Source organism: Martes martes (assembly GCF_963455335.1).
Source record: "Martes martes genome assembly, chromosome: X".
In the NCBI taxonomy this organism is placed as follows: Eukaryota; Metazoa; Chordata; class Mammalia; order Carnivora; family Mustelidae; genus Martes; species Martes martes.
The window spans coordinates 43,092,448-43,143,806 of NC_137897.1; the positions used below are offsets into that span (position 1 = coordinate 43,092,448).

A 51,359-nucleotide genomic window follows, 5' to 3' on the forward strand; every position below is an offset into this window, starting at 1 on the left:
GAAATCAAGACCTGAGCTGAGATCAAGGTTCAGACACTTGACTGACTGAGCCACTCATGCACCCAAAGGGACCACGTTTCAAACTCTTTTGCCAATTTGGGACAAACAAAGATTAAGTCTATAAGGTCATTCCCCGGCTGGCTAAGCCCTGTCACTAGAAGTAACAGTTGTTCTCATGTGCTACGAAATCCAGACAGGTGAAGTCCTGTTTATAGTTTTGATTGCTGAAGGACAAGAACAAGAGCAACAAAAGTGAGGTGAGCAGTACTTGCTGGTATATGCTAAATGTGCCTACTAGAAAGACAAAACTACTTTAAATCGAGTTGGTTTCTGTGTCCGGCTGTGACTGCATTCTAACCATAAAAGCTTCTTACTTTGGAAGCTGAAGTTTCAGCAGCCTGCCCTGCTACCATCCTAGTGGCTTTAACTGCTACCTTTTCATAAAGTCCACTTCTTGTTTATCCCTTAACTGAAAGAACTTCAGTTTCAAGTATGTATATGCATCTTCATAGCTACTGAACCTCTCTTTCACCTGAACACCTTGTTGAGAACTATTTAGGAGCCTGGCTTCATACTTCCTTTACAGTAAAGAACAAAATGCTCCCGGCATAGTTTTCTTTTCTTTTCTTTTTTTTAAAGATTTATTCACCCATTTTTTAGAGAGAGGAGGAGGGGCAGAGGGAGAGGGAGAGAAAGTCTCAAGCAGACTCTGTGCTGAGCATGGAGCCCAGTATGGGGCTTGATCCCGCAGCCCAAGATCACAACCTGATCTGGAACCAAGGGTGGGACACTCAACCGCCTGCACCACCCAAGCGCCCCAAGATTTCCTTCTTCTTTAAGGCTGAATAACGTTCTTTTTTGTGTGTATGTATATATAAGTTACATATGCATATATATGCACATATATAAATATAGACAACCTTTGTGTATATGTATGTGTATATATGTATATGTATGATATATGTACATGTAACACACACACACACACAAACCACATTTCCTTTACTCATTCATCTGTTGATGGACACGGGATGTTTCTGTGCTTTGTCTATTGTGAATAATGCTGTAGTGAACATGGAAGTACAGATATCTTTTTGAGATAGTGGTTTCATTTCCTTTTGATATATACCCAGAAGTGGATTGCTGGATCATATGGTATTTCTATTTTTCGTTTCTTGAGAAACATCCATACTGTTTTCCATAATGGTTGCACCAGTTTACATTCCCACCAACAGTGCACAAGGGTTCCTCTTTCTCCACATCCTCACCAGCATGTTATCCCTTGTCTTTTTAAATAACAGACATCCAAACAGGTGTGCAATGATATCTTATTGTGATTTTGATTTGCATTTCCCTGATGATTAATGATGTTGAGCAGCTTCAAAAATCCTACAGCTAAAAAAAAAAAAAAATCCTACAGCTAATATCATACTCTATGGAGGAAAGACTGAATGCTTTCTCTTTAAGATCAGCAATAAGGCAAGAATGTCTGACCCTGCTTCTATTCAACATTGTACTGGAGGTTCAAGCCCTTGCAGTATGGTAAGAAAAAGAAATAAAAAGTATCCAAATGTAAAGAAAGAAGTAAAACAGTCCTTTTCTCATATAACAACACTGTCTATAGAAAATCCTAAAAAGCTACAAACAAAAACTAAAAACCTCTACCAAATGAGTTTAGCAAGGTTGTAGGATAAAAGCTCAATATTCAAAATAAATTACATGTCTATATACTAACAATTAACAATTGGAATTTGAAATAAAAATACCATTTATGATAGCATTATAATATATAAAATACTTAGAGATAAATTTGACAAAAATGTGCAAGGCCTATAAGCCAAAAATTACAAAACATTACTAAGAGCAATTAAAGAAGATCTAAATAGATAGAAAGGTATCTTATGTTCACAGACTGGAAGACCCAATATTACCAAGATGCTTAAGTTGACAACCCAATTATAAAATTCATATGAGGGGCACCTGGGTGGCTCAGTGCGTTAAGCGTCTGCCTTCGGCTCAGGTCATGATGCCAGGGTCCTGGGATCGAGCCCCGAATCGGGCTCTCTGCTCAGCGGGGAGCCTGCTTCCCCCTCTCTCTCTGCCTGCTTCTCTGCCTACTTGTGATCTCTCTCTCTGTCAAATAAATAAATAAAGTCTTTTAAAAAAATTAAAAAAATTCATATGAAAATGCAAAGGATCTAGAATAGCCAAAAAAAATTTTTTTAAGGAACAAAGTTAGAGGACTTACACTACCTGATTTCAAGCTGTAGTGATTAAGACAATGTGGTACTGGTGTAAAGATCAGTGAAAAGGAAGAGAGTCAAGAAATAAACCCATTTCTTATAAATATATATACATATATATAAAATATATACATATATATGTGTATATATATGGTTAATTAATTTTCCACAAGAGTATGTGATTCAATGAGGATAAGAATATTTTCAATAAATGGTGCTGGAACGATTGGACAGCCATATGCAAAAAAAATGAACTTTGACAGTTATCTCACAACATATACAAAAATTAATGCAACATAGATCATATAACTTAATGTCAAACCAAAAACTACAAAAATTTATTAAAGAAAACATAGAAGGAAATCTTAGTAACCTTTGGTTTGGCAAATATTTCCTAACTAGGACTCAAAAAGCATAGGTGTAAAATAAACATTGATAACTTGGAGTTCATCAAAACTAGAAATTTTTCTTCAAAAAGAGATTGTTAAGAAATTCAAAAGCAAAAAATTTAAAAAAAGAGAAAGAGAGAAGAAAAGAATTCAAAAGCAAGCCACAGACTGGGAGAAAAATTTTTGCAAAGTATGTATGTAATAAAGAACTTGTATCCAGAATATGTAAAGAACTCTGAAAACTCAGTAATAAGAAATCAAACAACCGAATTTTTTAAGTAGACAAAAGATCTGAATAGATACTTATCTAAAGAAAATATACAGATGACAAACATACATGTGAAAAAAATGCTCCTCATCATCAGTCATGAGTCAAATGCAAGTCAAAACCATGATTAAGTACAACTACACACTTATTAAGATGACTAAAATTTGAAAGACTGATGATAGCAAGTTTTGGCAAAGAACGAAGGAACTGGAAGTCTCATACACTGATGATGGGAATGAAATGGTACAGCTGCTTTGGAAAATGGTTTAACTGTTTCTTACAAAATTAAACATACATCTACTATACAATCCAGCCTACTCATTCTTGTGTATTTACCCAGGAGAAATGAAAGCATATGTCCATACAAAGGTGTGTGCACAAATCTTCATAGCAGCTTTATTTGTAGTAGACAGAAACTGGAAACAACACAGATGGCCATCAACAGATGAATGGATAAAGAAATTGTGGTATATACATATAATGATATACTACTCAGCATGAAAAGGAATGAACTATTGACATACGCAACCTCAAGGTTGAATGGCAAACTAATTATGCTGAGTGAAAGAAGGAAGGCAAGAAAGAAGAAAACAGATTGCATGATTTCATTTATATGGAATCTAGGAAATGCAAATGAATATGTTAGTAGACTTCAGGATGGACTGGATGTGAGGCGTGAAAGAGAGAGGAGTGAAAAAGAACTCTAAGAATGTGGCCTGAGCTCTGGAAGGGCTGGAATTGCCAACACAGTAAGAAAGCCTGCGAGAGGAACCGGTTTTTAGGGTAAGGTCAGGTGTTCATTGTTGGTTGTGTTGAGTTTGAGAATGCCTATTAAATATTCAAGTGGAGATGTTGAGTGGAAAGTTGGATATGAGAGTCTAGAGATCAAGAGAGAACTGGCTGAACAAACTCTGGAAACCTGACTCCAGGACTTTCACTCTTAACCACCAACATGTTTCCTAGCCTCCTGCTCTTGCCCCTCCAATCCATCATTCCTGCCACAGCCAGAGGGACCCTTCTAAACTGCAAAATAGTCAATATGATGACTCTGCATTAAAAATAACGGGAAAAACATGGGGGCACCTGGCCGGCTCTGTTGGTTAAGCATCTGTCTTTGGCCTGGGTATGATTTCAGGGTCTTGGGACCAAGCCCCATGTGGGGCTCCCTGCTCAGCTCAGAGTCTGCTTTTCCCTCTTCCTCTGTCCCTCCGCCCTCTCGTGCTCACTCTCTCTCAAATAAATGAATAGAATCTTTTAAAAAATAAAAATAAATAAATAAATATAAGGAAAAAAATCAATGAGGAGGAGAGAAAACAATCTTTCGGTAGCATTCAAATCCCCTAAGAGATAAAGTCTCATCTTTATCCTAACACCCTAGAACTTTTGTGACACATCCTTTGCCTTACCAACCTTCCCTGCAACTTCAGTTCTCCCCTCCACCTCTAAAAGCAGCTCCCTTGGGGCACCTGGGTGGCTCAGCGGGTTAAAGCCTCTGCCTTCAGCTCAGGTCATGATCCCAGGGTTCTGGGATTGAGCCCCGCATCAGGTTCTCTGCTCCGCAGGGAGTCTGCTTCCTCCTCTCTCTCTGCCTGCCTCTCTGCCTACTTGTGATGTCTGCCTGTCAAATAAATAAATAAAATCTTAAAAAAAAAAAAAAGCAGCTCCCTCTGACCCAGACTTCCCAAAATGCTACCAGTTCCCAGATCTTCACCATGCCTGGAAGCTCCCTGTCTCTTTCTGTCTCTCTCTTCCTGTATCTTCTTAGAGAGATCCTATCTTCTCATCCTTTAAAAGTTACCTCAAACATCTCAAAGTCCATTTATCCATAACTCCACATGTATAACCCTCATGGAGAGCTTGTTCTGCAACTCTGCCTCACTTGCCTGTCTCACCTATGGGGCTGTGATCAGCAGGTTATTTTTTCTTTCTTTTACAAGCCATGTACCTACAACTCAAGTTCCCAACAATGCCAGTGAAGCAGATATTTTAAATTGTGATGTATTGATACAATGGGATGCTATTCAGCAATAGGAATGAACTGTCTTCAGACAACAGAGTGGATAAATCTCACAAACATAATTAAGTAAAAGAAGTACATACTCTCTTAGCTTTCCACTTAAATAGAAAAGTAAACCATGGTCTTAGAAATCAGACTAGTGACTGGGAGGGGAAAAGGTTGGGGCTTCTGGGGTGCTGGTCATGATCTGTTTCTTGACTTGGGTATATTGGCTTTGTGAAAACTCATCAAGTTGTCAATAATTTTTGTGCACTTTTATGTGTGTGTTATCCTTGAGTAAAGGCAAAACTAACCATAGTTAGTTCTTTACGGCTAACCATAAAGAAAAGCCAAGAAATCACATGTCAGTTGTAGTTCAATTAAAAAAAAGAAAGAAAAAAGAAAAGAAAAGAAGTACATGCCATAACACTCAGGATGAGAGAGAGGGAGCTGTGATTGACAAAAGTCACCCAGAGGACTTTTAGGGTGCTGACAATGTCTTTTTCTTAACCTATGTGGTGGTTATATAATTATTCCTTTAAAATGAATGTATGTTCACTCATATGTGAAATATAAGAAATAGTGCAAGTAAGGGAGGGAAAACTGACTGGAAGTCATCGGAGAGAGAGAAAAACCACAAGAAGCTTAACTATGGGAAACAAACTGAAGCTTACTGGAGGGGAGATAGGCAGGGGTATGGGGTAATTGAGTGATGGGCATTAAGGAGGGCACGTGATGTGATGGACATTGGGTGTTATATACAGCTGATAAACTACTGAATTTACTACACCTGAAACATAGTATGTACTATATGTTGGCCAATTGAATTTAAATAAAAACAAATAAATAAAATGAATGTATGTTTTATGTACCCTTCTGTATTACATTTTACCACTAAAGTGTTTTTTTAAGTATTTACATTTTCAGGATGTACTTGTAAAGCAAATAGTGCAAAAAAAAAAAAAGCAAAATGCAAGACAGTATAGTATGCTAAATTTTGTGTAAGAAAGAAGAAGAAATGAAAAACACATATTGTTTACTTGTGCAAAAAGAAACACAGTAAGGGTAAACCAGAAAGTAGTGGGATTTATTACCCACAAGGGATGAGTGGGAATGGGTTGAAAATAATTGGAGGATGGAAATGGGGTACAGAGGATGGGAATTATACCCACTTCTTTGGTTATTTTTTTTGTATACTTTTGACTTTTAAAATCATGTGAATGTTTTACACAATCAACCAATCAACAATGATGAGGGGTAAACAAAATGGAATACGAACAGAAACAAATGAGCCCAATTCAAATGAATAACATAACTACACCAAAGGGGGAAAACAGAAAGAACTGTAAAGAAATATTAAGCCCTTGTTAGTAGCTTTATTTTTCACAGTGGTGTGGGTTGACAGTTCTGAAACTACTGAATGTGTATACATTAGAATGTGTATACAGTAGAACTGAACAAGTAAGTACATTGTGGATAATGAGAACCAGGTTTGTCACTGTTAGAGAAGGGAGTTAGAAATATAGAAAGGGAGAAGACTAGAATGAACATTGTGGTTTGAGATTGGAATTGGAGTACCAGGATAAACTCGTGATTTTTAAGATGATAACATATTGCATAGATAGATAGATTATATATATATTATATAGTATATATAGGAATATATATATATATATAGGATATTCCTAGTATAGGAATAGGAATATGTATATGTATGTAAGTATTATATATATAATACTAAGTATATAAGTAAGTAAATATATATATACATATATATATGTATGTATATTCCTATTCTAGCTCTGTCCACTGAAATGGCCCAGAAGCAAAGAGTACACCTAATACCAATATCTTGGTATCTCTAACAAAAGGGACCAAGTCCTAATTCTTGGAGAAGTGGCTGATTCCAGAGCTGGGACAGGAAAAGAACAAGATGAGCCTGGAACAACTTGCTGTTCCAGAAAATTAAGAAGTGTTCAGGGAATGATGGGCATATCAAAAGGACATGAAAGCAAGCTTGAAAAGACTCCCCTTGTCAAATTCTGGGACAATTTGGGCATCAAAATAAATAATGAATGTTGCAATTTATAACACATTGGAAAAAAATCAGAATCAACAAATCCATATGACAAAACTAAATAAGTGAACAAAGAAATAAATGGAGGAGAAGTAAAATCTCTTCCTTATTGTAGAATGTGAGCTAATAAATGTAGAAAGAATAATAGAATTAGAAAATTACCATTTGGGGGCCCCTGGGTGGTTCAGTCGGTTAAACATCTGCCTTTCGTCTCAGGTCATGATCCTGGGGTCCTGGGTTGGAGCCTTGCATGACAGGCTCCCTGCTCAGCTGGGAACCTGCTTCTCCCTTTCCTCCCTGCTCCTGCTCTCTCTCACTATCTCTCTGTGTGTGTTTCTTTCTCAAATAAATAAAATTGATTTAAAAAAAAAGAAAAGAAAATCACCACTTGGCAACCACCATCAGAATAATTATTTCAGTCAAGTGTAGTGGGATTGGGTGAGAGTGAGGACAAACAATGGCTTGTTATTCCATACACTTCTGTGTTGTTCAAGCATCTCACGATGTGCATGTTTTCATGCATAACTTGTGTAATTAAAAATATGTTTATTCTTTTGACATGCTGAGGGACAAGTGTTTGTCACCGTCCGTGCTTACTGCAAGATAGTAAGAGATAAACAAGTCACACTGAGGTGGCACCCAGGGCACTGTCTCCTGAGAGACAGAGATAACAGCAGCAGCCCTAATTAACTGTAATACTGAGAAATACACTAGAACATTGTGATAAGTGGGGTTGCTCTTGCCTGAGTTGCTCAGCCCAGTGCCAGAAATATAATAATCACTGAATAGATGCTTGCAAAAGGTGAAAACAGTATATCCAGTCTGCTACCTTTGTTCAAGAAAGGGAGGAATGCAAATTGTCACTATTATATATATTCCAGGTCTGGAACAGGAAATGCCCAGTATGATTTCCAGACATCTTTTCATACAGAAACCAAGAAAACTATCAAAAACTACTAGTGTCACATCAAAAAAAGCACAGAAGCAAGCCTGAATGGCTTCCCACAGGCCAAATGAGGGATAATTTGAACATCAAGCAGAATAATGGTTACAATGGATTGAAACACACTAAATATATATTTTTTAAAACCCATAAGTTCAGAGTGACCTTAAAAACAAGAAGAAGTAAAAGACAAATAGTCCAAACAAAAACCTCATTTGAACACTGGAATGATAAAGCCTCAATTAATCTAAAAATTGGCATTTGTAATGTCAGAATTACGTCTTTATCTTGTCTTAACTGTATTTTGGATAACACAATAGCCCAAGTTGATGAAGGAAAGTTTTTACTTATATAAGAATGTAGAAAATTGGTAGAATTTTAGAAAAGTTTTCAAAAAATTTCTGATTCAGGGGCGTCTGGGTGGCTCAGTCAGTTAAGCGTCTGCCTTTAGCTCAGGTCGTGACCCCAGGGTCCTGGGATCAAGCCCCACATCGGGTTCCCTGCTCTGTGGGGAGCCTGCTTCTCCCCCTCCCACTCTCCCTGCTTGTGTTCCCTCTCTCGCTGTATCTCTCTCTGTCAAATAAATAAATAAAATCTTATAAAAAATTTCTGATTCAGACAACAATCATCAACAGCTGAGATCATTATATAAATGGTTGATGGCGAAATTTTCCATGGAGGGATCAGGCTATTACCACCTTAACCTACTGATGACCCTTAACATCATTAAAAGTAGGACCACCAGATATTGTATGCCTCCTGGTGTGATGAAATAGGAATCTCACAGCATCACCTATGAAGTGTTCTTGCAATAATAATAATAATAATAATAAAATAACCTGAGTGCAATAAAGCTTCAGAGCTTTATTATCCAGAGCTTTATCCATCTCCAGGAATAATGGAGAGTAAAGAACATTGTTAATGACACCATCAGGAAGCAAACAGACAAAATCAGAAGATGAGTCCATCTATAGCACAACTGCAACAAGTCAAGAGCATGACACAAAGAAAGCAAGAAGAGAGGACCTGCTCTAGATTAAGGGACCCTCAAGAGACACATCAGACAGTGCAGTGCATTCTAATTGGTACAAGCCCACTGTAAAAAGACATTTCACTATGAAGACAATTGGGTGACTGTGGATTTGCTTATTACTAGGCATTAACAAGGAATTGTTGCTATGCTTAAGTGTAATAATGGCATAGGGGTTTTAAAATTATGCCTCTTTTTATTATGCTAAGTGAAAAAAGTCAATCAGAAAAAGAAAATTATGGTGTGATTTCACTGATATGAGGAATTTGAGAAACAAGACAGAGAGTCATAGGGGAAGGAAGGGAAAAATGAAGCAAGATGAAACCAGAGAGGGAGACAAACCATAAGAGTCTCTTAATCTCAGGAAACAAACTGAGGATTTCTGGGAGGGGCAGATAGGGTGGCTGGGTGATGGACACTGGGGAGGGTATGTGCTATTGTGAGTGCTGTGAATTGCATAAGACTGCTGAATCACAGACCTGTACCCCTGAAACAAATAGTACATTATATGTTAATTAAAAAAATAATAAAATTATGTCCCTTTTTAGAAACGCATACTGAAGTATAGAGGAATGTGATGTGATTTGCTTGGGATTTGCTTTGAAATACTTCCAAAAAGAAAAAAATGGAAAAGATGGAACAAATATTACAGAATCTTATTGTCCAATCTTTGTGGGGGGTGTGTGTGTGTGTGTGTATGTTCATGCTATTCTCTTCTTTATATGTTGGAAATGCTCATAAAAAATTTAAGTTTGTTGAAAGAATGAATGAGAGCCCTGACTAAGAAAAATTGCAGAATAAATTGGAAAAGAAGCATCTTTATTCAAGCCTGGGGTAAAAGCCTCATCTAGATTCAGTAACTAGGACAGTTAAACATGGATGAGAAATGTACCAAACTATTCCCAGCTGTTTAGAGACCAAGTAAAACATTCCTTATGATAGGATTGTGTTCTTTCTTCTTTAAAATAAAAGAATCATTAATGCTAGGGGCTTCTGGACACCATTAATATTCTATTTCTTGAGTTGAGCAGTGGTTACATGGGTGTTCACTTTCTAACTATTTGTTAATCTGCATGCATAAATCTTATGTACATTTCTATCTGTATATTACATCTCACACTTTAAAATGTTAAACTTTTCGAAGCATAACTGAATGGTAAAACATGGCACTCTTTCTCCCAATTCAGTACAGACTGGACCCATCAAGGAGAACACAGCAGCCCCACCAAGGTGTTTTTACCCACCTGGTGGTGGGTCTCAGTCATCTCATCTCAGAGATGGAACTCTCAGAGAAAGGAACATATTAGAGAAAGGAACAAGAGGAAAAAGAACTTCGAAAATCCTCTAAAAAATGTGCTTACGTCCCTACCTGCTCAGGGGGTATACATAGGGGCACAAGCAGAAGGAAAGCAGGGTTCTCCCATTCCTAGAATGTTGGAGTGGACCCAAGATGGGAGACTGTGGCTATAAGTTTATGACTCAGTTTCCCCTATCTCCCTCCCTCCACTCCCCCCCATGGCCTTGCCTGTTGGCTCTTATTTTCTCGTAGAGATGGATCTTTTTTTTTTTTTAAGATTTTATTTCTTTACTTGACAGAGAGAGAGAGACAGTGAGAGAGGGAACACAAGCAGGGGGAGTGGAAGAGGGAGAACCAGGCTCCCCACGGAGCAGGGAGCCCGATGTGGGGCTTGATCCCTGGACCCTGAGATCACAACCCAAGCTGAAGGCAGATGCCCCAAAACTGAGCCAAACAGGCACCCCGAGATGCCTTTTTGCAGAACCCTTTTTTCCCCCTGCCAAGGGAAGAAGGTTGCTTCAGGCTGGAGGATAGGGTGGGGGGCTTGAATTCAGCTGGCCTCTCCTATGCTCCTTTGTAAGCCCTTTCTTCCTCATTGTTGTTCCTCACTGTCTCCAGTGGCCTCACCAGAACAATCCTTTCTCCTGAGGGCCTTAGAAAGACATGGGTTGGAGGCTAACTGAGGGAAAACCAAGCTAGCAGGAGTCAAGGTCAGGATCTCTGTCTTCAAGAAAAAGTCTAAAATCCTCATCCTAACATTCAGGGCCTGGCCTGTGCCAGAGTAACACCACTTATCCGGGCCACAGCAAATTACTTTCACCATGCTCCAAGTGCATCTTGCCTTCTGGGACCCCCAAACTTTTGTACAGGATGTTCCACTTCCCTAGACCACCACTTTTTTTTTAAATTTAATCATGATGTACATAGTACTAATTATATGTCTCGGCATTATTATAAACACTTTACAAATATTACCTCATCTATCCTCACAACCCTATGCTGTAAGCACTATTACAACCCCATTTAACAGATAAGGAATTTGAGGTGCAAGCTGGGTGGGAGGAAGGGATTCAAACCCAAGCAGCCTGGAGCCAGAGTAAATGCTCTTAGCCACTACACTATATTGCCTCTTAAACTTCTTCCAATTCACTTGCACTTCTTTCACACTTATCTTGGGTATCAACACCTCTCCCCACACTGCCCTGATATCCTTGAGCACCCACAGCTCCCAGTCCCCATCTTTACCTCCCATTAGGATAAAACAATCTGACTGCTTATTTTACTCCTTCATTTTTAAAAACTTTCTTGATTGAAGTATAACACACATAAAGAAAAGTACAAAGAGGCATAAATGCACAGCTCTCAGTGAACTGTTACTAAGTAACCACCCATGTAATCAGCATGGAAATCAAGAAACACAACGTTCCTAGCACTCCGGAAGTTTCCTTAGGCCTCCTACGCAGTCCTTCAAGGCAATCACGAATCTGACTTCTATCACCATAGATTAGTTTCACCTGTTTCAGAACTTTATCTACATGAAATCATACAGCAGGTGCCCTTTTGTGTGTGATTTATTCTGCTCAGCTTAATGTTTATAGAATTCATCCATATTATACGTATGTGTGGGGCATTTCTTCCCATCAATGTGTAGTATTCCATTGTGTAAATATACCACAATGTATTTCTTATGTTTCTGTTGTTGGCACTTGAGTCGTTTCCAGTTTGGATTATTACAAATAGTGCTTTTGTGAGCATTATTGCATATGTGTTTTGGTAAACATGTATAAGCATTTCTGTTGGAAATATACCTAGAAGGATTGCTGGGCTATGGGGTGTGCATATGGTCACCTTTAGTTGATATTGCTAAGCAGTTTCCGAAGTGATTATATCAATTTATACTCTCATCAGCATTTTATGAGAATTTCATCCAATTCCACATTCTCAGCAACATTCAGTATTAATCTTATTCTTTTTAGTCATTTTTGTGTGCTGATTTCTTTTGTATTTTCTTAACTAATGAAGCTGTATTTTCATATCTTCCCTTCTAATCCTTATGTCCTTTATTTATTCTTCTTATTTTAGTGCACTAGCCGGGACTCCAGTAAAGTTTGAATAAAAGTTCTTATTGTGGGTATCCTTGCAGAAACCATTCAACATCTCTCATTAGGTATGATATTTGCTATAGGTTTTTTTGTAGATAACATATTAAATTAAAGAATTTCCCTTATATTCTTAGTAAACTTTGTCATGATGCTTTTTTTGCATATATAGAAGTGATCATATGATTTTTCTTCAATTTTCTGGAAGAATTTGTGTAAAATTAGAAAATTGGGGGTCCTGGGTGGCTCAGTGGGTTAAAGCCTCTGCCTTCGGCTCAGGTCATGATCCCAGCGTCCTGGAATCTAGCCTCCCATCGGGCTCTCTGCTCAGCATGGAGCCTGCTTCCTCCTCCTCTCTCTCTCTGCCTGCCTCTCTGCCTACCTGTGATCTCTGTCAAATAAATAAATAAAATCTTAAAAAAAAAAGAAAATTGATGAGTTTCTTTAAGTATCCTGTAGAATTCACCATTGACAGTCGCCGAATCTGGAGGGCTATGGAAAGCTATTTATTTATTTATTTATTTATGAAGATTTTATTTATTTATTTTACAGAGAGAGAGAGGGAATACAAGCAGGGGGAGTGGGAGAGGGATAAGCAGGGTTCCCGCTGAGCAGGGAGCCCCATGATGATGATGATGATGATGATGATGTAGGGCTTGATCCTAGGACCCTGGGATCATGACCAGAGCCAAAGGCAGATGCTTAACAACTGAGTCACCCAGGCGTCCCTATGGAAAGCTTTTAAATTGTAAATTCAATTATTTAATAGTTATAAGATTATTTATATTTAAGTTGTTTTCTTGTGTGAGTTTTAGTGTATTGTATTTTTCCAGGAATTTTGCCATTTATCAAAATTTTGAAATTTGTTAATATAAAGTTCTTCATAATACTCTTATATTTTAATGTATCCATGACCCATATTGTACTTCCTCCTTTTGCTCCTGTTACTAGTTATGTGCCTTCTATATATATTTTTTGGGATCAGTTTTAATGATTTATCATTTTTCTAGTTTTTTAAAAGAACCCATGTTCAGCTTTGTTGATCTTCTCTGTAATAGTTCTGTTTTCTATTTTGTCAATTTCTACTCTTTTTTTAAAGATTTTTTTTATTTATTTGTCAGAGAGAGAGCATGCACAAGCAGGGAGAGCGGGAGGCAGAGGAAGAAACAGATTCTCTGCTGAACAAGGAGCCTGACCACACGGGACTCCATCCCAGGACTCCAGGGACCATGACCAGAGCCCAAGGCAGATACCTAACCGACTGAACCGCCCAGGCGTCCCTTGTCGATTTCTAATCTTATCTGTTATTTCTCTCTTTCTACTTTCATTAAGTTTAATTTGCTTTTTCTAACTTTTTGAGATGGATTTGCCGCCTTTTGAAAAATAATATATAATTTAAGCTATACATTTCTAAGCATCACCTTAGCAGGACCCCACAAGATTTTAAATGTGATATTTTCATTAACAGTCAGTTCAAAATATTTGCTAATTTCCACTGTGAATTTATCTTTGGCTCATGGGTTTTCCTCTCTCTCCAAAGCATAGTGTCCAAACTTCCATAGGCATAAAAATAACCACCTGAGGACCTTGTCAAAATACAGGTTTTGGAGCCTCATATCGAACCACCTAGATTGGTATTTCTGGGAAGTAGGTCTGGGGATCCACATTTCACAAGTTCTGTAGGGGATTCGGTTGCAGGTGGGCTGGCTGCAGGACCACAGATCGGTGGCACAGCAAGGGTTTTCTCAGGCAGAGAGGATTCACCTGTATCTCCAGCACCCACCACTGGGCTTGGCATAAAGCCATGTTTAAGAGTGAGCCAGTGGGTGTGAGAAGGAAACATATAAAAGAAAATTGTTTCTATGGTGACACTTGGAGTTTTCGAGTGCTATGAATTAGCGAACCACTACTGCATCATTTGGTCCCAATTTAATCCATTCAGGACAGAAGTATTTTTTTCCTTGTCTTCAAATCTCTGCCTACTAAGCTTTCTCCTCACCTGTCCCATTCTGCTGTCCTGGATCATGACCTTAGGTATTATGTGCTTGTCTACTGGCACAGAGAAAGTAGGGGAGGCCCTGGAGGTGTCCTGAGAGGGACTGTTCAGGGCTGAGCAGCGCTCCCTGGCCCTCTCCCCCCACCAGCCCACAGGCCTTGGTGGGAAAATGCCCACAGAACCCATTCTAAATGAGGTTATCTATCCTACCTCACGGAGCTCTAAGCATCCCTCCCATCCCAAAGTTTTTGAGAAACTTCCACAGGACCTTTCTGCCTCTAGGCGACCCCTATCCTTGCCTCCTCTGCACTTGTAGCCCAGGTGAGTTGCTCTCTCAGCAGCCCCTTGGCCGCCTCTCCCCACCTCCAGCGTGCCTCCCTCAAGCATCTCAGTGAGGCCGGAGTCTCACTTCCCCAGCCAGCTATTGTCCAGGCAGCATAGCCGCCAAACCAGCATCCACACCCAGTCGGCCAGCCAGTGAGCCGGCTGCTCCCCAGCCTCGCTAGTCCCCACCGCGCCCCGCCCCGCCCGAGGGAGGACCAAGCTGGCGGCTGAGAGTCTCCCTGCCTGCTCAGCCTCCCTCCTTCCCTCCCTCTCCCTCCCGCCTGCCTCCCTCCCCCGCCCGCCCCTGAGGCAGGGACCGTGCAAATCGTGGAGAGGGGGGACAGACAGGCCGGATGGGGTCTGGCTTGAAGCCTTGGGCTCCCCACTGATACCCCGTCCAGGCTGGGGGTCCCCAACATCTTGGGACCTGGATTTGTGTGAGCTGGGGTGGTTCCCAGGCCAGGAGCGTGCCTCCGGCAGGCCCGCGATGCCCCCGTTTTGCATCAGGACCCCCCCCCCCTTGGATGCTCTGAGCCACCCTCCTCAACCCGGATCTAAAACCCGGGACACTGCTATCAGGCCAGCCTCTCTACCCACCCCACCCCCTCTTTCTGGCGTCCATCCCCTCCCCAACACCACCTCTGCTGCTGCCTCTGGCTGTGGACCTGCACCTCTTCCCCATCCCCGCCAGGCCTGGGAAGCGGGGTGAGCCTGGATGAGAGCCCCCCCAACCTGGGGCTCTCCCAGGCCATGGCCAGAGTGCTCCCAGAGAGGAGCCCTGGCCCCTGAGCATCTGCTAGAGGCTTGGCAGAGGCCCCGCGGAGACCGTGTCTTCTGAGGACAAAAGGCGGCGGCCAGCAGGCAGACGGGGCTGGGGGGGGGGGAGGGGGACCGGCAGCCAGGCGGGCAGACGGGTAGCAGGGACCAGCCCTGGCCCCCCTCCCAGCTTGGCGGTGGCATGAAGATGGGGGTGGGAGTGTGTAGTGGGGGAAGCACCTGCCTGGACCCTCACCTGCCAGCTAGCTGGGCACCCCAAGGCTGTGTGCTGCCCACTTGGTGTTCCCCAGCGCCCCCAGCCCTGCCCGGTGCACCCCTTCGGTGCCTGCTCCCCCTGATGTCTGCGTTTTAGACCAGCCCGGCTGCTGTATCCACGGCAACAGAAGCAGGAGTGTCACTGGCCGCCAGATCACTGAGGGTCCTACAATGTGGCCTGGGCTGTGATTTATCCTGGGTGAGACTGCTTGAGCCCCCTACCTGGATTCCAAGACAGCCCTGCTGAGAGAGTCCAGGTAAGTAGTCAGCGTCCCTCCACCAAGGATGGGGGAGGGCTGAGATTTCTCTTCTGTCTCCCCACACATATTTCAGAGTCTCCATCACTGCCATGCTCTCTGTCTCTCTCTCACTCGGTTAGTGTGTCCCCCACCCCCCATCCCCGCTCCATCACAAGGACTATTTGGGGACCCAAGCCTGGAGAGTCCTCTACCCATCTCCATCTTCCCCAATCCCAAATGTCCCATGAGAAAGGGAACTACCACCTGTTTCCCCACTCCCCACACAGGGTCTGTCTTTATCATTGTGGTTGCGCTGGGGCATGAGGCTGTGTTAATATTCCTGTGTGTGCTAGCTATGGAAGGCATGCATGGGAGTCTCCTCAATGCCTGCACCCTGGGCAGGCTCAGCCTCCTGCAGCTGCCTCTTCTCCCTCTCCCTCCTCCTCCACTCTCCTCCAGGTTCCTTGGTCTGCATGCAGGGTATGTGTGTTTCTGTCTGTGTGTGTGAGCAGGCAGGTGGGTAGACATGACGGAGAAGCAGATCCCAGCCCAGACCACCCCCCACTCTTTCTTTCCTTCTTCCCTCCCTCCCTGCTTCCCTTCCTTTTTACTTTCCCCTGTCTCTCCACACAGGTAGCACAGACTTTTGCTTGCTCCTCACTGAAGATACTGCTGTGCTTCCCAGCTAGGGGGAGGAAGCCACCATAGGGAAAGTGGGGTGGGGATGGGAAGCACTTCCAGGCCCCGGGCTGCTTGATGGCCCTGTGGGGGCCAGGACCATGCCACACAAACTGCAGGGGCCACAGTGCGGGCCCCAGCTTTCATCCAAGGCTCTCTATGTCTGTTTCACGTGTCCATGTTGTGTTTGGGACCCCCAGATCTTATGGCCTTGTGCACAGTGGCCAGTGATCCCTGTGTCCGGAAGGGCAAGAAAGCCCAATATGTGGAGAACGTGGATTCTCCTGGGACACTTCCCCTAGCTCCTAGCTCTGCAACTTTAGTGAGAATGTGCCATTTATTGAACCTCAGTTTTCCCATCTGTCAAAGAGACTGGTAACCCTTCCAGTCATGGGCATGTGTGGTGATTAAATGAGTTGGTGCATGCAAATAAAGGATGTGCTTAGTAGTATCCCTGAAATGATATCAGCAAAGCTCATGGTCGATATCGTTGATTATTCATGATTAATATTGTTATTGATTATTTGGAGGAGGAACTGGTCCCTCTTCTCCAAGGTCTTGGCAGAGATCTAGAGAGGACAGCAGGTAGGCAAATGGGGGCTGGGGAGTGGAGGGGAGGCAGGAGCAGCTCAATGTTGTCACTCTTTCTTTGTAGGGAGTGATAAGTGGTGGCTATGGGCAGAGCCTCCCACCCCCACTCCACTCCAGTCTCCTTTCCCTGTACTTGCCCCTGTGTGCGTGAACACACACACACACACACACGCACGCACATGCACGCACGTGAGCACGCGCATGCACACACACACACACACACACACACACGCACATAGGCTTAAGCTCCCATGAGCTAGCAGAGGCCTGGCTTGCAGCCTGCAGCATTCCTGGCCTTGGTGATGTAGGCGTCTCCCTGTCGAGGGGAGACTTGGCAAGAGTTGGGCCTGTGGTCAGTGGTTGGCAGTGCCAAGGCTGAAGCTTCTGAGATCGCAGAGCTTTGGGTAGAGCTGGGGTGTGGCCCATGCAGCAACCAGACCCATAGGAGTACGGGTCCCAGGGATTTGCTAACCTACAGCCTGGATTGGCGGGGGACAGTAGGGTCTGCTGTCTGGTTTCTGGGTGTGGAGATGTGGTGGAACATTGAATGAGGGGGTGGGTGGCTGGAGGAAGGTCCTCAGGGCTGAGGGAGGAGGAGGGGGAGGGGAAAGTCTGAGATCCAGAAGACCTTGTGGTGAGGTTTGGAAGGGGTGGGCTTTGGGGTATAGTGTAGACTTTTCTGAAGAAGCATTTGTTGTGTAAGGGAGAGGACCTAGCCTGTGGTTTGGAGGCATCTGGGCCTGAGAGTGGGTATATATGTGTAACTGAACGTGTGCAGTCTGTGAGTATGTGTCTGTCCATGGGAATTGTGGATGTATATGAGTCTATGTGTGGACCAGATCACACGGTGGTGTGTGCAAGTGTGTGAGTGTCTGGGTAGGCTTGTGTGTGCACAGGGGAGTGGGCATGACTTTGCATGTCTGTCTGGGTGAGCAAATGGGCATGTTTGATTCTGAGGCTGAGTAAGATTGTGCTTCTGTGAGCCAACAGGCCTGTTGAATGTTTAGTTGTATACTTGCGTGTATCAATTTGTCTTTGAGTGTCCATGTCTGGTTATATGCATATGAGTATAACGGTTTCAGAATACCTGGGTATGCATGCCCAATTAAGTGAACATCTAGCTGTATCTGTGTACATTTGTGTGTATCTTTGTGTGCACACGAGTGTAGGTATATCTAAATGGTGTGTTTGTGAGTGTAAGGGTGTGTGTGTGTCTCTGTGTGTCCATGCATGTATGTGTGTGTCAGTATGCTTCTGTGTGGGCGTGTCAGTAATGTACGTGTATGAGTAGGTCCATTTGTGGTTGTCCATGTGGATTCTCCAGCATTTTCAATTGTGTATATGTCTGTGTGTGTGTGTGTGTGCGCGTGTATGTGTTTGAGTACATAGGTCTGTAGGCAGACTATGGGTTCACATCTGATTAGGGAAATGTTAGTGTAGATGATCACCCTCATATAAAGAGAACTAATTGTGTGGGTGGGGAGCAATGTGTGCATACATATTTTGTGCATGAAAACATCTTTTGTGGGTATGCCCATGTGTACACATTTGATTCTGTATAGTTATGGCTCTGAGGGTGAGTCTGTGCCTGTGTATATATTCACAAAAGGCGTGCATAGGTGAAAGAATGCATTTGGGTACATGTCCAGTTGTGTTTGTGGGTACACTGTTATGTGCGAGTGCAAGTCTGGTTGTGGTATGCATGAGTAACTAGATTTCATGATACCTGGTACACATATCTCAATGTGTTTTGTCTGAATTTCTGAATACAAGTGTAAATGTGTCTGTGTAGATATGCTTGTGAGTGATCATTAGTGTACATGTATGTGTATATGCTAGTATGTGTGAACATCTGGCTGTGTGTGCATTTGTGTGAACATGTCTTTATACTTGCTCATGTGTTCATACATCTAAGTGTGTGTGTGTGTGTGTGAATATGCCTGTGTGTGCCACTCTGACTGTACAGGTGGGTGAATGGACCAGTTTGTGCAGTTCTAATTATTTGTATATATGTGTTTGTATTTATTCTGGAGCGTATGTCATAGAGCTGTGTAAGTGAATGTATATACATGCCATACATACATTTGTGGGTGTGTATGTATGTCTTTGCCATGTGTATGTGCTAAGTGTTATCAATTCTTGTGCAGATGTACAAGTTCTTCCATGTGTGCATGTGTGTGAACAGAGCTTTGTGTCCAAGTCTGTCTGAGAATTTAAGTATAAATGAATCTTCATTTGTTTGCATAGCTTCTCATAGGGGTGTATGAACATGTGTTGAATACACGTGGCATGCATTCTTATTATGATTGTGTGAGTGTGTTTTCTAAGTACATTTGCGTCTCCGAGTCTGGTTGTGTGCATACAGGAATGAATGATGTACATGTCTGTGTGCGTGTGAGTATGCTCGTAGAAATACATGCCCAGGTGTGTGTGTATGTCTATGTGTATTACAATGTTTGTATACGAATACATAGTCTCATTGGCATGCAGGTGCACATCTGGGTGTTGATGTACAGGAGTACCCTGTGCATATGTGAGTGTGTGAAAATGCTTATGTGGTCACATCTGGGGGTGTGTGTGTATACATTTGGGAGCTCTCTTCTGGGTGTCATGTTTGTTCATTGTCTCATTGAGTGTGATGTCGAGTCTGGCTGTCCGTGGACATGTGGAAGTATGCCTGTATGTATGTGTTTGTGAGTGAATGTGTGTCATTCGTGGGTGTTATGTCATGTGAATGTGTGCGATGCCTGTATGCCTATGTTTGAGAGTAAATGGGTGTGCAGATGTGGGACCAAGTGCTGTGTGAGTGTGCATTGCTGTGAGTGTGCCTATGTGTGGAAATAAGTGTAGGTATTTGTACATGTGCTGGTCTAATGATCCATATGTAAGAGAGAGACATTTGGCCTTGGACCTATGCAGATAGGTCTAATCCCTGAGGGAGTGATAGAGGAGGGTGCTTACAAGTCTGTGTGATGCTGTGTGTACACCCCATCATGTATTTGCGCAAGTCTAAGACTCAGTGACACCCTGCTAGACCATATCAGCTCTGTGTAGATGTCCTACAGGATGGCAAGCTATAACACCTGAGCAATCCATGACCCTCTTCTGGGGGTTCCCTGGCCTCAACCAGGTGCTGAGCTTTTGTGGGACAGTTGGGGAGTGGGTGTCTCAAGATAATTCTTGTCATCATTCACACTCAAGAAGTAGGAACCAATCATGGCTGATGTCCTCCTAGGGAAGGGGGCCTGTGACCTTTTAGAAACGGATTTCTTGAAACCCAAAGACCTCCCTTCCCATCCCCCCACCCTTGGAGGTCCAGAACAAAATGGCACTGTTGTGTCTAAGTTTGGCAAATGGTTTTCACAGAGAGCACCCAAATTATGCCATTCAGGCAGAAATCTAGATGTCAATGTGTATGTATAACTAAAGGTATATCTGGGTAGACTATGGTGTGTGTGTGTGTGTGTGTGTGTGTGTGTGTGTGTAGAAGGTGGTATATTTGGTAAGAGAATGAGAGAATGAGGGAGAAAGAGAGGGAGAGGGAGGGAGGGAAGGGTCTAGGTTCTGTGTATGTTAGAGTCTGGGTAAGATATGTATGTGAGACATTTGGCTGTATTTGGGAGGGGTGAGTGTGAGTGTAGGTGCATGTAAATGGTGCATTTGTGAGATGCTATAGGAACATTAGCCTATTTGGGTGGAGGATAGCATGAGAGTTATGGTATGGCTGGGTGGGAATATGTGTGAGGCTGTGTGTTTTTAAGGAGTATGTGGGTATGGGTGTATCTGGATGGTGCAAGAGAGAGTGGGGGGTGTTGGATGATGTATGTGTTTTATAATGTAGATGTATCTACATGTGTTAAGAGAGATTGTGGGTGTTTCTGGGTAGAGTGGATACATGAAGGAGTAGTGGTGTAATTGGGTGGGAGCATTTAAGTATGGGTATATCTGGAAGTTTTCTAGGTGGGTGAGCATATAGGTCTATTAGGCAATGGAAATGTGTGATGGAATATATCTAGATGGTGTGTGTGCATAAGAGAGAGAATTTGGGCACATCTGGGTGATGATGGGGTGTGTGTGTGAGTGTATATATGATTGGAGTATCTATGGATGGTGTGTGGGTGTGTGTGTGGATGAGATGTGTGTATCGCATGTGTGAGAGAGTATGGGTGTATCTGCATTGTGTGTGTGGAGTGTGGGTATTCTGGTGTTTAAACACTATCAGGTGTTTAAGAGAGGGGGATCTGGATTGTGTGTATGTGTAAAAGAGTGTAGGTGCTTCTGAGCATGGTGGGCGTGTGACAGCAGAGATGTATCTGGTGGGAGGAATGTGTAGGTGTAGCTGGATGGTTGTAAGTGTTTGGGTGTAACTGGGTTGTGGGGGTATGAGTGAGTGTATCTGGACATCATTTGTGTGAGGTGTGGATATATCTGGATGGTGTGTGAGAGAGTGTAGTGGTACATGTGGGCTGTGTGTGAGACAGTGTGGGGATATCATTTGAGTGGAGTGTGTTTTAATATGAGTGTATCTAAATGGTGGGTGGGTGAAAGCACAGGTGTTTTTGGGTGGTGGAATATGTAGTAAGGCATATCTGGGTGGTGTGTCGTAAGAGCTTTGGTCATGTATCCGGGTCTGGATATGTGTGTGAGGGCGTTTATAACTGGGTGGGATGTGTGAGAGTTTGGGGGACACATCTGGGTGGAAAGCGTGTTTTGGAGTGTGAGTACATCTGAATGGTGTGGAGGGGATGAGAACAGGGATGTATCTGGGCAGTGGAGTGTTTGGGGAGGGATAAATGGATGGTGTGTGTGAGAGTTGGATATATCTGAGTGGGATGTGTGTATGTGAATGCAGATGTATTATGTATTTAGATGGTAGTAGAGCGTATCTGGTTGATGTGTGTGTGTGTATCTCAATGGTCTGTTTGGGATGAATCTGGATGTTGTATATATGTTTTAGAGGGTGGATGTATCTGGGTTGGGCTGTGTGAGTGGGACTGTGTTTGGGGTGTGTGTGTGAGAGACAGAAAGAGAGAACAAGAGAAAATATGTGTGTATATGGATAGGATTTGTGTGTGAACAGGTGTCTTCTGGTGTGAATGTGTAGGTATCTGTGTGTGCAAACATACTTGGTTGGGAATTTGTGAGTGTGAGTATCCGGGTTCGCTGTGGGTAAGTGTAGTGTCTTTGAATGGTGTGCATGTCATTGTGGGTGTGTGTCTTGATACCATGTGTGAGAGAGACTGTAGGTATGCCTGGGTCAAATATGAGGGCTCTAGGTTAGGGATGTCTATGGGTTTGAGCATATCTAAATGTTGCATATTAGAGTGTGGGTGTATTGAGTTGGGAGTTTGCATAAGTGTGGCTGCAGCTGGTTGGAGTGGCTGTGAATGTAAGTGTATTGAGGTGTGTGTATATGAGGATGGGATGTGTGTGAGAGAGTGTGGCTGTATCAGTGTTGGGTATGTGTGTGGAAGTGGGTGTGTTGGAATGGTGTGTGTAAGAAAGAGAATGTGCACCTATCTGGGTCGGGGTGTGAGTGTGGGTGTAACTAATGAAAAAGTGTGGGCTTCTCTCTGGCCAGGTGTGAGAGACAGACAGGGTATATCTGGGTGGCATGTGAAAGAGAGTATATAGGTCAATCTGTGTGGGGTGTGTGAGTGTATCTGGGTGAGGGTGTGTGCATGTGAGTATATCTTCATAGTGTGTATGAGAGTGTTTGGGTGTATTTGGGTGGGGAATGTATCTGAGAATGTGGGTGTCTCTGCATGTGAGTGTGGGTTTATCCAGATGGTTCGTGGCTGGTGTATCTGGGTGTTTTGTGTGTTTGATAGTGTGGGTGTATCTGGGTGGGTTGTGTGATTGTAGGTGTGTGTAGGAACATGTACATCTTTCCTAGGGCATATATGCCTCTGCTAGAGTGTCTGTAAATGTGAGCACATCCCTTTTTGTATATGTGCTTACATGGGTGTGGCTATTGGTAGCCATATATGTTGGTATGCGGCTTGTGTGTGCATGTGTTTGTGCTATAGTGGTGTGAATCTGTTTGTGTGTGTGAGGTGAGTGTGTTTCTCCATGTGAGTAAGTTCAGTGGACAAGGTCTCTGGAGCCAGGCTCTGGGATTTGCATCCTAGTTCTGCCATTTATTAGCTGTGGGGCTTTGGGCAAGGCACCTAATCTCAATTAAGCCCCAGTTTCTTATTTGTAAAGTAAGGGTAATAATACTATCTATCATCATAGATCAGATGAGTTAATATTTGAAAAGGGCTTAGGACAGTGCCTGGCACACAGTAAGTCCTCTGTGCCATATCAGGTGTTACCTAGTACTACAATTATTGCATGTACCTGGTGTGTAAGTAACAGTCTGTGTCCATCTGCAAGTGCAACAGAGTCGTTTCTATGTGCATATTTGCCCCATTCTCTGTATCTATGTGTATGCATAAGTAAGTGAGCAGATTCTGTGTATGTGAGTGTTTTTGTACATAAAACTGGCTTTATACTTATACGTATCCCAGTGTGTATATAAAACCATGAGTGCGTGAGAAAGGAAGTATGTATCTAGGAGGTCAGTGGAGGGGATTTGGCCACACATGTGTATTTCCCAGTGTACATCTGGGTGTATGAATGCACACATTTGTATCTGTGGTGATGTGTGTCCCTGTGAGTGCAGATGTTACCTGGGTTGCTGGTATGCTGCATATGCATGCACACACACCAGTATTTTTTTTTAATTTATTCATTTGACAGAGATACAGAGACAGAGACAGAGAGCACAAGCACGGGGAGAGGGAGAGGGAGAGGAAGAAGCAAACTCCCTGCTGAGCAGGGAGCCCGATGTGGGGCTCGATCCCAGGACCCTGGGATCATGACCTGAGCCGAAGGCAGATGCTTAACCATCTGAGCCACCCAGGCGCCCCACCAGTATGTGTTTATCTGAATATGTAAGCAGGTTTGTAGTAGTCAGGATGCAAATGTGTACGTGTGAATCTTTGTTGAGTCTATACATGTACGAGGGTTAATATCCAGGTTTATATACGATGGTGGTAATGATGATGATGTATGTGTATAAATGATTCTGTCCATATGACCGTGTGCTAGGATGTATGTGTTTGTGTTGTATAAGTGAATGCATAGTGTGTGCATCTGAGGGTTTGTGTCTGTCTGTTGTTTATAAGCATTGGTGATTATGTGGCTGTGTATGTGTGGGTCTGCATTGCTCTGTCTATGCCTGCCTGCCTCTGTGTGTGTGGCAGTGAACCTGAGCCATATGCCAGTATGTGTGAGCATACTGTGTGTATAATGTATGTGTACCAGGGCAACGTTTGTATAAAATAGTGGATTTTAAATTTTTTTAAATTTAAATTCAATTAATTAGTGTATAATGTATTATTGGTTTCGTAGTTGGAGGTCAGTGGTTCATCAGTCTTATATAATACCTGGTGCTCATTACATCCTGTGCCCTCCTTAATGTCCATCACCAGTTACACCATCCCCCCACTCCTCTCCCCTCCAGCAAACCTCAGTTTGTTTCCTATGATTAAGAGTCTCTTGTGGTTCTTCTCCCTCTGATTTCATCTTGTTTTATTTTTTCCTCTCTTCCCCTATGATCTTCTGTTTTGTTTCTTAAATTCCACATATCAGTGAGATCGTATGATAATTGTCTTTCTCTGATTGACTTATTTCTCTTAGCATAATACCTTCTAGTTCCATCCATGTCATTGCAAATGGCAAGATTTCATATTTTTTTGATGGTTGAGTAGTATTCCATAAAATCATGGATTATAATCTCTTAATGTAAGAGCCTGGGGTGGGGGAGGGCCTGGATCTATAGCATATGAATCGGACTTACCCTGTGTGTGAATGTCAGTTCTTACATCTATGCATGCATGATTGTGTCTGAAAGCATGTAGATCCATATGATTTGTTATTTTTTTTTTTAAGAGAGAGAGAATACGGGAGTGGGGAAGGAGGGAGGCACAGAGGGAGAGAGGGAATCTTAAGTAGGCTCCATGCCCGGTGCAGGGCCCCAGTTGGGGTCAATCTCATGACCCTGAGAACGTGACTTGAGCTGAAATCAAGAGTCTGTTGCTTAACTGACAGAGCCACCCAGGTGCCCCGTGCCCCAGGTCCATACAATTTGGTTTGTGTGTGTATGTGTCTGCATGTGCCCATGCATGTGGTGAGTTTTCCTCTGCCTAGGCCTGTATTTCTATTGAAGGGTGGTTATCTGTGTGTGTGTGTATGTTTGTGTGTGTTTTGTGTATCTTTGCATGATTTGCCGATAGGTGGGTACCTACACACATACCTAACTTTCTGTATAGAAGAGGAGTGTGTGTGTGTGTGTGTGTGTGTGTGTGTGTGTGTGTGTGTGTATGTACCTGTACACATTCACCTGATTGTGCTTATCAGCTGGAGTAAGTCTGGATGTGAATGCAAACTTGAATCTCGATGTACACGTGTTCCTGTGTGCACTTCTCTGTCCATGAGTGCTGGTGTGTCTATGAAGTGTAACTGGATGTGAATGTTTTAGGGCACTCCCAATCTGGCACATGGAAAAGGTGAACTATCTATATGGCACATAGGAGTAAACTGAAGAAGATTAAGGGGTACTGGGGCTTGGTGAAAAGAAATTCCTTACATTTTCTTTACACTATACAAATTGTAATGAAGAAAACAAACAATGCAAAGTTTTAGGGGAGTTATTAAATATTGAATTTGTATACAAGTTTCAAGTGAAATATTTTCAGGATTTTTCATAGTACACTGAACTCACTTCTGGAAACATAACTTTTATTCACTAATGCAAGTTTGTAACGGTCAGCTTTCATGCCCACTTCTGAGCCTTTGATCGTGACTGCCTTTATTTTATGGTAATTTGACTCCTTTAAGGACATTTTTGTCATGATTTGGTAAAGTAGTTTGTGCTGAGCATCAATCTTCTATATCAAGTTATTGTGTTTCTTGGTAACCCCGCCCCCCCCAAAAGCCGAATGAAACAAATAACCATTAGTACTCTGACACAGATATAAACTTCTATTGTGACCTGCTACTTCTTGACCTTGGAAAGCCTGTTGATGAAGGTAAGACCTAGTCCATGGAGGTTGTGCGACACCATTTGCCTTAATGTCCTCCATAATTAGCTTGAATGTATAAAACATAGCTGCATGATTCTGCAGGTCAGCAAAGCTCACCTTAAATGCATCAGCTTTGGGGTCATCAGTTACCATTTTGGTTTCTCTGAAGCTTTCACACCATACCAATCTTTCTTAAGAAATGCAACAACTAACTGCTTATTCATCCCTCTGTTTTACCTCCCTTTGATAACTTGTTTTTGCCCTGGCCAGGTAAAGACCCAGGTTTTATGCTTGAAAGAGCTAATGATCTCTTTTGTCTCTTGGTGATCCCCACCAACAGGAAACTGCTTGCATGAATAGGTGGCAGCAAATGGCCAAAGAGGGTTTTTTTTTTTTTTTAACTGGTTAAGACTCCTTTCTTATCAATAATCGTAACTTGGATAATTCATAGTCTTTGTTTTTTTTTTTTAAGTATTTTACTTATTTATTTGACAGAGAGAGGGAGAGAGATCACAAGTAGGCAGAGAGGCAGGCAGAGAGAGAGAGGGAAGCAGGCTCCCTGCTGAGCAGAGAGCCCAATGCAGGACTCGATCCCAGGACCCTGAGATCATGACCTGAGCAGAAGGCAGAGGCCCAACCCACTGAGCCACCCAGGTGCCCAATTCATAGTCTTTGAATTTTGTGCTTCAAAGAAATGATCCTTCTTTAAATCTAACACTTCCTTCTTTTCTTTCAATCAAACATGATGTTGAAATTTCTTGTAACAAATGCACATGAATTTTGAATCCAACCAAAAATTTTCATTTTGAGTATTTCAAAATAATTTATGAACCATTTGCCCTAGGTAGACACAGACATTGCTCTACTCATCTTACTAAGTCTTTTTTAGTTGTCAGCTTAATAACACCAACTAATTTTCACCCAGGGAACCATACATGACCTCACTTCGAAGTTGAAGTTTGGCTTTGAATCCATAAACCTTGACAGTATACATTAATATATTTTTGAGTGTCTTAAAATTTTTTTGATATAATTTTATTCATGTGCTCAAAGAGCCTTTTGTTGAAATGAGTAAACATCAAATCTGCAAATGAGAATCATTCACAAAAATGCTGAAAATTTTCTTTTTTTTAACATCTTAGTTTTATTTTATTTTTTTCAGTGTTCCAAGATTCATTGTTTATGCACCACACCCAGTGCTCCATGCAATACGTGCCCTCCTTAGTACCCACACCAGGCTCACACATCCCCACACCCCCTCCCCTCCAAAACCCTCAGTTTGTTTCTTTTAGCTCATAAATCTTTGATAGAATCCTTACACACCTAAGTTTAAAACAATAGAGAAAAGTGTACTGATCCCAAGGCTTCACAGAAATCCAACACACAGGTGGATAGTAACTTCAATTTAATCAAATTCACCTAACATCATTTACTGTGGAAATTATACCTATAGGTAAACTTTTATAGGTGAGTGCTCCTTGGTGCATGAATCTTGGCATTTTCAGAACAAATTCCAGATGTAAACTTCATGCCATCTCAACAGCAGCGTCAGTCCACAGACTAATGCAGAGTTTCCACAATAATAGAAAATATTCGTTTATCATTTTGAATATTTCAAACTTAGTTTATGTTAGTGCTTCTTGCATTTCTCTTCAGGCTCTCTGACCAGTACTATGAATTGAGCACAATTAATCAATATTTAGAGATGCATCAATATAAAATGAAAACCCTTTTGATTCATCAACCTTCTGAGTTAGTGTCATTTCAGCGTCTTTTGACCCATCATCACTGTGTCTCCTAATAGCAATAATTGAAAGTGACCTCTTTCCTATCTTTTTACTTCATTGGTCACAAATATGATGTGCACAGTTTCCCAGCAGACTGCTAGAACGTTCCTTGCAGAATGCTGAGATACTACTGGAAGGGGCATCTTAGCTTTGCTTGTTAATCATGCAATCCTGTCACTAGCTGGTTAAGCCCTATCTAAGAATTTTCTAACCCAAATTAAAAAGAGAAAAGAAGGGGGTGTCTGGGTGGCTCAGTGGGTTAAAGCCTCTGCCTTCAGCTCGGGTCATGGTCCCAGGGTCCTGGGATCAAGCCCCGCATTGGGCTCTCTGCCCAGCACGGAGCTTCCTTCCCTTCCTCTCTCTCTGCCTGCCTCTCTGCCTACTTGTGATCTCTGTCTGTCAAATAAATAAATAAAATATTTTTTTAAAAAAGAAAAAAGAATGTTCTAACCCATCTCATAAAAGAGTCAGATTTCTTAATTTGCATTTTCAGATGCTTTCTAAAAGTCCAAATATGGGGCGCCTGGGTGGCTCAGTGGGTTAAGCCTCTGCCTTCGGCTCAGGTCATGATCTCAGGGTCCTGGGATCGAGCCCCGCATCGGGCTCTCTGCTCAGCGGGGAGCCTGCTTCCTCCTTTCTCTCTGCCTGGCTCTCTGCCTCCTTGGAATCGCTCGCTCTCTGTCAAATAAATAAAATCTTAAAAAAAAAAAAAGTCCAAATATTTCTCTTTGTGAGAGTGCTTCATGGCCAGTTGACCAACATAGCCAACTAGGAAATAAAGTTTCTTTTTAAAAATCTTTTTAACTTAAATTCAGTCAGCCAATCTATAGTACATCGTTAGTCTCAGATGTAGTGTTCAACAATTTATCAGTTGCATATAACACCGAGTGCGAAGTTTCTTTTGATAACTATTCCACACAAATTGGACACACAGACGGCGGAGGAGAGGGCCTATTTGGGAGCTGGGTCCAAATTTCAGACAGTCCTCATTAAACTGCTTAAATCATGGACAGCCTGGAGTTTTTGGAGGGGAGACTGTTTGTCTTGTGAGTCTCCTGATTTTCCAGCTTTAATTAAAAAATGCATTTTGATAGGAAAAGAAATGTCTTAAAAATTAAGTCTACTTGAATATGAAGTATTGAAGGGGTCAGCAGATATTAGTGACTTCTGAAAACTGATTTAAATAAAAAAACAAATATGAGGTCTCCCACATTCTTAAGAGAACAGCATTTTGGAAACAAAGCCTTAAAGTTTGGCCTAGCTTTCCCTTTAATGAGTCAATTCAATTCAACCACGGTCAAGCTTTATTCTTTTATTGACAAATGTTTTTACCTAAAACAAAAGGTAATAATTTATTATGAAATAAATTATGAAATCCCACCAAGAATCAGATTTTGCTAATTTTTAATATTAAAAGCCAGTCACAAGTTAATCAGTAAATAAACCAAGAAATAATAAAAATTACATTGTAATGTTTTTAAAAGAGTCCTTTTCGAAACACCACAATATAGTTATGGATGAATGGTATAATATGCTTCCTAATACTCTGGAAGTGGGGGAAGTGGGTGAGGTTATAGGCAAAACAAGATCCTAAGGGTTGATCATTAGTGAATCTGGGCAACGGGTGCACTGAAATTCATTACAGGACTCTTTCTACTTTTTTTTTCTTTTTAAGATTTTATTTATTTGTCAGAAAGAGAGAGCACAAGCAGGGAGAGCAGCAGGCAGTGGGAGAAGCAGGCTTCCCGCTGAGCAAAGAGCCGGACATGGGGCTCGATCCCAGGACCCTGGGGTCATGACCTGGGCCGAAGGCAGACGCTTAATCAACTGAGCCTCCCAGGCATCCCTCTTTCTACTTTTTTATATCTGAAATGTTCTAGAAGGAAAAAGTTTTTTTTTTAATAAAGTAAGAACAATCAGGGCAATTAACAAAATAGTTATATTCTCTTTATATATGCAACTCTATAAAATTAATAATAATAATAATAATAACTGTCATGCAACTATTTTTGTAGGAAAAAAGTTGTGAAAAAATTTAAATAAGGTCAAATTAAAAAGAAAAACAGGTGTTGTACATGTATAGGCAAAACCAGAAAACCTCACTGACCAAAGAGTGGCAATCAAAGTAATAATCAGGCTATCTGGGATGTTTCAAAAAGAAGCGATCCAAACATTTACAACCTCCCTTTGACCCCCTAGAGCCTCTCTTGGTCTGGTTCCCTGCTGTGGCAGGTGCCCACCAACCAAGCAGCTCTGCTAGTGTTTCCACCTGTGCCTGAAGGGGTCGGCTGGTATGTGCACGTGTGAGGGTTTGTCTCTGGTTATAGACCTGTTGCAGGGTGTTTATATCAAGTATTGTGAACAAGCGCGTGTGTGTACACGTCTGTGTGTGCAAGAGTGTTTGTACACAGGGGCGGTTTTTCTCTTTGTGGTTGGTTGTGCTTGCACATTGCAAGGGTGTGTGTGTGTGTGTTGGAGCTGGTGTACTTCTCTGCACAAGTGAGTATGTGCACGAATGGGTATCTGTGTACCTGTGCCAGGATGTACTTGTCTGTTTTGGTGAGCGTGCCTAATTTATGTGAAAGGGTTTGGATCAGTTGGCCTCTGTGTGTTAGAGTATTTATGTGTGTGTATATATGAACAGTTTTCGCTTGTCTGTTTTTTTCTCTATGCAAATATATCTGTGGATATCTGAGGGGGATTCTGTCTGTGTGTACATACGTGTGTGTGTGTGCATGTGCCGAGTTTCAAGTGCATGTGAGTATGGCGGCATATGTAAGTGACTTTGAGTATTATTGTGTAACAGTTTTTGTATGTGATGATATAGGTATGCCACTATGTACATGCCTGTGTCACAGAAGTTTTTCTGATTATGTGAGAGGATTTAAATAATTAAGTAGATTGTATATATGAGTCTCTGTGTGAGTAGGTTTGCATATGTGTATCTATCTGTCAGGATTTGAGTGTTCATCTGTGTGTGTATGTATGTGTGTGTGTTAGGGGAGTTATAATTGTGGGTTTATGAGCCATTGCACATGTGTGTGTGTCTGAGTGTGTCTGTGTATATGAGCAGTTCTCAGCCCCCTCATACCTAACACCCTATTTTACATAACGTATTTTGTAACACCCATTTACTATACAGACATGAAGTTCTTAGATAATATAATCTCTCTGCACATATAATTTCAAAAGAAAATCCATATAGTATTTCATATGATATATATTTTCTGAACTCTAATACAAATAAATTCATTAAAGGAAAGTGATTTATAAGGTAGTAATTTGTATTTTGATATGTGAAGTTTTGAGCATGAAACTCCTCAGGAAATTCAATAAGGTAGTTAGAGGCTTGTAACATCTTACGAGTAAATGTGGATTTGGAAGAGGAAAAACCAAAAAGTTGCCCCTTGCTCAAAGTGCAGGAAAATGACAGGCAAAGGCCTAGGGGTGATATTTTCCGAAATAGTTAACAACTCAAAGAAAGTGCTCTCCCAAACAAAGTGCAGTCTCCTCTGGACTTAGGTGACAGCTATTTTCCTGAATAATTCAGGGTATATTAAACTAGGGGGAAATTTGTGAAATAGAGTTCTTAGATTCAAGGTTCAGTTCATTACAAGCCCAAAGTCCTAGGGGATTCGGGACATATGCTGAGTGTGTAGAACGGCCCCACACATCATTGGATGGCCAGCATCCTTGCCCTGGACCCCTAAATGATAGAAGTACATCCTGCACCCCAGCCTTGTGGCAACCAAAAATGCTCCCGCAGATTTCCAAAGTGTCCCCTAGGGGGCAGTAATGCCTTTGTTGCAGACGATGTCCTGGCATTTAGGCAGGTTATACTCTGCCTGTGGAAGAACATATACTGTGTGTGCATGTGCGTGTGAGGTGATGTCCCTGTGTGTGAGCCGGTTGTTGTCCGTAGGTCTCCACAACAGGATCCTATGTGTCTGTGTGAGCATGTGTGTAGTTGTCTGCATATCTTTCTTAGGGCGTCAGGGCACAGGCAAGTGTGTATGTGTTTGCGTCTGCTCACACTTTTAGCCTAGGATGGGCCCAAGCTGTGGCTGCCAGTCTGCTCAGAACCCTCTCCTCACTTGTAGAGTCGCCCCAGCTTTCTAGGCATCACCAGGATTTTGTTCGTTTGCTGCTATTGTTTTGTGTTGTTTTGTTTCATTTTAGTGTGTGTTTGGTTTGGTTTGCTTTGGTTTGCTTTCCCTGAGACTCTGGGCTACAATTATCCACCTTCTGGATCTTAGTGTGTTTCTCTGTGTCTCCCTCTCCATCTTTATTTCTGCTTCTCTCTGTCTCTATCTCTGCCTCTCTCCCAACCCGTCTCTTTCTCTCTCTCTTCTCTTTCCTGGCATTATCCCTCTCCTATCTCTCTCCCTTTGTCTCTCTCTTTCTCCCTCCCTTCTTCCCTCTCTCCTTTTGTCTCTCTCACTTTCCTCTCTTTCTTTCTCTTTCCTTCTCTGTCTCTCTTTTTCTCCCTCTCTGTCTCTACTTTTCTGTCTCTATTTTTCTTCTCTCATGCTCTATGTGTGTCTCTCTTTTTTTCCCCCTCACTCTTCTTCCTCCTTTGTCTCTATTTCTGTCTTTTCCTGTTTGTGTGGAAGGCCTGGTCCCCTTTCTCTGTTTATTTTTCCCCTTCTCCCTCCTATGTCTCAGTTTCTTTCTCACAAGCCTCTCTCCTCTGTCACTCTCTGTATGCTTCTCTGATTCTCTTTTCTATTCAATCTCTCTCTGTCTCTAATGCTTTCCCCCTGCTTCCCCTCAAGGCTGAGGAGTGTGTGTGTGTGTGTATGTATGTACACATTTACACACACCCAGCTGTCAGCTGGTCCACAGTTCTGTGGGAGCTATCAGGCCTTGAGGGGGCTGAAAGGGGGCCCACGAACCCCACTTCTCCCAAGCCCCTGCCCTAGCATCTTCTCATGGTCTTTTGGCACTGTGTCTGAGACTTCAGGGTGCCATGAAAAAGTTTGGCCCCAGGTAGCTGTGGCAGGCCATGTTGGAGCAAGCTGGGAAAAAATACCAAGGGGTGACTTCCTGGGAGAGAGAAGGTAGAAAGGTTCCACTCAGCCCTGTGTCCTCAACCTCAAGCCATCCCAGCTCCCAAAGTTCTGAGCTTCTCCAGCTTGCTGCCTTCCCTTTGGAACCTACTATGTTACATCATCACACTCCTTCCCCCGCTGCCCCCGGCCCACACACACCAGAAGCCCTCCTGCAACCCCCCCCCCCCAACCAAGCTTTGCCTGTGCCCTCCCACTCCTGTACTGCCCAGGCTGCTTTTTCAGCAAATCCTACCTGGATGCCTCCAGGCAGCCCTCCCTGAGCCACCAGCTGTTTTAGTCCCTCAACCAACCGATCTGACAGCCTTTGACTGAGGGCCTACTGTGCTATGCACTGCTCTTCTAGAGGAGAGTGTCTGAGTCTCTAATCCCTGTCCTGTGGAGCTTTCATTCTAATAGGGAGAGGCAGAAAATAAACTGAATTTTAAGTAAATTATATAATGCATTAGAAGAGGTAAGTTCTACGAAGAAAAAAAAAAGCAGGGCAAGGGTCACAGAGTGTTGTTGATTCTCACCTGAATTACTGTAGGAGTCTCTTATGTAGTCTCCCTACTTCCACCTTTGCCCCACCTGGTTTGTGCTCCCCATATCAGCAAGGGGGATCCTTTTCAACTTCAAGTCATATCACACCTCACCTCTGCTCCCTTGGCTCCCATCTCATTCAAAGTAAAAGTCCTCACCATGGCCTCCATGATCTGGCCTCACCACCTTTCTGATCTTACCGCCCACTGCTTTTTGATCACTCACTCTGTTCCAGGAATAGTGGTCTCCTTGCTCTTCCCCAAATACACCACGTGTGATCCCACCTCGGGGCATTTGTGCTAGCTGTTCCCTCTTCCTGGACTTCTTTTCTCTCCAATACCCACATGGCTCACTCTCACCTTCCTTAGGTCTTTGCTTAGATGACACCTCCTCTGTGAAGCCTTCCCTGTCCATTTCATCTAAAAGTAGACCTCCTCCACCCCTAGGACTTCCTAACCCCTTTCCCTCCTTTACTTTTCTTTTTAGGAACTCATCATCATCTGACCTACTATACTCCACCTATATGTCTTCTTTATCATCTAGAATATCAGCTCCATAAGGGCAGGGATCCTTTTCTATCTGGTTCACAACTGCGGCCCCAGTGGCTGGCACAAGTAGATGCTCAGTAAATCGTTTTTCAATGAATGAATGCACACAAGCACACTCACATCTTTATAGTCACAATACTCCCTGCCCCACTTAAAATAAAAACCCAAGTCCGGGGGGCCTGGGTGGCTCAGTCGTTAAGTGTCTGCCTTCGGCTTAGGTCAGGTCATGATCCCAGGGTCCTGGGATCAAGCCCTGCATCAGGCTCCCTGCTCAGCAGGAAGCCTGCTTCTCCCTCTCCCACTCCCCCTGCTTGTGTTCCCTCTCTCACTGTGTCTCACTCTGTCAAATAAATAAAATCTTAAAAAACAAACAAACAAACAAACAAACAAACCAAGTCCGTGTCATGGCCCACAGCCCTATACAATCTGGCTCCAGACCCCTCCCTACTTTATACCACTGTCTCCCCTGCCTGCCCTTTTCCAACCACACTGGTCTTCCCACTCTTTCTTGAGCATGCTAAGTGCATTCCTGATCACACATAAGAAAGCTCATTTAATGGCTGGCTACCAGCATTAACAAAAAATCATGAAATAGAACAGAACTAACGGAGTACATTACACAGAGGGTCAGTCGTGTTTTGTGAAACTTTTGGTTCAGTTATGTGTGCACGTATGTGTATGTGTACGAGGTTGTAATGTAAAATGTTTGTGTTACTATGGGTAGCAGTCAAAAAAGTTTGAAGATCATAACCTTAGGGCTTTGCAAAGGGGGAGAAGAGCTGCACCAACACCCCTGCCCCACAGACCCACCAATGGAGGAAACAGGTAAAGGAGAACATCCAGAGAGGTGAAACAGCCTCCTCACCCAGCAAGGAGGGGGTAGGAGCAGGAGCAGGAGTGGGCCAAGGGCAGGACCTGACACCAGCCAGGGAATAAGTGTGGAGGCCATGTAGACCCACTAACACTGCCCTTTCTGTTTCTTCCTCACCTTTCCATCTGTATCTCGCTGTCTCTTTTTCTTGTGTTTCTCTCTCTCCCCCCCCCCACCTCTCTCTCTCTCTCTCTCCTTCCTTTCCCTCTCTCCCTGTCTTTCTGATTCTGTTTCTTCTTATCTCTGCTCATTCTCATCCCCACATTTGCCTCTCAATTTGTATCCATTTATATCTTTGTCACCATTTTCATTTCATTCTATCCTTTCTCACTCTCTCTCTGTGCCTCTGTCCGGGTTTTTCTCTCTGGCTCTCTCCTGCCATCATCTCTCTGGCTCTCTATGTCTGTGTCTCCGCCATTATCACCGTTTGCAGGTGCAGCCCAGCAGGACAACTAATGGAGTCCCCCAGGACCCATCGAATACCAGACTGGCTGATCCCATAGGGTTGGGAGCAGCCCCTGCCCCTCAGTATGGCCAACACAACTGGAGAGCCCGAAGAGGTGAGCGGCGCTCTGTCCCCGCCATCAGCATCAGCTTATGTGAAGCTGGTGCTGCTGGGACTGATCATGTGTGTAAGCCTGGCAGGCAACGCCATCTTGTCGCTGCTGGTGCTTAAGGAGCGTGCCCTGCACAAGGCTCCTTATTACTTTCTGCTGGACCTGTGCCTGGCCGACGGCATACGCTCTGCCGTCTGCTTCCCCTTTGTGCTGGCTTCTGTGCGCCACGGCTCCTCATGGACCTTCAGTGCACTCAGCTGCAAAATTGTGGCCTTTATGGCCGTGCTCTTTTGCTTCCATGCGGCCTTCATGCTGTTCTGCATCAGCGTCACCCGCTACATGGCCATCGCCCACCACCGCTTCTACGCCAAGCGCATGACACTCTGGACATGCGCAGCTGTCATCTGCATGGCCTGGACCCTGTCTGTGGCCATGGCCTTCCCACCCGTCTTTGATGTGGGCACCTACAAATTTATCCGTGAGGAGGACCAGTGCATCTTTGAGCATCGCTACTTCAAGGCCAATGACACGCTGGGCTTCATGCTTATGTTGGCTGTGCTCATGGCAGCTACACATGCTGTCTATGGCAAGCTGCTCCTCTTCGAGTATCGTCACCGCAAGATGAAGCCAGTGCAGATGGTGCCAGCCATCAGCCAAAACTGGACATTCCATGGCCCTGGGGCCACCGGCCAGGCTGCTGCCAACTGGATCGCTGGCTTTGGCCGTGGGCCCATGCCACCAACCCTGCTGGGTATTAGGCAGAATGGGCACGCAGCCAGCCGGCGGCTGCTGGGCATGGACGAGGTCAAGGGTGAAAAGCAGCTGGGCCGTATGTTCTACGCGATCACACTGCTCTTCTTGCTCCTCTGGTCACCCTACATTGTGGCCTGCTACTGGCGAGTGTTTGTGAAAGCCTGTGCCGTGCCCCACCGTTACCTGGCCACTGCTGTTTGGATGAGCTTCGCCCAGGCTGCTGTCAACCCGATCGTCTGCTTCCTGCTCAACAAGGACCTCAAGAAGTGCCTGAGGACTCACGCCCCCTGCTGGGGCACAGGAGGTGCCCCGGCTCCCAGAGAACCCTACTGTGTCATGTGAAGCAAGCTGGTAGGCAGACAGGCAGGGAGATGGTCATGGCTACCGGGATGGAGCCATCAGTAAGGGAAGGGTGGGCCCCATACAGGAGCCTTTCTTTCTGAGCTCCAGCCCTAGCCCCTCGAACCACCCAGAATCTAGGCATCTTTGCCGACACCTCCCCAGGGTTGGAGACTGGGGTGGGGGACTGGAAAAGAGGTGTTTCTAATTCTGTGGGGCCTGTCTCCGCTGCCTCCTTCTCCACTTCTACAATCTCTCTCCTTTCCTCTCTCTCTCTCTCTCTTTTTCTCTCTTCCTTTCTCTCTCAGAAGTGACAATTCAGAAAAAGAAATTAAGACTGAAAATGCAGGTTTTTCTACTAACAGCTGAGGAGACGGGCTTTCTTGCTTTAATGTCTCTCCTTCTGACATTGTCCAGAAGGGGGAAATTTGTTCTGTAAAATAGACTTCCAGAGCTCTTATTACCCCCTCTGCTCCCATGCACCCTCCCCTTCCGAGTCCTTTAGCAAGGGCTGGATGTTGAGGGAGAAATTCATCTGCTGACAACAGGGACCAAAGAGGGTGCTGGGTCCCCCAGGAGCAGAGACGTTTAATTGCTATGTTGTGTGCGATGTTGTTTTAAGCTAACCCTGGTCCCAAGCCTGGTTTCCTCTCCCTCCCCACCGTGTCCAGACCTCCCAAGTGTTTCTTGAGCATCTGTTCAAGAAGCCAGGAGGGGAGGGAGAAGGACCCCTGGGATGGGTCCACGCTAGGTGAAGAACGGGATGTGAGCTGCACGCCTCGAGCTGAAGAGACCCAAGCTTGGCTGCATTCTTTCGAGCTGCCTCCTGGATCCCCAGTCCCCAACTCTTCTTCCTGAGGATGGAAACCCACTCCAGCCCCGCTAGGGTTGATGTGGGTGCCATATAGGCAGGTGCATTCCCCCAGGGAAATGTAGGAAGAGAGCAAAACTCCCCAGAGTAACTGGGTCCCAGTGCCTGGGTCAGAGCAGAACTCAGCCCCAGAATTGTCTCCTGGGTTCACACTATTCTCCTGAGGATGAAAAGTTGGGGGATGGCATAAGCTCCAAGGCACTGTGGACTTGAGTCCATTCCTATCTGACCTCGTTTTGTCCCTTTCAAGCCTCGGGGGTCTGTCTCAAGCCCCTCTTGGTAGCCCTAGGCCTCCTGGGCCCTCAGCCCCCAACTTCCTTTCCCAGAACAGCCCTTCTCCCTCTTCTTCCCTCCACCCAAAGTGGAGCAGACTGCAGCCAGATTCTCCAGGTGGGAGAGCCCAAGCCTCCTTCCCAGGGCAGAGTCCACTCTGGGCTCACATCACTGCCGGTTCTTATGGACTGGTGAGCCAAGCTGGCATTCCTTTGCCTGGCCTTGCCCAGATTCTTTGTCCCCCCCACCCCATTTCCTGGGGGAGGGGGAGATCTGTATTTATCTATCCTCCTTTCCCTTCCTGATAGAAGCTGTTGTCCTAAGCTCTTTCCCTACCCCCAAGACAGCCCCAGAACTGGGGAAGCCTTGACCCAAGAGGAATGGGGAGGGCACTCTAGGCAGGAGAGACATTAATGAGCCTGGCTGTGGAGTGGCCCTGGAAAGGCAGGCCAGAGTGGCTGAGAGGCTGGGGTGGAGGGTACCTGTTCTCTCAGTGATAGTGATGGGGGTGCCTTTCCCAGGGAGTGGGGTGGGGGGGAACCACAGGGGTGGGAGTAGGTAGGGTACATTCTGGAGGGTTTTCCTCCATTTCTTTTTTCTATCTGCCTGGATTCACCATTGGATTTTGTAAATGGAAAACTGAAAAGAACAATGCTATATTGGATGTCTTCTCTTTCTTACTCTGTGTGTGTGTGTGTGTGTGTCCTGTCTGCATGACCACATGTGGGGAGGTATGGTCAAGTGGGACTGTGTCTGTGTGACTTTGTGTGGGGAGGCACCACTGCCTGGTGCACACATGTGAGCAAATGCCTGTATGTAGGGACATATGGCACACACACACACACGTACATGTATGCACCTAATTGAAAGGAGACAAACTAGAGTATGTGCCTGCAGTAGGAAGTAGAGTGGTCGGAGAATAGAATTTTAGAACCATACGCATGTATGCAGCAAGAGGGTAGACTCCCATCTTGTAAAATCTTACTCCTTTGGCCCAGGCTCTGAACATGGGGGACAGGATACTTGAGAACCCTATCTCTTCCCATAGCCTGGAGCGCCCTGGGTTCCATCCAACTCCTGTGTCAGTGTCCTCCCCAAAACGCAAACAAGGTGTTCCTGAAAGTGGACCACTTTGGAGACTATGGACTGGGAATTGGGGATCACACTTGAATGGGGGAAATAACGGGATTAGAAAATGTCCCCTACAAGTAATGGCTTCTGGAGGGACTGCTCAGTCTGGGATGGGAGCCCTTCTGAAGTGTCCACTGTATACATCTGGGACTTTGGTAAGCTTTGATAAATTCAGAGGAGGGATGTTATGGGGGGCGGGGGGAAGCCAAGCCTGGGGGTCTACCCAGCTAGCCTGCTCCCTGGGCACTCAGTTTACCATTTATTTACTTATTCTCTCAGGTGCACAGAATTGAGTTGACCATACTCCTCAGTTCTTGGCACACTACATCATCGTTGGTCCATGCAAGTCCCTTTTCTTCTTTGTTTTGTTTTGTTTCTTCCCTTTCATCACCCATCCCTGATCCAATACCCCCTCCCATATAGGCACCCACTCTTGTGTATTTAATGTATGTCCTTCCAATTCACTGTTCATGTGTTTATTTACATATATGTGTATCTGTGAAAAATATATGGTATTGTTATGTGTTTTAATTTACATAAACAGTATTGTACTATAAATCTTGTTCTGTTTCTTTTTTCACTAAACATTCTGTTTTTGAGAGATCCAGCCTTGTTGCTGTACGTAGATCTAATTCATTCTAGTGGTCCATCTTCTACATCTATCACATGTTTCTTATCCATACCCCTGGTGATGGGTCTCTAGGTTGTCTCCAATTTTCTCTACCACAGAAAGGCTGCAGTGGGCAGTTTCCTACATGTCTTAAGGATGCCTAATTTAGAGGAGAGGAAACAGTGTCTCTGAGGACACTCCCTCAGAGAGAGGGAGTGATTTGGTTAGGGTTACAAAGTGAGGAGCACACCCGTGATGTGAATCCCAGACCAAATCCAGAACCCCACCACCACGCCAAAGGAAAGACCATTAATCTGGCCCTCCAAAATCTAAAATACAATTAAAAGCGGCATACACTGAGGAAAGGATTGGAAGGAGGGCAAGTATCAAGTGAACGAAGAGAGAGAAAATCCTAGAAAAATCTGGTGGATGAACGGAATCACAATCATTTTAATGACGCAGACGAAGTTACTTTGTGTGTGTGATTATTTCTAGAGCCATTTTGCAGAGAGGCAAAAAGCCACGTCAAAAATCTGGCCCCAAACCAAAGGTCCTAGGTTTCTAAATTCCAGGCTCCTTTAGGGCAACCCGAGCCCCGGGGGCCACATTTCAGATCTCCACAGAGGCAAACGCCGGGAATAGAGGAAAAGACAGATTTAAGAAGTGCGTAGTTGTTGAGGGGAGGGCAGAGATGGGGGAAAACGATAGCGAGGCTCTCCCAATTTTATTTGAGCACATCCTGCTCCGAAGCTCCGTTTGTTTTTTGTTTTGTTTTTTGGTCTTCAGAGCCACTGGTACTTTTCCCATTGGATAAAATGCTGCAAGGGTGAGGGAGAGGGGTTTCTTCCCCTCAGCTTTCCTTGCAGCCAATCGTCATGCAGTTTCCAACTCGTCGCCCGATGATTGGCGGGCCCGAAAGGAGCCAATTGGAAAGCGATGAGGTGCGGTGTTGGCAAGCAGATTGCGTGAGAGCGGGCAGAGGTCGAGGGAGAGCGAGCGCCTCGGCGGGGACTGGCAGCCAATGGAGAGACAGAACGGGCCCTTTACGTCAGGGAGGGGGCGGGTCTTGGACGCTTGGCGCGGAGGGAGTAGGGCAGGCGCTGTGGGAGGGAACGCCAGAGCGAGGCTGTGAGGAGAGGTGGTGGCGTGAGGTGCTGCGGCTCAGCTTCAGGTGTGAGAGGCAGCGGCGGCCTGGCTGAGAGCGAAGGGGCGAGTGTGATCCCCTGAGCTGTGAGCGCGGTCACCATGGACCGCCAGGATGAGGGCCCTCCGGCCAAGGCCCGCCGCCTGAGTAGCTCAGAGCCCTCTCAGCACGACCAGCTGCCGCCGCCGCCGCCACCGCCGCCGCCACTCCTGCGACTGCCCCTACCTCCACCCGAGCAGCGGCCGAGGCTCCGGGAGGAAACCGAGGCGGCACAGGTGCTGGCTGACATGAGGGGGGTGGGACTGGGCCCCGATCTGCCCCCGCCGCCGCCCTATGTCATTCTAGAGGAGGGGGGGATCCGTGCGTACTTCACCCTGGGTGCTGGGAGTCCCGGCTGGGAGCCTGCGATGGAGTCGGGGTACGGGGGGGCGCCCCCTCCCACGGAGAGCCTAGAAATATTCTCTCCTTCGGAGGCTTCTGGGGGAAGTGTGGAAATTGACTTTCAGGTTATGGAGCCCAGCAGTTTTGCTGGAGAGAAGGCCCTAGAAACCTGTAGCGCAGGGGAGTGGGGGTACCAGGAGTTAGCCGGTCCGAGGGGGAAGGAAGAAGCTATCATCATCGTGGAAGATGACGACGAGGATGAAAAAGAGAGTGTGAGGAAGAGGAGGAGGAGGAGGAAGAGGAAGCAGAGGAAGGTGAAGAAGGATAGCAAGGAGAGGAATGCCGAGAGGATAGAGTGCATCCTGCAGGCACTGGAAAACATTCAACTGGACCTGGAGGCGGTGAACATCAAGGCAGGCAAGGCCTTCCTCCGTCTGAAACGCAAGTTCATTCAGATGCGAAGACCCTTCCTGGAGCGCAGAGACCTCATCATCCAGCATATTCCAGGCTTCTGGGTCAAAGCAGTATCCTTGTCATCTATATTCATGGGCCAAGAGCCCATGACAAAAAGGGGGGGTTGGGGGGCGAGAAAGGGTGTGGGGGTGGACCCCTATTGGAAAAATAACTAGGTGTGGTGGAGGAGGAATGGAAGGAGAGGGGCAAAACATCAGAGAAGCTGGACTAGAGATGGTAAAGGGGGTAGAGGGACACACAGCAGAAAACCTGGACCACAAATGGAAAACGGGAGAGGAGGAACGTAGTATTAAAAAAAAAATGCATCACAGGCAGTGAAATGGGGAGGGTAAGAGAGGGGCACACAGCAGAAAAATTAGACCAGAGGTGGTGAAAGGAGGAGGGGAGGGACACACAGAAGATGAACTGATTCAGAAATGATGAAGAGGGAGGGGAAGGGTACATAGCAAAGAAATTGCCCAGAAGTCACACCTAGCTCTGCAAGGCTAGGTCTCTGCTTAGGTACTAGGGAGACCCCAATACTGGCTGGAGAGAAGGGGACTAGAAAGGGGATGGAGCCCCTTAAGGGGCAGGCAAAGGAGTACCAAATAGTGGAGATCAAGGAGTTAAATGAAGGAAATAAGAGAATAAGAAGAATCTTGTTCACTACTGGTGAAAAGCTTATCTCTGGGGCATATACAGACATACATACAACATGTTAGGAACACATGAGCTTAACTTCCTGGTGGAATTACATTGATACAGACCTTTGGCACTCTCCTACAAGGTATCACATGATCACAGGCTGTTAGCACTCAGGCACACACATATTTTGTGGCCGTGGGTCCTCGGCATGCAGACACAGAGCATCATGTGACTATTGGTCCTCAGCACCCAGACACACGGGATCACTTGGACGCAAACCCTCACAGCCAGATCCACAGTATCACGTGGACACAGACACCTAAATGAACATCATGTGACTCCAGGCCCTCAGCAACCAGTTACAGCATCACTTGGGCATAGGCCTTTAGCCCGCAGAAACACAATGTCTTCTGAATACAAACTCTTAGCACCCAGACACAAAGCAAATACGAACCGGGGCAAGGCAACCTAACACAGAGGTTTGACATTGCATAAACACAGGCTCACTGCATAGTATCATGGGAAGAAAAGTGTGGGTCATGTCCCATGACCCACTTGCTCCACACACATCACATAAACATAGAGGGAATTCTGCTCCAGCCTCTCTGTTGCTCTGCCCTGCCTGGCCTTCCCTCCCTCCTCTCATTGAACAGTCACTCCTTGACCTAAACTGCTCCCTCCATCAGTTCCTCAACCACCCCAAAATTTCAATCTTGATCAACCGACGTGATGAAGACATCTTCCGCTACTTGACCAATCTGCAGGTCAGGCCAAAGATATATTTTTTATCAGGATCGGGCAAGGAATCTGGCCCTTGGAGGTGAGGGGGGGTGGGGTGGGAGGGGCCTTGGTATGGTGGGGATTCCAACATTATCTCTATCCTGAGCAGGTACAGGATCTCAGACACATCTCCATGGGCTACAAGATGAAGCTGTACTTCCAGACAAACCCCTACTTCACAAACATGGTGATTGTCAAGGAGTTCCAGCGCAACCGCTCTGGTAAGAGGCAGTCCTAGGGAAAATCCACACCCCCACCCCCCATCTGTCCTTGTCTGCTGCCCTCTCCATAGCCTCCTTTCCCTCCAGGCCGGCTGGTGTCTCACTCCACTCCAATCCGCTGGCACCGGGGCCAGGAACCCCAGGCCGGCAGGCACAAGAACCAGGACACCAACCACAGCTTCTTCAGCTGGTTCTCAAGCCACAGCCTCCCAGAGGCTGATAGGATTGCTGAGGTGGGGCTCCTCCTAGCATTGCCAGAGAAAGCCTTCCTAGGCTTGCCTCTGGATGCTTGGGGAATTGGGAGTAGGCTCTGGGGCTTGTACTCATAACTGTTCCCCTCCCCCCACCCCGACCCTCTTTTTCAACAGATTATCAAAAATGACCTGTGGGTTAATCCTCTGCGCTACTACATGATGGGAGAAGGGGGCTACAGAGCAAACAAAAAGAAGCAAGAAAAGGAAGAAAGGTGATGGCGGTTTCGTGGCTGAGAGGTGGTTTGTTAGGAATGGGATAAAGATTAGGCTAGTGTCACACAGGATTTGTAGAGCCAAAGGGACTTTTTTTTTTATAAGATTTTTTATTTATTTATTTGACAGAGAGAGAGATCACAAGTAGGCAGAGAGGCAGGCAGAAAGAGAGGGGGAAGCAGGCTCCCTGCTGAGCAGAGAGCCCGATGTGGGGCTCGATCCCAGGACCCTGGGATCATGACCTGAGCCGAAGGCAGAAGCTTTAACCCACTGAGCCACCCAGGCACCCCCCCAAAGGGACCTTTGAGGGAATCCAGTCCAATATGTTTTACAAGTGGGGAGTGATGCCCATAAATGGGGTGTGATTGCCCTGAGGTCATGCAGTCAGGAGCAGAAATGGGACTTTCCCCACCCTAACCTCATCCCTGGGATCCCCTGTAGCTTACTGCCTCCCCAGTTACTACCTTTCAGTGTCTGCCTTACTTCCCACCAACCCTATACTCAACCCTAGGCTTCTCCACAGTAAAAACAAGGACAAGTGTGAGGTTGTAATCCTGGAAGACTCTGATGACTATCATCTAATGGAAGACATTATCAGCGAGACCTCAGACAGTGATGGTATCACTGACAATGAGACCATTCATGACATCAAGATCTCTGACTTCATGGAGACCACCGACTGCTTTGAGACCACTGACAGTGAGATAACTGACATTAGCGAGTGCCTCTGTGACAGTGAGAGCCCTGACCACAATGAGAGCCCTGACAGTGAGACCACCGACAACGAGAGCCCTGATGACAGCGAGACCACTGATAATAATGAGAGCTCTGATGACGAGACCACTGACAACAATGAGAGTGCCGATGACAACAATGAGAATCCAGACGACAACAACGAGAACACTGATGACAACAGTGAGAACCCTGAAGACAACACTGATGACAATGAAGAGAACCCTGATGACAATGACGAGAATACTGATGACAACAGTGAGAACCCTGATGGTGATGAGAACCCGGATGGTGGTGATGAGAACCCCAAAGGTGGAAACCATGGCAGCAGTGGCAACAACCAGGATAGCAGCGACAGTGACAACGAAGGAGACAATGAGGGCAGTGATGATGAAGATAATGACGGCAACGAAGGCGACAATGAAGGCAGTGATGATGATGGCAATGAAGGTGACAATGAAGGCAGTGATGATGATGACAGAGACATCGAAGATTATAAGAATGACACTGATGACCCTGACAAGGATCAGGATAACAGCAACAATCAGGATGACTATGAGGACGAGGTAGAGAACATCTGTGAAGAAGACTCCTCAGTGGAAGAGGAAGAAGAAGGCAGTGAGGAAGGTGAGCCTAGAACCCCTCTTGTTTTCCCTCCTTTTCTCTTCTCAGAAAAGCCGGCCCGGATCAAGGCATGAATACAGTCTGCACTTGTGGGGAAAAGAAGCATTTTGTGCAACTTTTTAAACAAAGCAAGACCAGGGAACCTTTAACTTACAAACGTAGCAGAACCAAAGAAACAAATTCCAGTTCTAGGTGGTGGGTAGATAGGTTGTAACAGAGCAAAAGTCACAGGAAGAGTGAAGAGATAGGAGAAGGTGGGTAGAAAACTGAGAAGGACAAGTTCACACAGAGAAAGCAGGGAAATGACAAACACCTTATAATTCAGCATACTCTGTACCCAGCCTAGGACTTCAGGGAACTCTCAGGCTTGTTTGTCCTTTGAGGATCCTTCACTAGTTCTGAAAGCTGCTTCTCACAAAAATGTCCAGTAAGATATGTTGGGGACATACTGCATACATTAATATTCTCAGGTAGAGTCACATGTACATTAGCACCTTAAAGGCTCTGAAAAGCCCTGCTGTAAGAAACCCTTTTAAACATTGTGGAACTTGAAATTGGAATTTCCCCAAACTTCTTGACCACGGAAGCTATTGTTTAGCGTTCACCAAAGCATGCATTTTAGGAAATGCGGAGAAAGGTTTGCCTATCAGGGTTTGAGGGAGAAGGCAGTCCTTAAGATGACTCCCAGGTTTGGTCTGGCCTGGATGACTGGCAAACAGAGGTGCCAATTCTTAGGATAGGGAGTGACATGGTGGCAGGATTGATGAGACGCAGGGAGGAACATGGAGTTGGGAAGGCATGTTGGACCTAAGATACAGGTAGCCCAGTCAGGTGATTGGTTTTATGTCTGGGAAGTCAGAGGATGTAAATAAAGGAGGTAATAAGCCAGAGCAGAATCTTAGCCCTGGATTCTGGGACCAGTTAGCATTAATGAAGTATTTACTGTGCAGCAGGCACTATTCTGAGTGATTTACTGTTACTGGCTGATTCATTTAATCTTCGCAGCAAGTCTTAAGAGGTAGGTACTATCGTGGATGAGGAAACTGAGGCTCTGAGAAGGTAGAATTGGGAAGAGAACTGGGTCATGGAATGTTCTCAGAAGGAGGGGATAGTCCTCAGTATCTAGTGCTGCTGAAAGATCAGGTAAAATGAGGACTGGTATGTGTCCATCGGATTTAGCGCTGTGACCTTGGCAAAAGTAGTTTCAGTATATTAATGGGGGCAGAGACAGACCACAGTGGGGTAGGAGGAGGGAATGAGGAAGGGGCAAGGCAGTAGTGTCAAACCTTAGCTAGGAAGGGGATGGTAGAGGGCGGGCAAGGGAGATGTTTGAGCCTGGCTGTGGGCAGGCAAACCTTGGAGAGGTGGGTCCCTGGGGAAGGTAGAAGGAGCTGGAGGTAGAAAACCAACTGCTCCTGGGGGTTTTGGCCATGGGGTCTCTGGCAAATTTCCATTGAGTGCAGGGGCAAGGAGGGAGGCATTGGATGAGTAAATTCAGTGTAGACATACATTCAGTTACAGAAACTGAAGGAGGTGCCCCCGGATGGTATCTTCTTTCAGAGAAGGGGAGGAAGAGCTATCTGCCCAGCCCTGGGAGGGAGAGGGGGAATTGGGCTAAAGAAGACAGACTGGGGCCTGTTTAGATCAGACTGTGGAGAAAGAGCGGGGGAGCTGCCTTGGAATGAACAGAAGGTTTATTCAGCTGAGATCAGAACTCAGGAAGACACACACATTGACACATTACATGGGGAGAAAAAGCAACTTTCAGAGTATCAATTTTGATAGGCCAGAGGCAGGAAGCCCACCCTGCTTTCCTGCATCCCTTCCACTCCTCCCTCCCTCACACACACACACACACAAGCTTGTCACACACACTCGCTTGTTCCAAGCAGAGGTGCTTGGCAAGTGTTCCAGGCCCCCAAAACCCTGGCTCTGGGCTCTGTTCCCTGTTAAAAGAGTGCTGTCCTCCAGCTTCCAGAACAGTGAGAAGATAAATTTCTATTATTTAAACAATAAAAAAAGAATGACATCTACCTGTTTATCTAATCACTCTCCATTTTCCCCTCCTTGCCTCTCTCCCTCTTTGCAGACAGTGAACAAGAAGGCGAGGAGAGTGATAACGAGGAGGGAAGGGATAACGAGGAGGGAAGCGATAACGAGGAGGGAAGCGATGAAGAGGAAGGGATCGAAGACTCAGAAGAAGGGGAAGACTCTGATGATTCTGACATGGAGGAGGTGCTTCAGGTCCAAAATGCTTGGGCCAACCCGGGGAAGAGGGGCAAAACTGGATAAACATTTCACCCTTGCAAGGACTGCCTCTCTGTATCCCTCTCCCCCTGCCCCATTTGCCCTCCCCCTCAGCTAGGGCCGCGCGGCCCCACATTGCACTTCTGGGGGGTGACCGAATTCGTACACGGGTTTAAAGTTTATTTTTATGGTTTAGTAATTGCAGAGTTCTTATTTTGGGGGTAAGGGAAAGGGGGTTTCCCCCTTCCTTTTGGCCCTCCTTTCCTGCAGGCTTCTGTGTGCTGCTAAACGTATTTATTGTGATGCCTTGGTCAGGGCCCCTCTATCCTCCTCCTCGTGCTGTGTGGAGTGGACACCCTTGATCCCGAAGCGGGGAGAGCCGCCGTGGCCTTGGGGGGCTCTGCCGCCCCCCTGTTCTCCCAAGCCTCTCTTTCTCTCCATCCCTCGCCCTGCCCCACGCTGTGCCCGCTAGCCCGCCTTGGTGTCTATGCAAGGGCGCTTGTCATTGCAGTGTTCCTGTCTCCCCCCCCCCCCAGAAGCCCCTCCTTGTTCCTTGTGAAACTTGGTAATCCTAATAAAATTCTGAGCAAATTCAAAGTGCTTCTTGTAGTCTTTTGTCCTGCTTGGTGAGCCATCCCCAGGAGCCAGTCTCTTCCACAGACCCTCAAATCGCTGTCTCCTCTACGCACTGGTCTGCAAGATAGTGCTATGTGTGGCGGGGTTGGGGGGAGGGTATTGGTTTTCTGCGGGAGAGCTCTGCAGGCCTCAGAGGTGCTGCGTCAGAGCAATGCGGACCATCCTGGCCAATGACAGGGCGAGGCTGAGAAAGCCGCACCCACTACCAGCGGCTGCAGTGGACCCCGGCAGGTAGCAAACAGCTTCCCACGCCTTCCCTTCCTGCGCAGGCGCACAGAAACACCCTGCGCCCTAGAATATCCATTTGTTCAATGATTCATCTTTTTATTTATTGTGCGTCAAACCTTTCCTCAGGCCTAGTGTGAGCTGGGCATGGGGAAACATGGGAATCCATTTTTCTCATTTGCATGTAGTTTTTAAAAAATAGTAATCTGTCAAGACATTACATTCTAATAATTCAGGAATGCTCTCCCGTTTTAGAGAGACGGTGCAGGATTCCTGGAACTGGACCTGGAAAGAGAAGGCAAAAAAAGATGGCTCTAGCCAAAGAGTGCATAGCGAGAAGGGGAAAGCAAAGGGAAATTACGATATAGCTGTGTGGTGGGGTGGGGAAGGGATCAGGGTTTGGGTGTCTGAAAGGCACACCTCTGGAAGGCCGAGTTGTTTTAAATTTTGGATAGAGTAACTTTATTTTGGCGGACACCAGAAATACCTCTAGATCCTTTGTGGCTAATAATGATAACATACAAATATCCAGGTTGGTCTTCTGCAATATACCTCCCGAATTTTCCATCCAACGCCCGTGTTTTAATCAAAGGCTTCAGAAACGGTCAGATTGCAGTTTCAGAGAATGCCCTCTGCTGGATGCCAGGAGAATGGATTGGAGGGAGGGAGAGCAGTGAGGAAGTTGATGCTATTCCTCAGGTGAGAGTGGTATAATGGGCGGATACGGGAGGTTTTTAAGATATATTTTTTATTTCAAAAGTTTAAGATTTATAGAATTATTGTGAAGATATTACAGAGAGTACCTATATATCCTATAGCCAGTTTCCCCCCATTGATCTTTTATTAGCATGGTACATTTGTCACAATTAATAAACCAATATCATTATTATTATCTGAAGTCCATATTTTATTCAGATTTCCTTAGTTTTTAATGTAACTTTTCTGTTACATGATGCCATCCAGAATATCATATTACATTTAGACAAGAAGTGTCAAATTATTGGGCAATTCTTTTTTTTTAAGATTTTATTTATTTATTTGACAGAGATATCACAAGTAGGCAGAGAGGCAGGCAGAGAGAGAGGGGGAAGCAGGCTCCCTGCTGAGCAGAGAGCCTGATGCGGGGCTCGATCCCAGGACCCTAAGATCATGACCTGAGCCGAAGGCAGAAGTTTAAGTCACTGAGCCACGCAGGCGCCCCTCATATTACATTTAATTCTTATGTCTTCATAGGCTCCTCTTGGCTGTGACTGTTTCTCAAACTCTCCTGGTTTTTGATGACTGGAGTCATCAACGTTTGAAAAACACTGGTCAGGTATTTTGTAGAATGTCCCTCAACTGGGATTTCTCTGATGTTTTTTCTCATGATTAGCTTAGGGTTATGGGTTTGGGGAAGGAAGACCACAGAAAGAAAATGCTATTCTCATCATATAAAGGGTACATACTATCAATGTCTTACCACTGTTGATGTTAACTCTGATCACCTGGTTGAAGTAGCGGTGTATGTCAAGCTTTTCCACTGTAAAGTTACTCCCCTCCTTGCCCCCAGCCCCCTTTTCATACCACACTCTTTGGAAGGAAGCCACAAAGTGTAGCCCATGCTTAGGGAGTGGGGAATTAAACTCCATCTCCTTGAGGGGGAAGTATCTACATAAACTAATTGGAATTCTCCTGCATGAGAAACCTGTCTGTTCTATGAGAGCTTTTTAGATGCTAGAACCAGTGGGCTTTACATATGGGAAAAGAGGGGACCGAGAGGAGTCAGGAATGACTTCGAGGTTGTTGTGGGACCTTTGGCAAGGCCCCTTCCCTCCCTGGGCCACCTCTGTGAAATAGTTGGAATACCAGATCTTTGACATACTCCATGATTCTGATAGATGTTTTGGGGAGAGCATGAAGGCTTTGATTCCTCTGGTTCTGACCTGGGACTGCGCTGTCAGAGGTGGGCAGAAGAGACTCTAGCCTGGCAAGGGGAACATCTTGCCTCATGGCCAGAGCTGAGAATGCAGGATCCTGAGTCAAAGGCATCTTGTGCAGAGGGAAGAGATACCTACATTCATAATCAGGAGCTAGTCCCAATGACCAGGGGGTGAAGTAGAGGGGAAAACAGCGGGGGCAAAGGGCCTAGAGTGGGCCAGGAGAAGAGGTCAGCCTAGCAAAAGGATGCTAGCCAGTCTGAGAGTCAGATGGCTTGGGTATCCTTTTCCTCAGGGTGCTCTGCTTCATAATGTGATTCCACCACCCTCGCTAGAGGGCCTGAGTTTTCCCATCTGCAAACTTAGGTTAATCTTACTGGGGATCAGTGCTGGAGAAGCAACCTGCCTAGAATCCCAAGATGGAGACTAGCCTTGAAGCAGACCTCTGAAGCCTGGCCCTCATCATGTCTTCCCTGATTCTTTTCTCCTCCCCTAATCAAATCCCCAGCCCCTCATTCTGACATTAGAGGCTCTTTTTCACTCACCTTGTCAGAGAAGGCCTCTGGCTTCAGGAACACTGTTAGGAGCCAATTTTGGGATTCTAATATATTTGGCTAGGGTGCTCATGTTTTGGGTTAAGGCATGGGAGAAGATGTTCTTTGCCGAAAGTGACATCTTTTCCCTGTGTCCTCACTCCTTAGTGTGTGGTGTGGCCCAGTCTGGGCCTCCAAAAGGGAGGGCTGTTCTCCAAGGTCTTTAAGGTCACATCCAAGTCCAAAATATAGTCTTTGCTGAAGACCAGAGAAGACAGGCCCCCTTTGCGGGGACTCTAAACAGAAACCAGAAGGAGAACCAGGTGGAGGATAAGGAGTCATGGACCCAATATGCCTCAGGGTCTGTTACCATGCTGAAGCTACTTGTCTTTGTTTCCTTCACAGCTTACCCCACTCCTCTGCTGCAGAGGGCCCTGTGCCTGGAGGGTGAGGTTCTCAGGGGCCAGGTTCTCCTGGGATCAGACTTTTAAAGTTCCACACACTTCTGTGAACTAAAGCAGATTGTCAGGGACAAAACCAGATTCAGGAATATCCCTCCTTCTCAGGTGACCAAGAATGCCAGCACTGGCTTCCTTGGTTGAGGGTATGGAGGATGGTTGGGAAGGAATCCTATTCATTTAGTAAACATTTATTGAACACCTACTGTGTGTCTGATACTAAACTGGGTGATAGGGATACAATAAAGAAACATGATAAAGCAGGTCTGTCTTCCTTCTCAGAGTTTAAGACA

General features: G+C 45.1%; 2 protein-coding genes across 3 annotated transcripts; both read left to right on the forward strand.

The window, feature by feature from the left end:
- Positions 1-35,600: 35,600 nt before the first annotated feature.
- Positions 35,601-36,722, forward strand: GPR173 (G protein-coupled receptor 173; the record flags this gene model as incomplete). The annotated part of the gene is made up of 1 exon (XM_080795613.1): positions 35,601-36,722. The coding sequence occupies one exon, from the start codon at positions 35,601-35,603 to the stop codon at positions 36,720-36,722; it is 1,122 nt and encodes a 373-aa protein (XP_080651739.1).
- Positions 36,723-40,720: 3,998 nt separating this feature from the next.
- On the forward strand, positions 40,721-47,893 carry TSPYL2 (TSPY like 2). Of its 2 annotated transcripts, none has more exons than XM_080795751.1 (7): positions 40,721-41,653; positions 42,914-42,991; positions 43,117-43,228; positions 43,316-43,461; positions 43,597-43,694; positions 44,207-45,054; positions 47,141-47,893. In XM_080795751.1, the coding sequence occupies exons 1-7, from the start codon at positions 40,850-40,852 to the stop codon at positions 47,341-47,343; spliced, it is 2,289 nt and encodes a 762-aa protein (XP_080651877.1). In that variant the 5' UTR covers positions 40,721-40,849; the 3' UTR covers positions 47,344-47,893. The 2 variants fall into 2 exon arrangements, with proteins under 2 accessions (XP_080651877.1, XP_080651876.1); XM_080795750.1 differs by having other exon boundaries at positions 40,826-41,653; positions 44,219-45,054; positions 47,141-47,892.
- The last annotated feature ends 3,466 nt before the right edge of the window (positions 47,894-51,359 follow it).

Excerpts from the sequence above, each read along its gene's own strand:
- TSPYL2 (XM_080795751.1), top strand. The coding sequence starts at position 40,850 with ATGGACCGCCAGGATGAGGGCCCTCCGGCCAAGGCCCGCCGCCTGAGT. Across the intron at positions 42,992-43,116 it reads GCTACTTGACCAATCTGCAG|GTACAGGATCTCAGACACAT; the intron begins GTCAGGCCAAAG and ends TATCCTGAGCAG. Across the intron at positions 43,229-43,315 it reads GTTCCAGCGCAACCGCTCTG|GCCGGCTGGTGTCTCACTCC; the intron begins GTAAGAGGCAGT and ends CTTTCCCTCCAG.